A 70,448-nucleotide genomic window follows, 5' to 3' on the forward strand; every position below is an offset into this window, starting at 1 on the left:
GAATGTAAAATAATTCCCTCTAACGATTGAAATAATTCATATTGCTAATGTTCTATTTTATATGATTTCTTTTTTTTCTGATTAATTTTGATATATTTAACCTGAGTTGAGTGTTTATTGTAAACAATCACTCTATCTTCATAAGATAAAGTTATATGAAGATAGAGTTGAGGTTAATTGTAAGCTTCCGCATGACGCCCTATTCATTTTCATAACCCAACAAGTGGTATCAGAGCACATGGTCCAACGATTCCATGGTCCGATGGTCCTATGGTTCAACAAGATTGAAGAAAGGTTCGGGTGGTTTCAAATCAATTTGTAATCAATTTGATGATAATGAAGATTTTTGTCTAGCTACATGTGGAGAACAAGTTTTAAACCATATTTTCAACATTTCTGTTGCTGCAATTTTAAAAATAAAAATAAAATATTTTAAAATCATTTTTAACTCATATATTTTAAACCTTATTTTTAACCATGACAAGCAGTAGTGATGAAGATTATGTGAAGAACAAAGATTATCATGCAATTGAAGAAAAGGTGGATCAAATTTTGTCAAGAAAATCCAGCCAAGAGGGGAGATTTGTTAGGGTTTTACCCTAATTTTCTCACCTTATTTGAAGTTTATTTTTTTGTAAAAGTAAAGTCAAAGTATTACCATAAATGTTTTAACTTTTTTTGAAAGAAAAATATAATATTCTACCATATTTGAGTTATTCTTTCCTTGGAAGAAAAGTTTGGAACTTTATAAATTGAAGATCCCTCTTCTCATATCAAGAACACAATATAATCCACAATGTAGTCATTTAAGAGTTTGTTTATAGGGAGATTTATTCTCTCAACAATTTTAATATCTTTCTTTTATATCAGTTTTCATATAATAATATTATGTTTTTAGTATAAGTTTTTGTCATATGAGTTATCAACCATATGATATGCAATTGTAAGCTTCCGCATGAGCTTGTTGGGTTATGAAAGGTATTAGGGTGTCATGCGGAAGCTTACAATTGCATATCATATGGTTGATAAATCAGATAACAAAAACTTATACTAAAAATCAAAATATTTATTTTATGATTTGGCCAATTGGCCTACATATGAAAAACTAATAAAAAGAAAATATTAAAACTATTGAGGAAAAATCTCCCCATAAACAAAACTCTTTATTGACTACATTTTGATGTTATTGTGTTATGCTATGAGAATAAAGATCTTCAATTTATAGATCTCCAAACATTTCCTCTAAGGAAAGAATAAACCAATTATGAAAGAAAATTATGTTTTCCTTTCAGAAAAAGTTCAAGCATTTATGGTAATACTTTGACTTTTCTTTAAGGAAAAAAATAAACTTCAAATAAGGAAAGAAAATCAGGACAAAAACCTAACAAAAATTGCATATACACCATTTTCGTTAAGTCCGACTTGTGAAATTACATAGCTATGCTATTATTATTGTTGTTTTACATTTATCAAATTACTACAAACACTATCTCTAAATAAAAAAAACGTATTCATATTTATTATCACTGATGTTCTTTTCTTGTGTCAAAAATATTTTTTTTATTTTTTTTCCTTTTGGTGAAGGAATATATTTGTTGCGTTTAATAAATAGAAAGTATTGAGTCTTAACTTATGAAGGTTAAAAAAATATAATCAATTCTAGTAATTTGTGTGAATGTAACCCTCAAAATTGAGATACAATACAAATAATATTCGATTAGAAACATAAAAAAAAGTTATAAAATTGTGGTTTTTTTGGTTTATGATTATATTATAGTTAATTATAAAATAGCAGTACAAATTTAACATAATACATGTAATTAAGTTAGGAAATGATTATAATTTATGATAAATATAAATGTTTACAAGTAAAAAACTCAAAAGTAAGAATTTAAATTAATTGAAAAAGTTTAATGTGTCTAGTCAAATACAACAAAAAATAAATTTAATGAGTTTCCAGATCTCTGCAATAAAAAAACAAAAAATAATATAATGTAATCAAAGAGAAAATATTTTTTTTTAAAAATTAAAAAGGTATTTTAGAATACCTATTTAACCATTTTTTCTCGGGGTTACCTGCCTCGAACCGTCGATCCAGTGGTCAGGAGAAACTCCTCAACCAGTCAACCACTGTGTCAAAGAAGGCCAGTGTTAATTTAACAACAAATAAATCATTTATATTTAATTAACACATAAAATGGGTCAAACCAACAATATTTAATTACTTAAAAATAAGTCCAAAATATCTTAATGGCCCAAGTAAATAGGCCTGCAAATATTTTGATATTCATATTTTAACAAAATTTCAATGCTTCGATTAATTTCATCAAAGGATAAGAAAGAAAATAGAAAAGAGTTACAATTTTCATTAGTTGAAATGACAAAAAGAAAAAAATGTATCTTTCTAATCAAGTTTTAGTTTATCTTGGTATTATACAAAGTAAGTGCTTAAATCTAATTAATTCATACGGTAGAGACACGTGTATATTTGAGTGAGGTGTTGATAAAATCTAATTAGTACTTTTCAATATGTTGTATCATTTGTTGACAGTCGTTTATTGTGTTTCAGTTATCATACTATTTTGCTAGTATTACTCTTCCTTTTCTAAATGCTATATAGTACACATTTTCCTTATTAGTTATTAATATTTTCTTTATCGTATTTTTTTTCATAACTATTTCGATTTGTTGTATTTAAATTACGCAAAAAAAATTCAGAAATAAACTCTCTATATTTACTAAATAGGAATAAGGTTTGCATGCATTTTTCACTCTCTAAACTACCGTTGTTGTTTAATTGTACTTGTGAATTCACGTGGGAAACACTTTTAAGCATGGTAGCCAATAATGTAATTGCTTTTGAGTACTCCTCGTACAGGTTGATTTCGACCAAAAAGGGAAAAGAAGATTAAAATCTATTAGTTTTATCCTTAATAAAAAGATTTATTAATTGCTGCTTACTCATTTAATTAAGATCTATAAGTTTTTGTGGCGTGTCCACTGAGAATGAAAAATCAAGGATTACAATCACATTTTTATATTAATTTCACCTTTTCATACTCGATTAAATACGTGATTTATTTGTTAATCAAGATTAGTTTATCCCATATAGCTTTAATCTTATTTATGAACGAAATGTAAATGTATATTTTCCTATTGATCGCCCAAAGCAATATGAATTAATTTTTTTTAAAAAAATATTTTTATATTTATGTGTCAGAAATCATAGATAGTAAAATAATCGGCCCCTTTAACGATTGAAATCGATTGCGGTTAGTCTCGCTACCTCTTTAGTTGCCACTCCCTAATTGCTCATTCGCAATTACTACCACAAGAAAGTCGCACTCCACGACTTTCTTATGTTATGGGGTCTCGAAGACTGAATTTAGGTGCCAACCCTAGTCAACGAGCTTAAAAACTCTCCTTTCTCCCATGCTTTCGAATCACCCTGAATGAAGAGTAGGCAAACAAAATGCAAAATATATCATAAATATAAAGTTTTATTTAATTATGAAGGTTTTAAAAAAAATATTTTTGGAGATTTTTGTGAGTGTCACCCTAAAAAAGGATTGCTTTTATAGGTAAAGACTTATTTTTTTGGTTTTCCACCTGGTGTCCGGAGTCCACATTGGAGCCCCGTCTAAATTCAAATCGCGCTCTACAGAGCCCATTCGGGGGTGGCGCTCCCAACAGGATTTTCTCCATACCCAGGGCTCGAACCCGAGACCTCTGGTTAAAGGTGAAGCACTCCCACCAGTGCACCACAAACCATGTTGGTGGTAAAGACTTATTAATAATTGATACTTCATTGATTGAGATATAAAACAAATAATTTTTGATTAGAAACAAAACAAAAAGTTACAAAATGCGATTTTTGGTCAATTTATGTATGAAGTTATACTTTAACAAGTTTTATGATTACGTTACCGTTGATTATAAAATAGCAATACAAATTTAACATAAATTATGTAATTAATTTATGGAACAATATATTGTCGCAAAGAGAACATGTACGGAAATGGAGAAATAGTTCAAGTTTTAGTGGTGTACGATACAGAATCGACTAACCTGAGTGTTGTGGAGACTTTTAGGCAGGGGCGAATTTAAGTTTAAAAAATGGGTCACCGGAACCCGTGGTCATCCGGCAAAATTCGATATATCTACTTGTATAATTCATAAAATATAACAAATTGTAACTGAAGGAACCCATGGTCACAAATGGCTAGATGGCTCACTGGTTTGGGTGGTTGTTTTCCACTGGGAGGGTGATGAATCGATTCTCCATTGCAACATTTATTTTTAAAAAAATTTAAAAGCACTGCAGTCGGCCTTTTTTTTAAAAAAAAATGCAGCATGGCTTTTTACTTCTTATTTTTACAAAAAAATAATCTAAAAGTAGGTTCCATTGCAAGCATTTTATTTCACAAAAAAATACGAACTTTCCAGCTGAAAAACCTATTTTTTTCCTTCTTTCAATTGAAATCATCATTCTTAGTAAGCAAACTAGCAAAATCAATTATAATACTTTAGATCTTATCTTACGTGCAATGATTAGTGGCGGCCCAAACACACAAGTGGTCTGAGAAAAAAATCAAACTGAGGCCTTAAACTTTTTGAGAAAAATTAATATTCTTTTTATAAAGTCTACTTTTTAAATTTCTTGAGATGCAAAATTGTATATTTTTTAATAATCAGATTATTTTAATAATTATTTTTCAATCAATAATTCATATAACCAATGCATTTAATCTTTCTTGCGACATAGTACTCTAGGTATATCAAATTTCTCCTAATAACTTTTTCTCTTAATATAATTTTTTTTTTACATATCCTATTTAATATTTTTCTGATGAAAAAGCTATATTTGTTATTGCTAAAATAATTGAGGTCCTTCAAATTTGGAAGCCTAAAGTAGTTGCACCCGTCTTCTTGAAATCTTAGATTCGCTTCTGCTTTTAGGAGCACAAGTGTTCTGAATCTGAGAGCTGCAATCACCGACATGAGTATGCCTGGCTCAAGAGATCTTCATGGAAGCATATTTGACATCAACAAATACAAATGCAAAAGGGGCGTAACAATGGAGAGAAGGTTAATTGATGCTTACCTCACCTGCAAACTCAGTAGAGATGAACATGGAGGCACCAATCAGAGGCTGCTGAGACAAAGAAGAAGATGGTTTCCTAAAAACCTTCAAACTGTAGTTCTAGGACCGACAGAGTAATAGGGAAGGTCTCTTTTTGTTTATTATTTGTTTTTGTACTTGGGGTTATGAATAAATAAAGGGAAAAAGGACAAATTTACCCCCGAACTTTGATAAATGGTACGTCTATGCCATCCGTTATACTTTGCGTACACATAAGCCCCTGCCGTCTAATTTTCGGTACACACATGCCCCTCTCACTAACGGACCCCTCGTTTTGTACACGTGTTTTAATCCTAGCCAACTACCCGTTTGACCATTCTTTTAACCCATAAACCCACAACCCGCCCCATAAACCCAATAACCCACCTCTTCTTTCTATTAAACTATCGAATGCACCACCACCGGAGGCAAATCTCCGTCCACCTTCCTCTTCCTTCTTTTTGGTCCACCGATCCGAATCGGAATCACTACCGTTTGACTCAAAACTCCCTCTCCTATCAAATCTTCGACCAGAAAAGGTTACAAAAGCTTTATTCGCTGCCCAATTATCAGATTCATCAACTTTAGACTGGGAATCGGAGAAAAAACCTCCCCTTTCACCTCTCCCCCCCTTCTTTCAAAACCATTACCAGCCGATGTTTTCTTAGCTGCACCCCAATCATCAGTCTCGTCGGCACGAGAGGGAGCAATTTCCTTATCGGTATCCCTTCGGAACCCTCTCTGCCTATGAGAATCATCCGACGAACCCCTCCCCCTTTACCTGTCGTAACCGTACAATCTGAATCCACCTCCGAGTCGAGACTGGCCAAGTTCCTCCGCAGTGCGCTCGCGAGGACTGGTAGGGAGCATCAAAACTTTATCCGGTGTCAAGCCTTTGGTTGCCACAGTGGCGGCAGTTTGAGATTACTTAGCAGCGCTATAAGTGTTGAACTCCTGAAGGGATAGGGTTTGTGGCTTCTTCTTCTTCGTTTTGGTGGTGGCAGCAGCGGCCAAAGATGGAAAATCGGCAAGGCCACCGGCACCGCCGCCATTGGAGTGATTTTCAACCTTCACTGACCTTTCACTGACTCTTCATTTGGAATGTTTAATTAACTTAGATATTTTAGAGGGAATCGGGTGGGTTATTGGGTTTATGGGGCGGGTTGTGGGTTTATGGGTTAAAAGAATGGTCAAACGGGTAGTTGATTAGGATTAAAACACGTGTACAAAACGAGGGGTCCGTTAGTGAGAGGGGCATGTGTGTACCGAAAATTGGACGACAGGGGCTTATGTGGACGCAAAGTATAACGGAGGGCATAGACGTACCATTTATCAAAGTTCGGGGGTAAATTCGTCCTTTTTCCCATAAATAAAAGGTCCACTGGACCAAAAATTCATTAAAAATAAGATTAAAAATTTTTTATGGAACAATAAAAATGTGTACAAGCAAAACATTTAAAAGTATGTATTTAAATTAATTAAAAGTTAAATATGTCTAGTCAAATACAACAAAAACTAAATTTATTGAGTTTCCAAATTTCTACAATAAAACACTAGATGTAATCAAAGAGAGGTTTTTTTTCTAAAAAATAAAATTTAAAAGGTATTTTAAAATACCTACATAGTTGATTTTCAAGAGTGTACCAGCCTCGAATCCTTGACCTAGTGATCAAGAGAGAACTCTTCAACAATGAACCACTGTGTCAAGAAGGCTGGTATTAATTTATCAACAAATAAAATTATTTATATTTACTAAAAACATAAAATGGGTCACACCAATAATATTTTATTATTTAAAGTACAGTTAAAAATATTTTAACAACCTATGATTATATTACAGTTAATTATAAAATAACAGTATAAATTTAGCATAACACATAGGAGTGTGCAAAAATCGAACGATCGATAAATCGAATAAAAAAAAGTGTTATTGATTTATTGCTATTGGATAATTGGGGTAAACAATTTTTAATAGTTTTATTTAAAAAAATTATCGAGTTATCAGTTCGATATTAATTTTTAATATTGAGTTATTGGGTAAATCGATAACCCATTAAAACTGTAGTAATTTACTACTTTTACCTATACATAAATATTAAATAGTAATCTCAATACCTCACGAGTTATTTTCTTTGACCTTTAGCCTTCAATTCACACTTCACAATATCTTTGAGTTCACAACTTCACATTATACAAAACGTCAAAACCTAAAGTAAGAATCTTATTCCTCTTAATTTATGTTTTTGTTATACTTGTATAGTTCTTTTCATGTTAGTTATTGTTGTTTCTATTTTATGAGCTTTTGTATAGTTACGTTATTGTCTTGTTGCGTCAAATATGTTAGAGAAGTCATATATTTTGTTTTATAAGCATTTTCGTATTTGCTTAAACCAAAAACAGAACCATTAAGGACCAAAATCGATAAACAAAAATTCGATAAGAAATATCTTATTGATTTGGTTATTGTTTAAGCATATTTAAAAATAATAGAAAACTGATAAATCGAACCTGATAATCCAATAAATCGGACCGAACCGACTGATGCACACCCTTTAACACATGAAACAATTGAAATTTATGATGAATATAAATGCTTACAAGCAAAAAATTCAAAAGTATGAATTTAAATTAATTGAAAATTATTTATGCTTAGTCAAATACAACAAAAACTAAATTAATGAGTTTTCAATTTGTACAACAAAAAACTAAGAGAAAATGTTTTTTAGAAAAATTAAAAAAAGGTATTATAGAATTTCTACCTTGTTGATGTTTGAGAGATATCAATCTTGAATCCTTGATCTAGTGATTACGAGAAAACTCCTCAACTAGTAAGCCACTATAACCAAGAAGCCAACAAGTAAATTTTTTTAATATTTACTAAAAACATTAAGTAGGTCAGACTAACAATATTTTATTACTTAAAGAGATCTCTTACTTAAATTAATGTCCAAAATATTTTAATGGCCCACTTAAATAGGCTTACAAATATTTTGATCTTCATATTTCAATGCTTCACCTAATTTCGTCAAAAGTTTAGAAAGTAGATTAAAAGGAGTTACCGTCCTCATTATTTGACATAATGAAAAGAGTAAATGTTTCTTTTCTAATTTATTTTTTGTTTTTCTTGCTATTATACAATGGAGATTCTTAGGTCTAATTCTTATGGCAGAGACACTAGGTTTGAGTGAGCTATTGATAAAACCTAATTGTAATTTTAATGTGTTATCATTTATGGTATATGTGTTCCAGTTATCTCTAAATGTTCTGTATTACTTTTCTTATTAGCTGCCATTATTTCTCTCTATCATTTTCTTTTTTCGTAACTATTTAGATTTGCTATAGTTGAGTTATGCGAGAATCCTTTGAAAACAAATTTTCTATCTTCGTGAAATTGTCTACCATCATAGACTGTTGTTGTTTAATTGATTTTTTGACTCCACATGAGAAACTCTTTATTGTAGCCAAGTTTTTTTTTTGTTTTATAATATTATTATATTCTCTATATCTGTTAATAGTTTGATATCAATCAAAAAAGGAACAGAAGATAAAGAAAAAGACAATTGATGATATGGTAGTTGATAGTTCCAATTGTGAGACGATTAAGGTTTTAATTAATTTCATCAAAGAAAGCAAATTTGTTTGATTTGGTCACGTGTGGTCTAATTGTATACTATATTTAGACTTATTAATTGCTGCTTACTCATTTCATAATTGCTTTTTTTTAATGTTTAATTAAGGTCTATTACTCTTTGTGGCGTGTCCACTGATAATGATAACAAAGTGTTATTCACATTTTTGTATTTTTTGCCTTTTCGTAGTCAGTTAAAGACGTGATTTATTTGCTAATTAAGCTTAGTTTACCCCAAAATCATGCAGGGTTAAATAAGCCCTTGTAAACGTTGAAATAAATCAAATGGATTTAAGAAAATACACAATTCTCTTAAAATCAAGTGGCATAATAATAGCGTATCTACTTCCATTTCAAAATATTTTTCGTGTTTTCTATTTATTATAAAGAAAACATTTTTAATTAGGAAGGTACCTTTATGTACGTCTTAAGATATAATTTCTCTTTATTAAATATTTACTTTATTTATATATCATAATTCAAAAATCAATAAGGGAAAAATAATTGAAAAGCTAGTTTTACTTCAAACTTATAAATTATTAATAAAATATATCCACGTGGCAGAGTGTTTTAAAAAAATTAATATCCACGTGGTAGAGTGTGTTAGTTTTTATTTAATTTAATTTGGAGTGAGTCAATTTTGGCACACGAAAAGAAGTTCAAATGAAAAGAAGTGAGTCAACAGTCTTTATCTTTAAAATCTAAATGCAGGAACCTTGCTACCTTAGTAAACAAAAAAAAAATAGCAAAATTAAATTGGGAGGTGACCTAATTACTTATATACGATTTGTTCTCCAATAATTTGGCCAGCTACCACTTTGCTTATTAGTGCCCTTATTATTCCACTGATGTTTTGACCATAATTTTAATGTCTATCCTTCATTTCATCAAATGTTTAGCGACGGATAAAATTTATAACTAGATAATAAAATTTGCTGTTATTTCTTTTAGCGATGATTAACTTTGAATTATCGTCAAGCAATACAATTTTATTTTGGTTGTAGAAATAGTAATGGGAAGAGAAAAACGAGGAACAAAAAGTTTTACAAGTATAAAATAATGAGGAAGAGTCAAATTTGACTAGACCTATGCGAATGGATCGAATACGTCCAAAAAATAAGGGCAAATTTATTTATTCTCACTTAGTTTAGAGGCAAATATGACCTTAACTAATAATAACGAGTGTATATTTGACCCCACCCTAATTATTAATGAAAGACAAATTTGTTCCGTTTCATATAAGTTTAGAGATAGATTTGATCCTTTTCTCTTTTCAACATGTTCAACAATTTAGCTTATGTTTTAAAGTTTTCTTTTCTGTATTCAGTTATAAATATTGTCATATAAACAAAACGAAAAAGCTAGCTCTACTTAAGGGGAAGTGCAACGTGTGTCACCATATATAATATATGTATCGTGTGGAGTAAAACAAGAGGTAGATATTGCTTCAAGTGCTCCATCATTTTGTTTAAAAATATTTACTGATGTCTTGTCCAAATTGCCTAAGAGAATAAAAGCATCGAACAATTTGGTTAATCTTAATTCTCAACATTATGTGGCTCATATTTCACAACCTGGATCATTTGAATGCTTGCACAATCAGCCACTTGTCAAATACCACTAATGTCTTTTTGGGGTTTTATTCCATTTGTAGATAAGGAACAAACTTGAGAACCAAAACTTGGAAAACATCAAATCTAAAACTAGAATGTTAGTTAATACTTTGCTCATGCCAATATAAAAGTGCTATGATATTAGTTAATTAACCAATCATATGTCGAAACATCTTGTTGCCCATGTAATAAAGGGAGTGAGTCATGCCACTTGAGAGTCAATTAACTGAATTTTAGTAGCTCATCATCTGATTCGCTATTTAAATTTTTATTTTATTAATGAGAATTTTTTACTTCAGTAATTAATACAACCAAACAACCTCTAGTTAATACTTTTACTAAAGTTTATTCAGATTTTTAGCTTCTCTTATTTTATTTTTGATAAATAGATAAGCACAAAACTAAAGATATATTAATTGGGGGTGACAAACCATTACCAATTACCCATAACATCAAGTGGAACATTATTTCGGCAAGCATAACCATTAATTCCCGTTTCCCACCTAAGATTTTCTTTGTTGAAAAGATAATCGTAGTCCTTACTATTTAGATGTACATATTATAAATTTTGCTTGTGAGTAGCATGTAAACTATATTAAAGAGGTAAATCATATTAGAAAAATATCGTGAGATAAATTTAATCAAAAGGATATGCAAAAGATTTTGAAGATGTTAATTATTGAGAGATCATATGCTCAATCAACTCGATCACTTGTGTACCATGGAAAGAGTAATTAAGAAAGAGATTTATGGTGGGACCAAACTACTTTGGAACCCCAAATTACAAGTTGCGATGTTGATTAAGAAATACTCATTTAGAAGACTTCATTTATTATTCATTAGTAACTCATTTTGGAGTTGACTCAACTAACACCAAAACTTGCCTTTTATTCAACGTCTTTTGAGCCTCCTTGAATATATATCCACATTTCACACACATTACAAATTACTCATTTGGCCAAAATATACACGTTTCGTTTTTTCTAAATTTTAATAATTCAAAACTATATAAAAAAAATAGTATAAATAGAAGTTTTTTTCCATATAAGTATGATAAATATATATAATTAATATTAATCAAAATTTATACAAATTGACCCTTAAGAAACAAAACAGGAAAAGTGTTTTTTTGGGACAAGAGGAGAACAAAAAAATAAAAAAGAGAAGTGGTCCTATGGATAATCACTACTAAAATTATATTTATTGATAAGTACTCTCCAGAAATAATTAATAGTACCAAGTAGTTCTTTAATTATAAAGTAATAGAAGTTTTATTTATTAGCTAGCTTTAATTTCCTCCAATGAGTTAATTCACAAGACGTATTTCTTCCAAATTTTAAGTAATTAATATTTCGAGTTGAATATTAAACTTAAATGTAAAGCATAATTTTAATTACAAGATCAAAGAGAGATTATAAGATTTGTTTGGTGAAGATGCATCACCCAAATAAACACGCACTACACATGTATATAATAACCATTAAGCAATAATTGATGGATTCTTATTATTCTTTTAATTTAATTCCTATTTAGAATTTTTATTTTTATTTTAAAAAGGGCATTGACTTCAAAACTAAATAGGATAAATTTCATAACGATTCACTTACCTTAATAAGATAACTAGTTGAAAAAGAAATACTGGAAACAAACTTTTTTGGTTAGAAAATCTATCTGATCAGGGGTGTGTTTGGTACAAAAGGAAAATGTTTTCCATGAAATATTTTTTAAAATTTGCAATATTTTTCACAAATATTTTTTAAAGAATTTTTTTTTCAGACAGGGTGTAGGAGTGAGGGGTGGCATAAAAAATGATTATTTTTAAAATTTAAAATATTTTTAATAAATTTTTTTTATTAAAAAAATTGACTTGGGTGGGGAGGCGGTCAAGGTATAGGGTGGGGTAAAAATGAAATTTTAAAAATTTGAAATATTTTTTCAAAACAACCTTTTTTTTTTTTTTTGGAGGGGGGAGGGGTAGAGATGGCAGAGGTTGGAGGTAAAAAAAAACTTAAACTTTTAAATATTTTTCAACTTTTATTTTTATTTTTCAATTTTTTTTGTTTGGGGCGGGGAGCTTGTTTGGGGGTTGGATGCTTAGTTTGAAGGTAGGAGTAAAAAATATTTGAAAAAAAATAATAAGAAATTTTTTAAAAAATAAAAATTATTTTGGATGGGGAGGGTCGGGTATGGGGTAGGGTGAGAAAAAAAATATTGAAGGATGAAGTAGAGTTTCGAAAAATGAGTTGATTTGAAAAACATTTAAATCAAACATCAGAAAATTGAAATTTCCGTTATAAAATATTTTCTTTCGTACGAAACACACCTCAAGTCATTGCATTTTTCTTAATGTTTTAAAGAGGAAATATACTAATATCTAAATCATCTGGTTAAATTAGTGTCCTTAACAAGCTTATAATCAAATTTAATACTCCCTCCGTCCAAATTTACAAATATCTTAATTTGACTGACGCACATTTTAAAAAGCATTACTCATAAATAGGAAAATCAATAAATAACCTTCCTAAATGCTAAACTAAAGTCTTCTATTTTAATTGTTTTTATTAGAATACTAATTATTTATCTCCTCAATAATTATGATAGCGCCAAATTTAAATTATGAGAGAAAAAAATTAAAAATATTTCATATAAATTACTCCATCTACGACTTTTATATTCAAAGGAAACCCACTTGTGCACACAATTAAGAAATTCCCAAAAATAAATTAAAATCAAAATCAATCATAATCCCAAAGTCAAATTTCTTATTACCGGCTATTTTCGGTTACCCACCTTTCCTCTCCCTTTGTTATAAATACCCCACACATTCATTTCTACCTCTTTCACCAGTGCTCCAAAACCAAAAAATAACAGAGAAAAAAGAAAACAAAATGGTTCTCCTAACACCACCACGAACTCCGGCCCGAGCTGCAACGGCGATAGCCGGCTCATCGAAGCGGCTTATGGTGAATTTCATCGGTTCGATGTCTTTGTTAGCTTTGTGGTTGAAGAAAGCAAGCCGAGGAATTAAAACTCAAAAACTCGGGAGCGATTCCCCCAAATCGCCGCTAGCGAGGCCGAAGAAGTTCCTCGCGACGATTAGCAACAAAGCGATTAATCTGAGGCACAAGAAGAAGGCGGAAGGAGAGCTTGTTGATGAGGATTTCGGCGATGGAGGGCTTTGGCAGAGGGGGATTTTGATGGGAGATAAATGTCAGCCGTTGGATTTCTCCGGCGTGATTTATTACGATAGCGAAGGGAATCGATTGCAGGAGGTTCCGATGAGATCGCCGAGGGCGAGTCCGATGCCGAGTTATCTTAATTACGCTTCACCCAAAGTGAAGTAGAGAGAGAAAGTATCAGTTAGTTGATGCTCTGTTTTTAGGCATGTAGTTTTTGTTGGTCAGTTTTCTCTCTGTTAACAGCTTATACTTTTTTTAATTGTGGTTATTATGTTTGTTTGGTTTGGGTTAATTACAAAAGAGATGGCGGATATGTGAATTAGCTGTTCTAATTTTCTATTAATCTGGTGAAAATACTGTATAAAAAGGTTTTGAATTTGGTGGAATAAACTGAATTTGGGCTATTATATGCTTCAGTGAGATGTTAATCCAATTTATTAAGTTGTTATCAATTTGCAAATTCTTGTTCATCCCGGGTTTAACCCCCACTGTGTAAGCGCACCGGATAAACCTCTACCCTGTAACAACCTGCAAACCACGTCGCGGGTAAACCATACAACGGATGTAAATCACACTAGGCAAGTTCTATGCGATAAACTCAACTCAGAAGACATTGAGGGGGAATCGATCCCGGGTTACGATAATATAAGCTAAAATTATATATACCACTCAAGTGTTTTTGGCCAAAAATATCCGTTAACTATACCTAAAATTTAATGTACATCCTTCAACTAATTTTTTGAACAAAAAAAATCATCCTTAATGTATTCAAAACTTAGTAAGTTTCATCCTTTGTGAAACTTCTGTTAAAAAGGTTAACATACCTACGTGCAAGTCACATGACTCTTTAACACCCCAAATATCAAGTTCCTCAAACCAGCCACAATTCAATTTCTTTGTTCTGCTAAAAAAAATTAAAGTTATTCCAAGTTAGCTTTTGTATGTGTCAATTTTGCTGAGTCTATATGAACAATAAAAGAAAGGAAAAAAACAACAAAGCTAGGACGAGTCTTCTTCTGTGTAATGGTTGGATTCTGATTATATTTGATTTGGATATTGATTTTGGGAAGGAAGAAAGGCTTGAAACTAATTTAAAATAGGGCGCAATGAAATTTGTTGATGTTCTGGTAATAAAAATCTTTAACAACAATTTAAGAAAAAATTATTGGGTCTTGTGAAAATGGAGATAGAGAACAATAAGAGCATATTCATGTCGAAGAAAATACTTTAAAAAATAAAAAAATGCAAGCACAACAAATAAATGAAAGGTCTTAGAATTACATCCGTAAGAAAGTTACCACAAATAATTATGGAAAATAAATCATGATAGCAACAAAAGAATAGCCAATATTGAGCTTCATTGTACAAATCAACTTATATTACGATTTTTATTAAGCTGGAGAATTCTAAATTCATTCCTGGCAAACTTTGTCGGTAAAAAATTAACTCATAAAAGCTTCAGCTTTGAGAAGAAGAACATTATACAACTACTGGACTCATTTTAGGATGCTTATAGTCATGTGACTTGCACATGAAATTGAGTCTGCTAATGCTCTTTAACAGAAGTTTCAGGGAAGGATGAAACTTGCTAAGTTTTGAATACCTTAAGGATGATTTTTGTTCAATATGACTACACAAGATGAACCTTGGTTTGGTGAAATTGAAGGATGTACATTAAGTTTTGGGTATAGATAAAGGATGTTTTTGGCCAACAAAGAGACTCACCACTCAACATATTCCTTTTTTCCAACTATTTAATGATTTCAATACCTAAAAGAAATATAGAAAAAGATATAGCTTTGTTTATCAACGAACACGAATACTATTTTATTCTCAGCGGAAATCAAATAAGCTATAGTTTTCAATAGTAGAACTTGTTCCAGATCAAAAGGCCATAATATCATGCCTCCAAAATTTTATATTAATACTAATATTATATTAAAGTTAAAGGCTTTAAACGTCGATACTTGGTGATTAAATCGTTGAAAATATTTCAGGGCAGATACGAACATCATCAAAGGTTTTGATTCCCTTTCAAAACCCACCTATACATTATCAATTGCAATAATTAATATAAATTAACTATATAAAAATCAAAGAGATATGTCAAAAGATTTAATTTCTCTTGATTAAGATGTTTTCACAGAATTAAAGCTTTTTTTAAAGCAATCAGCCGCAATAGTAGTACGCGGGCATGAACTCAGTCATCTCCTAATTCTTTTGTTTAACGAATAATTGTGATTAAGTTAGTGACCTGGTCAACTTAATTAACTTCTTGTATTGTATAATAGAAATGGGCTAGTATGAAATAAAATAATAAGAAAGTGACACTTTCTCATGCCAATTTCAGTGTATGATTAAATTGTAGTTGGAATTGAAGAATTCAACTTTTGTTTTAAATTCTTTTTTTTTTTAATTCCTAGTTGGACAAAGCTTTGCATCATAATTATGGTCTACGGGGAACACTAGTCTCACATACAATTTGAACCACTCAATATCCAATTTCATTTCACCGTGAAATGATAAATATTTTTTCATTCTTAATTGAAGATATCGATTTGTCACTTGAGCTCCAAAATAAATATCAGACAAGATTTTTTTATTTTTTTAAAATGACATGAGATCAATCTCTCTAGTCAGGCTTACACAAAGTACCAATAGACTAGGTATGAGTCATATGACTTGGTCCAATTGCATTTTTTTTCATCTTCCTTGTTTTTTTTTCCTAAAAGAAGAAAAATGGAAGATCAAAGTCAATTAATGTCTCGTAAATTATTTTGTCTTCCAAGTCCTAATCAGTATTAGGTACTTACTATTAAGCTATATTGATAATTTCTACATATTCCAAAGAATGAGATCTTTTTTTGCCCAAACATTTTAGTAATTGGTCTGTCATTTCGTATCCATAGCTCAAACGTGAAAAAAGACACTTGAATTAGGTGGAAATTATTGCCAGTCCTCTTATCTCATATAGTATCATAAATTTTGTATCCGCCACGCGTCACTATCTCCTTCATCTATATATTATATATGCAAATTTGTGGCAAGAAAAAGGACTTGTGTATACGTGTTATATATGAAAATTGTGACATTGTTGATGAGCTTGAAGCACATTATTGAGTGCAACAAATAATTGAGCAAAAAAAAAAACATGATGGTGCCCTTTTGGCCCGGTTACAACATTATCATCATTTCTATCCACTTGTTATGCCTATTGAGGGCCCAATTAAATTCCATATAAAAGAAATTAAAATCCTCAAATAAACATCACTACATTCTATGTAAATCAGAACACTACAACAGTCCGATTTTATATTTATATAATTAAAAAAAAATAAAAAATAAACTCAAGAGAAAATTAACCCGGTTCAAACAAAACTTATAGAAACGGCTCGATTGAGCTCAAGCACCAGGAGCTGCATCCTTCACTTTATTATGAAGGTAGCCGCCGTATTCCCTAGCGTAATCCTTCACATGGCTAGCCGTATCAGCAATTCGGCTTCTGGCGTAATCAACCCGGTCCGAACCGGGTGGGTGTAATCCCCTAATGTATCTATATAACCAAGAGAGAAACGCCAGCGTGGCAACCCCAAATCCACAAACAGATAAAAATCCGGCAATGGCAATAAACAGAACAGTACCCACAGGGACCCAAATTGGGCTCGAGATTAGAACCAAAGGGGTGAAGAAGATTAAACCTAAAATAATTGCGGTAAGTGTGAGTCCGGTGAGAAGGAGTAAGATTCCGCCGGAGATAATTAGGGTTAGAAATCCGACGAGTTGGGTGGAATTAGGGACGTGTTCTTGCAATTTGCGGAGGAATGAAGGGGTAGTCATGTTGCTGTTGAAGCCGGAGGAACGAGTTGGTGGCCTTTGTTGACGGCCGTAGTTGGGTTGTTGATCGGCCATTTTTGTTGCAGAGAAAGAAAAGAGTGTATGAATGTTGGGGAAGAGAGAGTGAGAGTGAAATAGAGGAGAGCAAAGGGAGAAAAGGATGGGGTGATGTGACACGTGTGAGGAGGTGGAGTGCATGCAAGAGAAACACGTGGGAGTTATGCTCCTAGATGTGCTTTGGCAGAATTGGACCTTTTCTCACTTGGCTGATTTACATTTGGAATATTTAATGGTTCATATTTTACTAACCTTTTACCAAATGGTTGATTCTACAATAATAATATGTTTAAAAAATTTGGTCGATTCCTTGTAGAGTTTACGACCCTGAGTAAAAAAGAAAAGGTAGGATGGATCCAAAAATCAAACTATATCATACTATAAATTAAATCGGGGAATATCATATATAGAATCCTTTTGAGTGGTCCAGTGATTTAAGCTTGAGACTTTCATATGAAAGGACGAAAAGAAAAAGGGAGTATCATATATAGTTTCTCAGCACCTCTGTTTCAGTAACGTTTTCACTCCTTGTCCTTTTTGGCATTCTAGAACAATAGGATTATAACAAGCAAGGTTTTTATGCATACCAATTAGTATAATTTATTTATTTTTTTGATGATCACGATCCTGTTACCGGGACTTAAAGAAGAAAAAAAAGCCTCGTTAAGACACAAGCTCTATATTTCCTAAGAAAATAAATTCATTGTCTACTTTTCTCTATCAAAACCTGTACACTAAGCAGTAAGCATATGATGCATCTACATAAATATAATACATACAACAAAACATGGACCTTCAGTTTCATCAATAAAAATTCTATCATGATTTTTGTTTCTTGTCGGAACCTGCCATTGAACTTTCAGCTGCTAGTTCCATTAACCTCTCATAATCAATTTCAGTTGATTTATACTTCAACTTAAATCCACTTTGCATCCATGACTTTACACAATGCAAAGCTTGAGTGCTCTCATAGGGCGTTAAGAACCTTTGCTTATCTATCTCATCACCTTTGCTGCAGAAAAGGTCTTCAGGCGCCAAAGCAGTTGGTTGTGCAGCCAAAAAGTCTCGAGCCATGGATGATAACCGTGGGTAACGTGCATTGGTTACCTTCCACCATTCCAAGACATCTGTTTGTATAGGAGCAGGAGGTTCTGATAAATATTGGGTGAGCTCATCTGTGGCGGAGGACATGCTTGCCTTGCGTTTCTTACGAGCAATTTCCTCTGCAAAAGAAACACTTCCTCCATCTTCGAGCTCATGTGCAGCATAAGACCCAGAGATAGAAGGAAAATGACTGGTGGAATAGTTTCTTATAAAATGGCTTCTGGCTTCCTCCAAGTGATTCTCGGAATTGAGACTTTCAGGAATGAGCTCGACTTTTATTCTTGGATCAAGAATAGCAGTCATATATGTGAAGGAGTTGCACATCTGGTCATTGTAGCTTCGAGCTTTCGTAGCCATTTCATCAGCAGCACTTTTCAGCCAGTCAGGGCTGTGTCGAGAGTCTCTACAGGCTGCAATTGTTTCAGAAATATGATCCATGAAAAAAAGAACCAAACCAATTGTTAATACTTTGTTTGTACATATGTCATTGATGGTTTTATAGAAAGGTTCTAAAAATGCATGCATGATATTCACAGCATTCTTCTCCACGTTGTTGAGGAGCACCCTACTGCCTAGTAGTTCATCATACTTCCGGACGATAGTTTCCAATGATTTACCTGCCTAAATTAAAAAAAAATATATAATTAAATTCATCACTCATTTGTAGATTAAATGTAAAGCAAAACCATTTTTTGAAAATCCATTCTTGTGTTTCCTCCTTATGATGTTGTCCACTTCCATCTATAAGTAGCAAGAAGCAACAACTCATAACTCAATAATGTTGGCGTATCTATGTTTCCTTTGTCCAATCTAGTAGAGTCTAAGCATTTTGAGTGCAAATATTTTGAACTTTTTACTTCGATAATTATCAAAGATTCTCTTTTTTAATATGGTAAACCTTGTTCCCCAATTCCGCTATTCAGAAGCTCAACAGTGGCTGAAAGTGGAGGGTCATTGACACTAATCAAAGTTTTATCTCTAAAAAGACATACTTATCAACTTCCCATTTCAAGCTGAACATGTATAAACCAACTGTTGCTAAGCATAGATTAGAGATTGTTAATCAAGTATAGTCATGAGATCAGAGAAGAGTATAAAATTTATTATCATAATACATTCAACACAATCAAAGGCAAACTAATTATACACGTATTATAAAGATTGAAGAACTTCACTATAAAAATATGACAGTTTAAGACAATCAGAGTAAGCTTTGAACTGTACTGATCCAACATCACAGCAAACTTATACAAGTCAGTATGTGTGTATGCCTTGTTCTTAAATATGTTTATGAGAAGCTAGCAGCGTGATATTTATAAACATATCGGGAAAGAAAGATACCTTTCGTGCAATGTCAAGCATCTGGTAATTGCCACTCCAACGAGGTGAGGCATCAAGAGGGAATTTCCAAGTTCCTTCTTGATAAGCATTGCAGCATTGGAGAAAATCCTGAGAGATCTCAAAGGATGTGTTCATCTTTAGAACAAATTCTCTTATTTTAGAAATTATCGACTTTGTTGAACTCAGTCCATCATTTATGACTGAATTCAAAGTATGAGCAGCACATGGGAGATAGTAGAAAGGACTCATTTTCTGGCTATCCATATCTTCTTTGAGAGTATGGCACGCGTGCAGTGCAATCGGAGTATTATCATGTGTGCAACAGAGGACTCTATTCTCAATATTATAAATCTTAAGAACCTTCAACAAAGCATGAGAAACTTCAGCAGCCCCACAAGGAGAGGATATGTGACAAATATCAAGGAGCAACTTTTGGAAGGACCAATTTTCATCAATCCACTGGCATGTCACACTCATATAAAGAAGTTGCTCGTAAGACGTCCAGAAATCAAGAGTTATAGAGACTTTGGAAGAAATTTGGTCTACTAGCACCCTTACATCTTCTTGCATACTTCTAAAAACTTCGCAAAGCACTGATTGGAACTTGTCTTCAGGCCAAAGTTTTACTGTTGGATTAAGAAATTTAAATGAATTCAAAAGCCAATGCTCATCCAAAGTCGAAGGAGGAAGAGACGCGAGAATAAGCCACTTGACAAGCAACCAGTTCAAATGATCAAGCTCCAACTGAGGACCTTTGACATGAGGTTTAGGTTGAAGCTTCTTGACAACAGTAACAGATTGTGGCGCGGGACTTGCAACATTTACTGTTATATCATATCCTGGATGACGATTGCTAAGATGTTTTCCCAAATTGCCTAGTAAAACGAAGGAACAACATCAAGGTCTATAGATACAGCATAATATCCATTAATTTAAGCACTTGATTATCAATTCATTAATGTATGACCTATTTCACATGAAAATTGAGCATTTGTCTTGATTAATTGGGGAAAAAAGGTTTAAACGTACCGGTGGCTGTTGCAATTGAATAACTCTGTCCACAAAATTTACATTTTCTAGTTTTTCCATCCGGTGCTGTTTCAAAATGCTTGAGATAAACTGATGTGAGTGCCTTTTTCCTTAGTTTTGTTGTAGGATCTTTCTCTGAAGATCCCGGCCCGATATCTATAGGTTCTACATTAAGGATTGTACTTGGAGCTTCCACAACAGCAAGGGATTTGGATTCCATTTCTGTTACAGAAAAAAGAAAATCAAAGAAGATGAATGCAATGAATTAAGTAGAGTGAAAAAAAGTACCTTTTAAGGTCTTATAACCAGTGTTGACATTCCAATCCATCGCGAACAAAATCAATAGCAAAACATACAAAATTAGTGTTGAAAATTTGAAATTCCAGTTGTTATCAGTGTTGAATACTGTTTCAGAAGATATATTTTAGTGAGAGAAACAGAAAGAGATAGAAAAAATGGGAAAGAGGAGTTGCAGAGGAAGAAATGGAGGGAAAGGAATTGAGTTTGAAGTGGAGAAGGAGAAAGGGAAGCTGAGAGCCAGATAGATTAGTGATGGAAGCCGATCTCAGATCCGACTGATACAGAACTTATGTGGAGACGAAGCTTCAGCCTTTAGTTTTGGTAGAGCCGTCACGCCAAACCCTTCTACCTTTTTTTTCTTTTTTTCTTTTTCTACTTTCCATAAATTATTACTACCCCTTTCTATTTTGTTTCTACTACAATTTAGTCCTAATTAATTTAATTCAGAAAATGAGATCTTGTTTGTCCTATCATACAATTTATGGTAATGAGAAATTATTACTTCACTTTTAGTTTAGAATCAAACATATAAATAACTTTTATTTCTAATTTATATAAATCATTATTAATAAATAATGTTATTTTAACTTCTCAAAAACTATTATTATGATGTGAGTCTTTTTTTTTTTTGAGAGAATTATTGAAAATGTTCCTATATTTGGCACGAATTATTAGTTTCATCCTCAAATTATTGACAAGCTTAAAAACACTCATTTGCTTGATTGACTGAACTTAAATACACTCGCAATCTTGTAACCTGAGTGAAATACACCATAAATTCTCGTCAAGTTTAAAGGTGTTTTCAACACTTTTTTATTAAGAGTCACATGCTTCTATAAGAGTTTTAAATCACTTGTTATAACGTCATGTGGCACATCGGGGTGTATCGTTGGTGTATCTAAGTTTAGTAAGTCAAGTAGATGAGTATTTTCAAGGTTGTCAATAATTTGGGAACAAAACTAATATTTTGCGCCAAGTTTAAGAGTATTTTCAATAGTTCTCTCTTTTATTCAAAATAAATTTTATTAACCTTAATTTTATTTATAATAAAATAATGTTCGAGCTAGTTTGAAGTATAAAATAACTTTCTCCATTAAAATTTAAATATATCAAGAAATTGTCTAATGGTGCGCTATACAGCTGATTTGTGTAAACTTTTTTAACCATTTTTAAAAGTAGAGAAAAAATAAAAAATAATGTGTGAAGTGGCAGCTCAAGCTGTGGAGACTTTCACTGAGTTGGATGCATCAACTCGGGACTCAGTTCTCTAGCCGCCATTTTTCATTTATTTTAGTTCTCATTTTTTTTTATTTAATTTGTTTCTCCAAACTCTATTTTAATTATTATTATTATAAAAAAGAATTAGTTAAAAAAAATTATTATTAAACTAGCAAAGTAATTATGAATTATAGAATGTTTTAGAGTGTGAAAATTAAAAAACCATTTCTCAATTTTGTCTTCTTTATCAAATTTATCTTTAACTAGTAATAATATTATTTGTTTAATCCTTTCTTTCTGAGTTTAACTTTTGAAATTATATTAAGTGCAAATAAAATATTTTACGTTGTTAAACTAAAAAATTGTTAAAAAATGGTGTTTATTTTTAATTATCAACTACTATGGGAAAGAATTCTCCGATATCATTAAATTATAAGGTATAGTAAACAATCGTGTTTTCGATTGCTTTGTTTTATTTTTCCCAGCTCACTGATGCCATTTGTTTTGGTGGATTTAGAAATAAGGATATTTAAAGTATATCAAATTTAAACGAATAAAATAGCACAATAATTTATCAAAAAATAGAGAAGATTAAGTTCTGAAAAAACTGACATTTGTAGTACTCATTGGCATGTCAATCATGGTCTCGTGGGCCTTTTGGGCTCTAAACATTTTCGATACACAAATTTTGTCGCTACGATAACATTTGTCTTGTTCACAAGTTATGACAGACGGGGCATACCAATAGTACAAATTACCATACAGATTAATGAAAATTACAGCTATATTTGTTTTCGTCATAATGAATCACATAATTATGAATATTCATTAGCCAAATTACCAACCAACTTGTAAATTTTGTGAATCTTTTTTTTTTTCTGTCTTTGTTCTATGCCCTGTTGAGTCAAACTAACAAATTCAAAAACCACTTTTGTCATCAAATAATTAATAACAGCAGATATACATAATTTGTTGATTTTTAATCTCTTCTTGTCCATCTTCTGGATCTCCCCTTTCTCCAAATAATAGCACTCGGGTCTGGACAAATTTGATATGGAATTTTTGGTGGATTAATTTCCGGGACACTGCACACATTACATTATTAAATCAAATCATCAATAATTTTTTATTTTTTTTATGATTTATACACAAATAAACTACCAAATATTACTAAAATCGTACATGATCACAATTTAAGACTTGCAAGAAAAATAGTAATTCCAATTTTTTAAAAGGATATGTACAAAACATTCTTTATATTATTAGTGGTAAGGTTGGTTCAAAATTTGTTTTAAATTATCAGAAGTACAAATTTCATGTGTGACAAGTTTATATTTGTTCTGATACCCTTTATAAGAATTTCTATTAATGTCTCTGTCAACAAATATATACTATCATCCAAGATGTGATGTTAAGTTTTTTTTGGGGAAAATAAGCAAATACCCCATAAAAACAAAATAATTACAAACATATACCCCTTTACATTCATACCCCATTAAATAATTACAATATATACCTCCTTTACTAATTTCGCTTAACTAATACTAAATTATTATCATATATATTGTATTGGTATCATTAACTACTAAAACGGTATCATATACTGTATTGGTATCATTAAGGTTGATAATTTCGCTTAACTGATACTAAATGAGTGTATATATATATATATATATATTGTATTGGTATCATTAAGATTTGTTGTTAGGAAATTACTCATTAGTCAATGATACTATAAGAGTATACATATATACTTTTATAGTATCATTGACAAATGCGTAATTTTTGAACAAGAAACCTTAATGATGCCATAAAATATATATATATATATTTACTCTTATAGTATCATTGACTAACAAGTAATTTCTGAACAAAAAACCTTAATGATACCACAACAATAGACATATATACTATTATAGTATCATTGACTAATAAGTAATTTCTGAACAGGAAACCTTAAGGATACCAATACAATATATATATATATATATATATACACTCATTTAGTATCAGTTAAGCGAAATTATCAACCTTAATGATACCAATACAGTATATGATACCGTTTTAGTATCACTTAAGCGAAATTTATCACCCTTAATGAAAGGGGGTATAGACTGTAATTATTTATGAGAGAATGTGTATTTCAGGAATTACTTTGGATTTGGGTATAAACTTGTAATTATTTTGGATTTTATGGCTCATTTATGTAGTTTTTCCCTTTTTTTCTTTCCAATTCGGTGTCCGATACTCACTTCCAACTAAATTTGGATTCGCGTTGGAAAGTCCTACATTGGGTTAAAGAGCTTCTTGACAAAGGCGACTCCGTATTCAGGGAAACTCAATCCGATACCTCTGATTAAGGATGAAGAAGTACTTACCACTGCACCACAACCCTCGTTGGTGTGATGTCAAGTTGACAAGCAGACAAACTCATTTATTTCTTGTACCTCTTTGTTTGTAATGAAGACCCTATCCTTAAATTCTATTGTTTACAGCTATACCATATTGCCTTATTTGTTCCTCATCACATCGCAACACAACTATTAATGTAGTGTCTTTCATTTAATAAAATATCCAATTCATTTGATCACTTTAAGCTAATTGTTAATGTAAGAAAGGTTCAATATTTTATATCATTCGAATACTCGTTTTAGGGCTCAACTAATTTGAATTTGTGTCAGAAAGTTTTACTTTGAGGGTAATGCGCTTCTAACCAAAGACAATTATATTTTCAGGACTCGAACTCAGAATCTCAAGGGGTGGTGATAAGGGAGGTTCAATATTGATTTATTCTTGAAGAACCCTTCTAGAGTCAGGACCACAGAATATATTATATGGAGCAGGTAATAACAGACTTGGATCCAAATGCATGAAATTAGGCATAAATATTCTTACCTCAGTGCTGCTATTTCAATCTGTGACAAGTCCATGTTGGTTGAACTGTTAGGTAAAGAAATAGTCCTTTTCCTTGTTGTGGTGGTGGTCAAAGGTGTTGGTTGCTTGATAGCCACTACTTTGCAATTCAAATTGCTAGCTATACTGTTATGGGCCATGGCCATCCTAGTAAGAAATCAATTATAAATATTACAACTAGTTTAGTTCCACTATGCTAAAACATATTCAAGAAAATTTAAATCTATAGATGAGATGGTCATATCTTTTAACATGTAACAGATACATATTTGGCTAATCGAAAGTGACAGATAGCATATTGAAACATGATATGCGCTCTCCAATAATTTAAATATTTGAATGAGATGATCACACACACGACGATTGTGATGTCAAAACAATTCTTGAGGATATGATATTTTGAGGATCATCTGATTGGCATGAATAAAAAATTTAGCAGTTACAAATAATGAGGACACACAATTGCATGAAACCGGCCGGCCAATGGGCAGTGACTGAAACGTGGCAGAGAAGAAAAGATTGGCCAGTCTAGCACAAAAACAAATTTAGGAGTTCCAACAAACTCAATTAATAATTCACAAATCCTTATCCTACTCTAAATATTTTAAATCAAATAAGAACTAACTTAAACTATTAAAGTACTCCCTAATATTAAATCTAGTTTAAGAGATAAATTGAATCATCGTCTATTTATCCTTAATCAGAGATTTCAAGCATAAAAAGATTTCGGATAAAATGTGGTTTCACCATTAATACTAAAAGTGGCTGTACAGAGGAGAGTTGACCAACCATGGCTGTAGGCCTTTAATGGCTTTATTGCTAGCAACTTCCTATCCATTTCCTATCTACAATGGAATAAATCAATTCACTTATCATTTAATCAATTTGTCCCTAAAGACTAAACTCCATAGTATTAAACGATTTTTCTTATTAAAGAGATGTACTACTCATAATCAAAGATTCTCACACATCTTCGAGTGATCAATTAATCATCGAAAGTAAAGATATTAGGTGATTTCTTCACATTTATCCAAGTTTTGATAATACTCGATACTTGTACTAGTAGGAAGTAACAGATATCAACTTACTTGTAGATAAAGCTATGATCATGAAGTCCAACAACAAGAGTTGAAGCTCCAATTTGTCTAACCATTTCAGCAATTTTGCCACCATCTTGATCTTCTTCAGTGACCACAATCTCTGTCTTGGTCTGTAACAGATCAACCACCTATCTCTGTTAACATATATGTATCAGTAACATTACAATTTTTTTTTAAAAAAACCAGAACATCATGGTAAAAAGAAAAAAAAACAGAGTAACCTACGTTGGGAAAATTGTTGCAAAGATCTTGAAAAGAGAGAGCTAATTGAAAACCTTTAAGGCGAAGAAGCCTAAGTTTGTTGCTGGTTCTGGATCTCAAATTTGGGAAAACGTGAAGAAGTGTTACTAAATCTCCATAACGTAAGAGATTATGAAGAGCCCATTGTAGAGCTGTTCTTGATACTTGTACATCTTCTACTATTATCACTATTTTCCTCACATCCATATGGAAAGAAGTTAAAAAACCTTTGTTCAGAGCTCTAGTTTTTCTCTTTTTTGATGTTTAGTAACAAACAAAACATAAACATAAGACTCTGTCTGCTTATGTTTTTTTTTTTTAGTTATATGTATTGAAGTAATAATATAGTCGAATTATATAGGGTCTGGAAACTGCAGGCTGTGTTTGTACGACAAATTGGACCGCGCAAAGACTAGAAGTGGAGCATAGTCAAATCAACGAGTTGGATTGAATTTGAACTAAATACTAAATTATACGTAGTTAATAAGTTTAGTTATTTTCTTACTAATTTTTTAATACTTAATAAACCTCTTTTTCTTTTCATTCGTAGCTATATAAAATATATTAAATTAAAACAAAAATAAAATCACAATTAGCAATGAAATAGAAAATGTCCAACTCATTCATTTATTAAATCAATAGATTTTGACTCAGTACAATTTAAGTTGTGTACAATAAGTCGTTGTGATCAGACCCTTCTCGGGACCTTGTGCATAGAGGGGCGGAGACACCTTGTACTAATCCGAATCCCCTTCGGCGGAAAATTACATTAATTATTTATGGTTAAAATAATTTTTTTATGTATATATAGTAGATGTCGAATCCCTTCGGCTACTTTTGTGTCTATTTTTATAGATTTTGAACCTCCTTATTAAAAATTCTGGCTCCACTACTGTGTGCATAGCGAAAGTTTTAATGTATTGAGTTGTCCCTTTAATTTAAGACATCTAAAAATTGGACTAATATGTAAAACATTAACGCATAAAGTATTTTTATGGTACACTGAAATTTCAAAGGCTTTGATTTAGTCATATTTGTGTACCAAAAAACTCTATTTTGTACCCAAATTTATGTTTATATGTGTGTGATTATGAGAGATTTAATTTGTTAGAGTGGGATACAACATAGGATTTAATGTGAACAAAAAACATTTACTCATGTAGATTTCATGAGTAAATGACTTTTAAGATGCTCAACCATTCAACCGTGTTCAACATCATTTGTTTCCATTTCACAATAATACCAGTATTTTAGATTTTGCACGCTTCTTTTAAAATAAAATTTTAAACAATAATTGTTTTTCTTAATATATTAAACAATACTTATATTATATTACTATTTTTTTTTATAAAAAAAAAAAACAAGTGAAGTGAGGAGAAACATCCTCAGAAAATTGTGGTTATCTGTTTTTGGTTCTTACTCCTTTGTCCTCTTTTCATCATCTTTGTCTTCCTAAGTTTGTTCTAGGTTCAACATTATTTTAAAATAAGAAAACTTATTTCTATGTTAATTAGATTACAAATTCTAATAAGACATGAATTAAATCAATTAAAGAAACTAAATATCAAATCCTAAACAATTTAATTTTCTACTAAAACGTTGAATCATTCTAACATACAAAAGGCATACAACCGTAGTTAATAACAATATTATACTTGATGTAAATTTATATGTAAGGGAGTAAAATATAAGCAAACCTGACTAATATCTCATAGAAAGTAGTAATTTTTTTTTTTAAATATGAAGCCTCAATTCAAATAAAATAGTTCAAATCAGTATAAAAGACAAAAATATTGGAAGGTGATATATTATTCAATAATGTGAACACTCACTCTGAGGAGGAAGTGACTGGTGAAAGCGATATGAGTCAAAAAAGGGTCTTTTGTAACTGATCTTAGATTATACCTTTTAAATTAAGAGCAGTAAAACATCCTCTCTCCACTTTTACTTCTCCACATTTTAAAGTAATTTTTTTATTTTTAATATTATATCAAATTTAATTACTTTTTTCTCAAATTGTATGTCTAAAAACCTAAGATAGTAAAACCATATACATTAATTAATATGGTAATATGATAAAATATTCATATTAATTGTTATTTTTTTTAAAAGATGTATCAAATTTAAAATGAATGAATAAAAGTGAAGTGAGACAGTACTATCTTTACAAATGATTCTCAATGGCATTTGAAACTTTTTTTTTTTCTTTCACTTTTTGGAAAAGTTTATTGAATTTTTTTCTGAGGAAAAACAGCCTCGAGATCCTAAAGTACAAAGGCATGCAACAAGAAGCGGTTTGTTAGTAAATGTTGTTTGTTTTAATAATTAACTTATTCAGACAACACTTTATTAATCAAACGTTATGTACGTTCTTCTATATATTTTTTATTATTAGTATAATTCATTAATTTTTTGTATATATGCTAGCTAGAGAAAAAAAAGAGTGATATTTGTGTAAAGTTACATCTATATTCTTTATCCACCAGGAAGATAACAAAAAGAACAAGGATTTTATTAATTAATTAATTAAATAAAGTTATAAACTTCTTTTTGTAGTCTTAATGGAAGTTAGGCCAATTCCCTGCTATCAGGCTCTAAGTTGCCAAGTTGGAGAACATGTGAAAGAGAGATCTAAACACTCTCTAAAAGTTTGTCTGCATGAAATATATTATATGTAAAAACTATAATATACTATTAGTTTTACCGGGCTGGTGTACGTAAACTTACCGTAGAATATAAAGAGTAATATTAGTACTGAATTTAACAAGTAACGGTATGCAGTAAATGCAAGCTTGGATTTAAACCTTGCAACAACACTTGCAAATTACCATTATAATTGAGCTCAAATATAAGCATTTAATTTACGTTTCAAACCTGTAGCATGAAATCGCGGAACTTTACTGCTTGTTGAACCTAGCTCATAATCCATTAACAAAAACATCCATCCAACAATGTCAAGAAAGTGATGGTATCAGGTGATCATTTACCACTAATTACATTCTTCTATAATTACCAAGCCTTAAAGCTTTGAATAGTTTTCGACCATAAGATTAAATTGAACATGAATTTTCATTTTGAGACACGCCTCCACACCTGTTTTACAGGACCACGCACATTGCCACCAAGTGAGGTCGAGGTCGAGGCTTGAGATGTCCTAGACGAGTGTGGTCCATTCTCATGATCCAGATGGACTATTGGGATCTCTACTCCAAAGGTCTGGCAACACATGAACAAGTCTCTTAATAGAATGAAAAAAATGATAAAGAGTGTTTATAATGACAATATAGGACAACATTACCTCGTTGTCTATTCTCATTTGTTCAGAGGGCATCACTATGGATTCATGCTCTGGTAGACCATAAGAAAGACAGTCAAAGAACTCATCCTTATGGTAAACAGGCTGCAGAACAGACAGAAGTCAATAAATAACCAGCCAGAATTAGAAACGCCACATGCACAGAGCATCGCAAACCTTATAAATGAAACTTGTGCAAATTTCCACCACCTTGCTTACCTTCCTATGGTGTACGTCTCTGGCATCACCGTTGCTGAAGATGTCCCAAACTTCTTTCTTGTTGAACTTTTTGTTCATTCTCTCGAAATCAAAGTCCACTTCAAATCTTCTTATGACACCGGGATTCTGAACATGGAAACAAAAGTTATTTTCACGAAAGATGTGAGACTACTGTTAACAAACCAACAAGGAAAAAATTAAAAAATAATTAAGAGAGCAAAACTAATCGCGCTTACATTTCCCTATGTGCAAAAGATTTGAAAGGAAAACGGGATCTCCACTAGGGGGATAGGAATGAGATCAAATTTGTAGTTGTTAATTAGAGGAAAACAAGATATATATGTATCCAAACATTGTCAATTTGGATCCAAATTTAGTCGGGGATCCAATGCAGGTTCTGGACACCGGGTGGGAAGCCCAAAAAAAAACCCATGGTAAATAGCGAGTGTACATGTGAGACGTAAATGAAATTTTGGACTAAGAGATGTGGATAAAACCGGAGGCAGGTACAGAAAATACTTGAACTTTATTTTTGGCTTGGCACCAAGGAAAGTGAAACAAGAGATGGAGTTTGGTACTAGTACTACCCACAGGTTGGCAATATCTCTATACAAGAAACAGGCCAAAATACCAGTTTAAACTAGCAATTCAAAGAAGTCAAACAAGTGTGTTGAGTTACCACATTTGGCCGCCTAGTGAACGGCCTTTGTGCGAATGAGGGACATGAATGCATAATAAATAAACATCCCCTAAGACTCATATCAATACCTATGTAGGCTTAAATGAAAATGCAAACAGAAGAGATAATTACCTGATCTCTTCCCCGAGCAGACTGATTTTTATCACGAGGAGATGATGTAGATCCCTGCAAGTAGAAGAAGAACGGAAAAAAAGAAAGGGTGTTGTTGAGCACATGAGAAACAAGTAGAAGAGTATTGACTAGTGTTGTTTTGGGACAATGTGATCCAAGAAATTAGAAGGAAGCACAAACACATAACAGAACCTCCAAAGAAGGAGGAGTCAGCTTATGGCTTACCATGTACATTAACCTAATGGTCTAGCTTTTGTGAAGTGTTAAAGCATGACGGAAGCCAGGGTGGAAGATGCTTACATCTTAAGTTTCATGGGGTTGAGAGCAATTTTGGTTAGTATTTGCTGCTTTCATTTTTTAAAATCTTTAATGTAGTTTACAAGTAACTTCATGCAGGAAGAATAGACTTGATTGTTTGCTAATCAACATTCAGCAATATTTATGGTTTAACTGATCAATGACAAGGACCAAATTAGGTTTACCCACGAAACATAATTTTAAAAAAGGGTGACATCAGCCTAACTGTTTACTATAAATGGCCAAATCATATCATGAGGAAGAACAAACTAGTAGATGAGGGACAAAGAGTGGACATACAATTTCAGTTGTGGGTTTCATCAGTGACTCCGGGGTTTCTTCACTGCTATTTGATGGAAGAGGCTCCATTACCGGTGCTATAGCAGTCTTTTCTTCTATGTTTGCGGTCTGCAGTGACTGAGATGGAGAGGACTGCCTCGCTCCTGACAGTTCTACTTCTGGCAAAGAAAATGTCACTTGTCGGCCAGATAGCAAGGAAGGAAGCATAGTTGGGGAACCAGTACTATGACCCAGCAACAAGGGATGATGGTGTTCATAATAACGGGATCCACCAACTACAGAGGTATTGACATTCTGGTGTTGCGCTTGCTGTTGAACTGGGGCCTGTGATGCCACCAAACTCGGTGGAGGAGGAGGAAATTGGTGTTGAAAATAAGAAACTCCTCCTGAGGACCCAACTAATCCTGGCCAATAACTAGGCACAGCAAGCCTACTGATATTTGCAGGTGGAGGAGGAAGAAATGATCCCCCGAAGCTTGAACTTGATGCTGATAGGTCACGGGGACGGGGCTGATTCAACTGGAATGATGTAACAGGGAGGATGGGCTGTGCACTGGTACTAACATTTGCTGCTTGTGCAGCACCATGAGATGTTAAGGCCATAGTTGTAGGAGTGGGGAGACCAAAACGAGGCTGCAAAAGATTTTCATGCAGAAGGTTAGACAAGTATCCAGGGTGTAATCAGAAAAACTAATCCGTATAAGAAAAATATACCCGTATTATCGCAGGATCATCAGGTACAGCAGATGTAGTTGAAGGTGAAGGAGAAGATATAACCTGCAGATCCTGAGGAAACTCAAGGCAAAGGAAAAGAGAAATCCAGTACGAGATCATGTTTTCGGAAGAAAGAAAGAATATTTTATAATGTCTATAAATGGATCTACTGTTTATTCAGTTGATGTTTCAACATTAAGAAAACCTTCCAGCTCTGGTAGAGAATGCAAGGATTTCTTCCTCATCAAAAAAACCTCCATCTTTTTCTCCTCATTCCAAGGCATTAATTTCACATAAATATTACAAGGATACCTTTTCTATAATGTCTTCTTTTTAAGAAACAAAACTGTATGCAGATTAAACAAAATGATATATGCAGGATGTTCACCATCCAATGTCACTCACAGGCTGCCACAAACTTCCAATACCGCAACGCAGTTCTGCTTCAGAATTATGGGATATTCTCCACTTTCAACATCTATCCAAAGGACTTGTACTGAACTCTTTTGGCCGTGTAACTAACACCATATTGATGTACAACAACAACTAGCCTCCATCCCAAGAAAGTTGGGGTCGGGATCATAGATTACCAAATTTGTTTTAGGGAATACAACAGAATTTTCAAGGAAGGAACAAACTAACAAATTTTATCTGAATGTTCAAATGACTGATGAAGACTGAAAAACTCACCTTTATGTTGCTTCCGCGTAAGTATATATAATCGTAGATTCGGTCCCGTCCAGGAATCTGAGGGCTATATTTCAAGCGTCCTTCCGACCCAAAGAATTTCACTGCAGCCAGATATAGATTATATAATTATGCATCAAAAGGGTACATGATATGAAGACAATTCAACATGAGAAGAGTGTTCTACGCCTCCAATACTTACTAATACATAAATCTGGACAAACAACTGAATTACTGTCAGTAGCAGCTACACTAGATATATTTAAAATTATTAATAGATGAACAAAAAACAAAATCCAGGAACTAGAAATCATCTTATTACTTAACTAAATGGAGACAAGTACATAAAAGATTCACTTTCTTTATTTGGTTGCTTGCAGCAAAATATTTGTTAACTTCTTTCCAGAAAAAAGTGTTTTATTTCCAATTAGTAATTGGAGAAGTTATTATACATTTGTAACCATATTCTACTTCAATATTGACGATAAGCTTCAAAACAACTGAAAGCTTCAGAAACTTAATCTAAAATTATGCACTTACAGAAAGATGAGCTTATTTAGGAATAGAATTCTAGTAGGGAAAATATTCATATTAAATAAATATGAAAAATGTTATTCCCTCCATTCTATAATGAATGCTGTGATCCAAAGTATGAGGAACTATTACGAAATACAAGTAAATTTCAAACATTGATCCATTCGTTATTTGAGAATGGAAGTTTGGGTATAGAGCTAAATAAAGGGTAGAGTGTACGCAGACCATACTCCTACCTCGAAAAGAAACAAAAAAAATACTAAAAAACATTTTTTAAATAATTGAAAATATCCCTACTAAGGTTTTTGCTTCCTAATTTGGTGAACTCCCAAGGTGACATTGAATTTGTAAAGATTCTTAATTAATTGAACTGGCTTCTCTAGCAAGTTGTTTGGTGTTGTTAGGGTTTATGCTTTCCCTAACAAAGTAGTGTGAAGCTTCTTTTTTTTCTTTCTTTTGTGAAGCTTCTTACAATTATCCTATATTTTCCTTGTCTACACTTTCTTTGCCATTTTTATTTCCTAGAGGAGATACATCGCCCATCTTGTAAACCAAGTGATTGATTTTTTTTCTTTTTTGTCAAAACCAACTGGTCTTTAATTCTTCCTTCTAGGATAAATTGCATCTTTTTGCCTTTTTTGTCTATGCTCCCAATAGAACTTCAATAATAGCACCAACAAATACGATTAACTGATGATATTTGCAATGGTAGCTGTCACTAGATGATCCAATTTGTCAGTGTTGATCACCGGAAACTCTTACAACACACACACATACATACCAAAATCACTACAGAATTCCAAAAATCACCCAATGGCCATATTAACTGGAAAAAAACAACAACAAGAGAAGTACTATTTCTGTGTGACTTTTGTACAAAACAACTCACAATGAGTTTATAGTACCACGAAACCACTAAGAATCCATACAGATAACTGATGAAGAGTTATCAAAACACACAGATTCAAAACAAAAAAGGAACAAAAATTAGTATCAAAGTGAGGAAAGGATTATTTTTCTGTGGTTTTGAATAAAAAGAATTGAAAATCGACCCCAAAGAACCACAAAATCACTAAGAATCAGTACAGATAATGAATGAAGAGTTATCAAAACATACTGATCCAACAAAACAAAAGGAACAAAAGTAGTATCAGAGTGAGAGTATGACTATTTCTGTGTGGTTTTGTACAAAAACAACTCAAAATCGATGTTATAGAACCACAAAACCGTGAAATCACTTAGAATCAGTCCAGATAACCAATGAAGAGTTGTCAAAACATACTGATCCAACAAAAAGAAGAACAAAAAGTAGTATCAGAGTGAGGAAAGGACTATTTTTGTGTGGTTTAATACAAAAACAACTCAAAATCGATGCTATAGAACCACAAAACCATGAAGTCACTAAGAATCAGTCCAGAAAACCAATGAAGAGTTATCAAAACATACAGATACAACAAATAAAGAACAAAAAGTAGTATCAAAATGAGGAAAGGGGTTTTGAACAAAAAAAAAACTCAAAATTGATGCTTCAAAACCATGAAATCACTAAGAATCAGTCCAGAGATAACCAATTAAGAGTTATCAAAACATACAAATACCACAAAAAAAGAACAAAAAGTAGTATCAAAATGAGGAAATGACTATTTTTGTGTGGTTTTGTACAAAAACAACTCAAATTGATGCTTCAAAACCACAAAAATCCTTACATATAACCAATGAAGAGCTATCAAAACATCCCGATCCAACCGAAAAAAAGAGAGTAAATCAGATACTCAGTGAGCGAAGGAGCATTTCTCAGTAGTTTTATACAAATTAAAAACAACTCAAAATCAACCCGATCAAACCACAAAATAAACTACTAAGAATAACCAATGCAACGTTATAAAAACATAGCAAAGAGTGAGAAAAATGTATACCATATTGAAGACCAAGGCTATGAGGGTTAATTTCATCTAAAAATCCTTCATAGCGCATATCAGATATCGAAGTGACAGAAATAAGAGCTCCGATCCTTAATTCGGCCGTCCTTGCCGGAGCTGCTCTCTGATGAATGCCGGTTGTTGCTGCTGCTGCCATGAGAGAAGTGAAAACCTAATAAATCGGTACCGATCAATTTATAGAAAAGAGATTACAACAATCCGAACGAAGAAGAAGAAGAAAAAACCATTTCACGTTTTATTTGAGCACTTGTCAAATGCGAGGGAAGCACTGTTTTAGCCTCTTTTCCTATTTTGTATATTTGTATTTATGTAATGACCTGTTTTTCCCTCCTCATCTAATTTTCCTCTTTTGTTTATTGTGTGCTTTCCCACGTGAGATTTTGGTTTTTTCTTTACCTTCTTTTGTTTTTTTCATAAAACTAGGGATTGGATTCAAACTGCTATTAAACTTTCAAAACATTTTATTTAGATAGAATAAAGTATTTGAATTAGATATTTTTAGTTTATATTTTGAAAAAAATGTATTTTCATTCGTGTATAAGGTGGTTAAGTTAATTATATAAAATGTGTTATTTCCTTTAATTAATCGTATCAACTACAAGTATAAAATGTGTGGGATTTTACGACTTATTGAGACTAGTGAGTGTAATTAAAAGAGATGAAATGTTTTATTTGTTCAATTTTACTACCTAATAAACGGATGAACATAAAAAAAACTAGATCGAAAATTAAATATATTATACATCTATATCTATTTTATTTTACGAGTGGCTATAATTTAAGTTAATTCTCCTTAAAAAAAAAATTGTTCTAAGTTGGATGATGATCAAAGTGAAAGATTGTACATCTCTAACGTGTTTTTGTGGTTCATTTATTTTTTATGTCCAGAAAATTTGATATAAACATCTTTGGATAAGAACATGTATTTAGAGCTGTTTGATTTGTGTGTAATTTGTTTGTTTTACATATTTAGTGGCATAAAATTATGATGACCAACTAAAACTATTGAAAAAAAAGTTCATAGTCTCTTCATTTTTTACTTTTTTTTTAATAAATATATTGTTGAACTCTGTAATTATTTGTAGACAATCATAGGATGTAATGAGGACTATATAGTATATACAATAATTTTAATAAGCTATAATTATGAGAGATGAACAAGTAATTGTTTTCACTTTAGTTTGTTTTTTCCAAATGTATGATCAATACACTCATTAAAAAAATTGTGAACATGTGAAAATTCAATCATTTAATGATTATTTAGATAATTGGAAAATTTGAGATGTATAGAGCCATCACTGTCTTCGATGTTTATTCACTCAACTTCTAAGGTCACAAATAATATTAATGTCGATATATATTTCTTGATGTTTTTTACTTTATAAATTAAATCTCTTTCCAGCAAAATCATGTGGAAAAGAATAAAAGGAAAAGATCTTAATATTGAAGTTATGATAAATACTATACTTTTAAAGGTTAATCTTTCCAAAACAGAATTTCTTTTAGGTATATTGCAACATTAGGTTTTATTAACATTCTTCAAAATAAAAAGCTCCATTTAAAAGGAAAGAAATTTATATAAACTACGTATTTATTCTTTAGCTAATATGATCACGACAAGTTTTTTTCTTTTTATTTACTTAATTTGTCATATTTATACAATCACGTGATGCGTAGACATGTTCACTAATAATATATATATAACTAACATTTTATGCGAAGAGCAGACTTGTTCACTAGTAAGGTATGTAACTATCATTTAATGCAAAGAGCAGACATGTTCACTAGTAAGGTATGTTGTAACTAACATTTTGACCTGAGTATTGATAGATGTTTATGACTTTTTCTAGTTTATACCAATTAGAGGTGACAAAATTAGCTCATGAAATTATATCCCACAGATTACTTAGGTGTATTTTTTATCATTTGTTTTTTTTGGGCGGCTATTTAAATAATAGTTGTTTTTGGTTTTCCACCCAGTGTCTTGAGTCCCGACGAAATTCAGATCGCATACCACAAGGCTCATTCGGGAGTGGCGCTCCCAACAAAATTTTTCTCATACCCATGGCTCGAACTCGAAACCTCTGATTAAAGGTGGAGCAATCCTACCACTATACCACATGTTAATTCCCTAAAAAATAGTTATTCTAAGTTGAATGATGCTCAAATGAGCCAAGTGAAAAGGGATGGCCCAGTCAAGTCTTTATAAACCAGTAGCATGATAGTATTAGAAATTAGGGGATTGGCTTCTGCTGTTTCTATCCACAGAATCAAACTTTAGAAAAACAGACTTCTTCCACCTATTTGAAATGTTGAGAAACAATTAGAGAGGCAGAAAGGGACTAAAATCAGTAAATTATGCAGTCTTCAGCTCAATTTCTTCAGCCTCCATCAACCCCTCTTCCTCCTAAACAACTTCAAGCCACAACTATTAGCAAATGTATCAAATTTTCGCGTAGAGAACTTGCCATCAGTACTAGTTCATCCTTGCTTTTACTATTAGGATCCCAAGCTATTGAGCCATTGAATCTATCAAGGGCAAGAGCAGATGAACTTCCTCCCGATAAAACAGAACCAGAGCAAGAACCTTCAAGAAAAATTGAATATTGTTCAAATCAGAATGTAACAAAGAGAGCATTTCTTGAAGTATCAGTTGATGGGGAACCTATAGGAAGGATTGTTATCGGGTTATATGGTGATAGTGCCCCATTTGGCTCATCAAGGTTCAGTAATCTTGTTAGTGGAGCAGCAGGAGTTAGTTATAGAAGAAAAGATTTTGTGAGGATAATGCCAAATTATGTACAACATGGTGGATTGAGATCATATGGAGTGGATGCTGAACTTGCCAAGAATACTGGAAGAACAATGGCAATCGACAACCTCGTAGATGAATGGGAGAAACAGAGTGAAATGTGCCAGGGCACCAAGAACGTAGCAACAAGTGTTAGCCTTATTGTAAGAGACCCTTCAAAACCACCTCCAAAGATGAAGCTGGTTGCTCGAGGAGGGAAGCTCGAAATCGATCAAGAAGAAGTGGGAAAAGATGTGAATGGAACAGAGTTTACTATTGCCCTCAAAGACTCACCTGAGTTAGATGCATCTGCTTTAGTTATTGGGAGTGTCTTGGAGGGGATGGATGTTGTTGAGAAACTTGGCCAAGTCAAAACTGTGAAAGAGAATACAAGTTCTCCTTATTTCAGGTACTGGCAATTTCCCAATCACTTAGTTCAGGTGGCTACTAATGATATTCCACTAAACAAGAACATATAAAATAGACTAACCAATTAAGAAAATCATAGTATATCCAAGACATAACCAACCAATTTTCCGGTTTTATCGACAGGGCGGCCAAGTTGATAGGAGATAAAAGAGCTGTAGTTGCAGAGAGAGGCTTCAACAGACCTTACTCAAAGGTGAAAATAACAAATTGCGGCATGATGGAATGATCAAAGATGCCGTTGAGAGATTTTTGTCCTTCCATTTCTGTTAAGAGGAAGAACTGCTCAAATAAAAGTGTACAAAATAAATTCCTCCTGAAATTTTTACCTCTCTTCAGAAAGCTTACAACAATGGTAATAATGGTGTCTTCCCCTTGTTTACTTTCTCTGTCTAAAAAAAGCAGATTACAATCCTCTTCCAAATAACTAGTCAATAATACAAGAAGTCTCTCTGGCTCACGTCGGAAAAATCCTATGAAACAATGTCTTGCTAATTAGCCATTACAACAAGCCTAGAACAGAGGTGCATCATCTAGAGTATTCTTCAAAGCACATGGTTTTAACATCCACGTAAAATATAGGCAATAAGATGCAGAAATTGTCTCCACCGGGAAGGTGATCTTATCACCCAGTCTTAACGGTGAAATTTTTTTTCCTCGTGAACCATGGGGTGTACTCCATCACATGGATAACTTTGTTGAATTAACTTGGACGAACAAGCTTCCTTCGTTTAGCCTGTGGAGATGTAAAAAGCTTTTGCACTGAAGCAAGAGGATCATCCACCTGCATACGACCAAAACAAGATAAGTCAGTTGCTTTCCGGCGATAGAATTTTTCCATTCATTGCATTACTCGGACCATCTGGTATCAACAGATCAAAAGGAAGCTTATCCTTGCACTGTCTCAAACACCACAGACAAACCACTACCAATGGGTTTTAAGGGCCAACTCACCAGATAGAATTCCTCCAACACCACTATAAACTAAAACATTAAATTCAAATAAACAGCTGCGCCCAAGCAAAGTTTTGACAAATTAAATGAGCTATAAAATCAGCTGATAAATCGTTTTCAATTATCAGCAAACAAAAAGACAACACTGACAACTTCAATTCTCTGAATTATGCTTGGTCTAAGCATGGATTCAATTCTCTGAAGTACATATGCAGTATTCAAATGCTTCTTTTTTTTTGGAATTAGTAACATCACTAGTTTAATGTAAATGATCTTGCCTCAAGTTCTCAAGTTATGTATCCAAGAACCTCAAATTGTAGTTATCCAAGTCAAGGGCATGATGAAACTGATTTTTTTGTAAAGGAATAGAAGGAGCAGCATTCATCAATAGATCTGCCAGAAACCAACCTAAATGTGACCAATAAGGTTTGCTTTAATTAGCTACAGATTGTTATCTGCTTCATATTTTGCTAGCCCAATTACTACTATAATTAACTAACAACATGTCTTTATCCTTACTGACATGCTTACTTTATCTATTAGTACTAGTTTACTACTTCCTTACCTTAATCAAGGAAGATGGAGCATGATTGGACAAAGGAGAAGAAGATTCATCATGACGTTCTAAAGCAGATAATGTTTGTTCCCATCCTGGTGGAGAGCCACCATTAGATGCTATCCAGGGGCAAAAATATCTGTGTAGCTTGAATGGATCAAACTCCAAAGTTTTATCTAAGGATAGAATTGGCAACTCCTTCCCTGAAAAGATAACATAGTCTGTCAGTTACACTTATACGCTCAACATAAAAAAAATACACCTCCTTTTTCTTTTCTATTGCTAACAATATTAACACCCCCACCCCGGACGCCAAACAGAAAAGCATTAGGATACTGCATTTGCAGCATGCAGGGAGATGTACCTCCTTAAACACTTAAAATTGAAGTATACATACTAAGAGTGCTGAGTGCTGTTCATCAGAAGAATTTCTGCATGAAAAAGTGATACTTCTGTGAAATTGTATATTGGTTGAAAAATCTCTTTCCCAAGCATATAAGTCTGATATATCGGCAAAGCAGATAAAATACTGAAAGAGGCAACATGATGCAACTCAAAATGAGATCACGGAATAAGGAAGGGGCCTGCCTAGACTTGAAGCTAGAGAAGACTGAAAAACTTGGGCATCAATGAGGTGTGGTCTTTGGATAGACAGAAGAATGTAGATAGGTGTTGTACTACTGATTCATGGACATAAAAGAGAATACCAAAATGAAGATGAAGCCTAGCACTTCATATGGTCCTTTTGAAAGATGTTCAAAATAAGAAGAGACTGAACAGTCCTTGGACAGCAATGCAGGTCCGATCTGCATTTCAACGCAAGCATACCAAACTTGGACCATTTCATGAAACTGGAACTATATTAAAAAATGCTGAAAAACTAGGTTAAACTTGGACATTTCTGGAAACTGGATCTGTATTGCTAAAGTGCTAACAAACTTGGTTCACCCTCCAATTGCCACTTTAAATCCACTTCATGGAACAAATTGCAACAGTGCCAATGCTAATGGGCAAGCATAATCATAGAACACTACACAAATTGCAACAGTGCCAATGATCGGCAAGCATGATCATAGAACACTACACAAATTGCAACAGTGCCAATGCTAATCGGCATTCAGGATCATAGAATACTATACAATTTACAATAAACTGAATTACCTCGACTAGATGATCCAAAATCATTTCCAACCTTGTCCTTACAATGATCCGTGACTGCTGGATCAACCTTGTTCATACTTTCTGCATTATCAGCCATTTCAGTGGTGTTACCAGAAACTTGTGCTGCAGCCTGGTTGTTTTCGGGTTGAGCTTCTGTAATCACTTCCGAAGTAGACAGTGAAGTTCCTTCCTCAGTATTTTCTCCTGCAAGAAACTCTGGATTTTTGCATACACCAGATGAGCTCTTGGTTACTAAATCATCCTTGAGCTCAGATTCAGCAATAAACCATGCTCTCAAATTCCGTCCAACGATTGGCAGAGATATTTTTGCCCTATAATTATGTGTTACTGGAGGAGGACCACCGGCAATCGTCAAGTTGAAATTTGGTGGTCTTCTATCTAACATAGTGTTAGCAGAAGTTGCAACTTGTCCTATGCATTCTCTACTCTCATCACGATCACTGTTGCCTGAGAGAAGATTTTTATCACTGTCGGTGTGATTGATATGGTCATTGTTGACCTGTGTGTATCCACTTACTCGTAGAAATTCCAAAGGCCGAGAAACCATGGAAAAATCCCATAGACCAATACAAGCCCCACAAAATTTGCAGTCGAGAACAACAGAATTTGGATTGATTACTGCTTCTTCAGAAGCTTGATTGTCATCATCTCGCTTGCTCTCAGAAGTCTTATCAGTACATGAACTGTAGAAAGTAATAGTCTGACTTTTTCTGCTCAAAATAGACATATCTGAGAGATTGGCATCCTTACTAGATTGATTCAGTTGATCCTTGGGGTCAACCAAATATGGCAGTCTGCGGAGTTCCCACCCACACAAGCTAATGAGCTTTTGTGCCTAAACATGATTCAATATATCACAATATCAAAAACCACAAATTGTGACTCAATATATCACATATCAAAAACCACAAATTGACAAACATAACTACTTCATCTAACAAAAGCAATTAATTTTAAAAAAAATTAGCTCATACAATATTTTAGATAAGTCTAAGCCAAGAAATTAGATTTATAGTTTGATAGGATATAGACCCTGCTCACCTCCCCCACCTGCGCTCCCCAAAGAAGAAGAAGAACAATAAAGTCTCGTGATAATTCTAAGATTTCTCAACCCCCACCCCTTCCCCTCAAAAAGAAAAGAACCTAGGGATATAGGGTTGGCAATCAACTGGAAAATGGATAAGACAAATTTTGATAGCAAGATATACACTTGGGCACTAACTCTTGCCATCATACTTATTAAATCAGAGAGATCAAGTCCAGTAAGGGTTAGCAGCACTTTTGTACTTGTCACCATTCACCAGCAACGAAAAACTACATGCTCACATTTCCTTTAATACCTGATAATATGTGAGAGAAGAAACTGAAGTGGGTTCATTTCTGGTTTCTTCTTGGGGAGTTTGCATGGATTCATCACGTTCCACAGGTAAAGATTCTCGTAGAAATTGTTTTAGCTGAGGGTTTCTCAAGAAATCAATGGCCTTAGGTGAAATCACAGGAAGAGCAGCAAGCTGTGATAGAACAGAATGCCGAATTTTATACTGATCAACAAGCACAACAGTAGCCATAGGTGGAAACTCTGCTAGTTTTTCATCGCAGACATTGTCAATCCAAGGGCAAAGTAGCTTGTGTCCACTATCTAGCTTCAAGCTGAACACCAAGGCCGCTTTGTCAACTGATGCCCAAGAATGGGAGAACCATGAAATGAGAAGCACAAATTAGTTACAAAAGGAGAATGAGGTAACAATGACCAAGTGCTTCTGTTTTAAGAAACATAGTGAGATATCAAATGCCACAAACATAGTTAAGATGTATAGCTTACCTTGTTGTTGTGCCCAAGAAGGCGGAGTAGTGAAGAGCATTCGTGATCCACATGCTTCACAGGCAATGGTATCCATATCCACATTGATCCAACCCCTTCTAGCACAGTTAACAGCACTGATTGCCTGCCAAGGAACAAAAGCATTGTGGTATAAGATTTACAACATGGCAGAGTGGAGACAGTTTTCTGTACAAATAGATTAGCAGAAGGAAAATCATACAAGGAAAGATGCTTTTTTTTCAAAGGAAAGATGTAAACCTAATCTTTACAAGAACATAAAGAAGAAATAAGTGGATAATAGGAATGTAAAAGAGATGATACGTTCTAAAGGAAGAAGAAACACACACTAAAAAATCTATGACGAATAATCTCCTAGGATAAGGATCAAAGCCTGTATAAGCTCAAGCAGTCAACTACAACAATTAGCTTTGGAGTTGTCCTAAATGATTATACTTCTTGATTACAAGAACAACTGAGAAAAATCTTATCATTCAGAGGTACAGAAAGAAAGTTTGTTATCTGTTCCCTTGACGCATTACATGTTAAATAATTATGCTTCTCTATTACAAGAACAACTGAGTAAAAGAATATGGTGAAGAAGCATAAAAGAAAGTTTATTTTCTGTTCCCTTGAGGCATTACATGTTTGTTACTTAGGTTTGGCAATGGGGTGCGGGAAGGCCACCATTCTGTCCCCCAACCACAAGATTTTAACTTAATGGATTCTGGATTTTTAGAACGATGATTATAAGTGCTAATAACTGGGTTCTAGATTTTCAGAACAACTCAACACAAATACACTATTTGAACAAAAGTTACTCAGTCGGTTGGGGTTCTACCTCCTCCACTTGCCCCGTTTATACCCCATCCACCTTACCTGCTCAAGCTGAACTGCCCTTTCCAGGTGAAACTCTAAAAAAAGTCTTAGTCTGTATATCTCAGGGATGTAGTAGTATTTAATTTAGTAAGTATTATGTATGCAAGTATTACAACAACAACATGCGGTAAATAGAGAGACTATTCCGGATAGACCATCGGCTCAAAAAAGATTATATATGTAAAGTAAATCTCAACATTTAAATTAAGAAGTTCATATCATAATCGGCATTAAAATATGGAACCTGTGGTTTAGCAAACCAAGTCATAGACTTAAAAGTTGATATCCTTGTAAACAAATCATCCCGGTCCCATGGTCTACACGGCGGAGCTTCCCCTGAACCATTGGTAGCTAATAAGTTGTACTTGTTAACTGTTTTGCCAATTGATGACATATCCGGACGCTTCTTGCCTCTTGACAATTGAACTCCAGATGCACTACACCAACCAAATTAATCACCGACCCGTAGCTCAAAGTTGAAAGTAACAACAATCATGAAATCTACAAACAAAAAAATAAAATTGTAAAGAGAAGGAAAAGGGAACCTGGAATTGAGTTTGGATTTAGGAGGAGTTCGAAAGATCTTATCCATGGCGTCCTGAAATCGCTTCTCTGATTCTTCAGCCATTTTTTCAGTGTCTTAATTTGTTCATGGAGGATTAATCCGAGAAGTGCCCAAATTAATTTTTGAAAGGGCAAAAATAATACAGATTTAACTTTCGAGAATAAAAGATAACTTTACCCTTCATTTGTAGATGATTCTAAATAAACCCGTTATTATTAAATAGATAATGGGTCCTTTGGTTTTAAGTTTTAACATTAGTTATTTTAACATTATTTTTCTATTGGTTATTTTGGTAAATATTATTTCATAATGTGATTGAGATAATTTATTTCGGTGCTAACTACTAATATTAAAATAAATTATTTAAATGTTAGTATTTTCTCCATCTCAATTTATGTGATGTAGTTTGATTCGGTACGAAATATAAAAAAAAAAGTTTTAAAAAATTGAAATTTATGATGTAAAATAAGTCATAAATATTTGTAAATTGATATTTAATATAAAAATGTGTCATTCATTTTGAGATTGAGTAAAAAGAAAAATGAGTTTTATAAATTGGTACAGATAACTAATTAAAGAAAAAATAATGCAAATGACCCTTAAAGTAACACACTTCCATGGTGTTTTTAAAGGCATTATATATAAATATGTCTTTTAATTTGATTTGAGTTAACATGATACAAGTAAATACTTAAATTTTATAAAATTAAATAAGTACATACATTCTAAAATACGGAGAAATATATACATTATCATCGATCGAAAAATTGTACTTTCATTATCTTCCTCACTTCTTTGACTTAAACATTTTCTTTGATAATCTTAATATTCGGGTCAGATTGTGCATTTTCCAATTAATGTCATAGACTCATAGGGTATTTTTCACCTCACTAATACATGTAATCATTCTCCATAAAAAATTGACTATAAGATAAAACGAAATTACAATATTCGTTTGAACATAATACCTCCGAATTTTCTTTGACTTAACCATTACAGTAAAAACACACATACCATTAGAAAATTAAACATAAATATGTTTAGGGTAGTTGTATGCTAAATAAATATGAGTGTATACGTCAAACTTTTTTATGTTATAGGCTAATAGCGATTGACTAATAAATAATTCTACTCTTTGTCTCTTACGATAAAATATTTTCCCCTTTTTAGAAGAAAGAAGAACCATATTTTATACTTTATTCGGGATGTTTGATTTATGAGATAAGGTGAGATATTTTAGAATTAAATATATATATATTGATAATCATGATATTCGAATCAGCTTTCGCACACCTCAACTAATTTCACAAGATACTTGTCACTTCACATCAACATCAAGTACCAGATAACTATACATGTCCACCAAAGTTAAGAGTCTCGCTGGAATTGATAGAAAATATAACTAATCTAAATATAAGTTCATATCACAAACTTAAAATTGTTTTATCTCACCTAGAAGGCGAGATAAATTAGTCTCAAGATTATAACAGAGAAGCTCATAAAGTTATAAATGCATGATCATAAAATTAAAATGTATACTAAGACTAATTGGAAATAAAACACCAAATTACTATAAAATAAAATAAAAAGGTAAGAAAAGAAATACTCTCCCTATTCTTAGATGAACTAACTAAAAAATTACTACCAAGTAAATATAAAAAGGAACTTGAGGATGTCATAATCTTTAGTAATTTGCTCATTAACCTCAAAATCTTTAAGAAAATGACGCCAACACTTGTTCCTATTTGCTGAGCAACAATTGCCTTCTCTTCTTCTTTCAAATTCTTTGCAGACTCCCTATGCAAATCATAAGTAAGACGAATTAATATTAATTTAAAATAGTAAATATAAAACGAAAAATAAATATATGTGTTTTAGAGAACATTACATGTGCGAATGTAGGAAAATAAGACGATATTGATAGAGTCAATGTCTTTGGATGAGACATGTTAAGTAAGCTATCAATTACAAATCTCATAAAAAATTCATGTCGAATTAATTTGAGCTTTGTCATGTCTAGCTCTAAGTGTTCAATATGATGTAGCAATTGTGTTGGAATCCACCATTGTAGTCCACGTTTGTCCATTTCAGAAAACTTTGTGATCTATATCATTCGAAGAAAAAAAAAGTGAATAATTCTCATAGACGAATAGCTAGGTATTCATTAAAATTAAAATATGTACGTACCTCATCCCAAATGCACAAGGACAATACCATATTGTTGCTGAAATTGTTAAGGTGAATTATCAATTTCTTGAACCAAACATTATTGATCGTAGGTGCTTTAATAAGTAGTTCAATCCTGGTCTCTACGAGCTTTGAAGAATCACTTGGTGCTAAACAAGGTATATATTGTGTACCTATGTATTTGAAAGAAGATAAATTGGGAGTAGAAATTTCAAGTCGTTTGGTAAAAGATAAGGTCAAAGTTCTAAGTGATTGGCTTGAAATTTTGGTATATTTTCGTGTCTGACAACCAAAATACAAAGTTTCAAGATGAGGAAAATCTGAACATAAGTCTTCATTGAGACCGACTGGAAATCTCCCACAATCCAAGTGAAATTCTTGTAACATTGTACAAGCACGAATATCCATGTAAACTGCATTGTTGTTGCAATCACTAGGGTAAACAAAGTGAAATACTTTTAAATTTGGAGCAATAACTTGTATACTTTTCATATAATCATAGTGCTTCACATAAAGCTTCTCCAAATTGTCTAAATTAGACAACACTATAAACATTTCTGGCTTATTATAGCTCCTCCATTGTCTCTCACAATTCACCAATCTCAATTCTCTAATACAAGGGTACTTACTAATAAACCTTGACAAAGATTCTCCATAAAACCTAACACCATCCAATTTCAACTCTTGTAAAGAAGAAAATTTAGCTTCACCATTGAGCACATATTCACCAAGTGTGCAACAACTTAAATGAAGAACACTAAGACATGTGGACTGAAAAGTATAAGGCAAATAGTAAAAAGAATTCTTTAACTTCAAATACACCTCATGGAAATCGTTTTCGTCCATCAATCTCATAAGATTTTTAACATTATGATCATCATGAGAAGAAATAAATCGAAGGCTTAATATCCGTTTCTCAGCCTTAATTAACATACTTTTCGATGTCTCAAGAGAGTCAAGGATCCAATCCGAGAATTTCATGTTACGTTTATTTTCTAATAAGAAAATAGACTCATCCAAAGACAAGAGAAATGGGGTGTTTCGATACCAATGTTTGGTAACAAGACGGACATTAACTATGTCGTGAGAACTTAGGTAGGAAAATATCGAATGTAAAATATGATCCGGCAATCCTAACGTTGGATCGACCGAATTAGTACGAAAATCAACTGTTTGAGACATAGCCATGGTGGGGAATTGAAAAAACACAAATCATATAAACCCTAACTTTAGCCCAATTTATTAATATTTTCTCAACAACTATATACAAGTACAATATAAGTAACTTTTTTTTTTTAACTAAAAGTTATTTTGACAAGCAATCGAAAATTGGGGCCCAAGTTTTCTCTCCATTTGTTTTGGAATAAAGTTGTGTAGATACAATATTAATTGTCTGTTAATTAAAAAGGCAATTTGGTGCAGAGTATTTTCCAATTGATTTATGTTCTTTTTCACATAGGAATTATTAAGGAAAAACTGGAGAAAAAATCCAGCTGGAAACAATTACTTGGACTAGGACTTTAGGAGTAAATCCTTGTGGAAGATTTGTTAATATATAGTCCTATTCGGGTCTCAATTTACTTGACATAGTTAATTTTAAAAGTCAAATAAGAAAATCTTTTATTGTGATTTATGTGCTCTATTTTAAGTTGTTAATTTTTGTGATTTATGACCCATTTGGACATGCGATATGAAATCATTATTTAAAATTAGATTGATTTGCTATTGAAATTTTGTTTAGACAAGCAAATTAGATTTTCTTAAAGTTATACTATTTTTTTCTCATAAATATGAAAACCCACAAGTTGTGAAGACTAAAAAAAATAAATCAATTCTTTTACAATCTTTTTGATACCATTGGAACTTACATCTTCAAGGTCAGACTGAATATCGGAAATAGCACGCCTCACTTCGGAGCGAACAGTCTCATATATTCCGCTAGTAGCAGTATCAGCACCCCACTGGTCACTTTGAACTGACTGAAATATAATAAAGATACAAAACCATGTTACATAGAGTTTCTACAGAAATGAGGAAATCAAGCTTTTTGTTCCTTAACTATTCAGTCTTTGACAAGATTATACCCTGGTTTCTGAAGTTCCCATCCTTGTCCCCCAATTATATCACATTAAAAGTTTGTTTCCACCTAAGTCAAACGTCAATACATTTTAGTAGAGAATGATTTTTACTTTTCATTTGGTAGATATATATATATATATATATAGTTCATAAACAAGATATTGAAATATCTTAAGACGTCACATTGATAAATCACATATCTCGATGTTTCTTTTATAAATAAATGTGTGACTAAAAACTTTTAAATACACATAATTTTATAAAGATTTACTAATCAACAATAGTTATTTGTAAATTGATGTCCAAATGCACAATCAAAATAGAGAAGGCTGACTTTTGAAATCTTAACTACGTCATATAACTAATTGACCAAACTAATGAAATTGATGCCATGTAAATTTGAAAACAAACTCCACCTCGTCCTTTACACTAATTATGTTTTCTACACAACAAACTTGTAAATCTTTTAGAAAATGGCTCCAACACTTGTCCATAGTTTCACAGCTACAATTTCCTTCTTGTATGCTTTTCAATTCCTCGATGAAATCCTGTACAAAATTAGCAAAAATGTTGAGATTAAGATAGTAAATATTATAGAATCATAAATTGAAAAAATCAAGATTTAGAACATTACATTTGCCATTGGTTGTAATCGAGACGGTACCAATAGAATCAATGTGTCTGGATGGGACATCCAAAATAATTCATTCATAATATATTTCATCAAATATTCATATCGAACTTTGATCTTGCTCATATCTAGTAATACATGTTTGATATGATATAGTGGAGGTGTTTGTGCTCGTTCAATTACTTTGCTCTGTAAAGTTTCACCTTCACCTTGGCATAACAAGTTCTGAAGAGGATAAAATGTACGTGTTATACATAACAGAATATAATAGAAAAAGCATAATATAGCATTTATGTGATGAAAGTAAAGACAAACAAATTAAGCTATGAATTAAAATATTTAGAGGGTGTTTGTTCATGTACCTCGTCGTTATCATCATCATCACGAATGCACAAAGAAAGTCCAATATTATTGCTAAAATCTTTAAGACGATCTCTCAAATTGATGAACGTCAAAGGTTTATGGATCTTCTTCACATGATATGCTAGTCCAATCTTGGTCTCTAAAAGATTTGGTGCATCACTTGGATTTAAGAATGGTTTAAATGTTGTACCTACACATTCATAGGTAGATAAATTGGGAGCAAAAACTACACGAGTTCTCGAATCCTCATGCATCCGTGTGAAGAACAAGAACAACGTTCTGAGGGATGAACTCGAAATTTTAACAGTCTTCTTTGCTTCACAAGGACCCATTAACAAAGTTTCAAGACGAGGAAAATCTGAGCAGAAATTTTCATGATCTAGCCCATTAGGAAATTTCATACAATCCAAGTGAAATTCACACAACATTCTACAAGCACGAATATCCATATTGACTACATCTTCTCTTTGACCACGATAAACAAAATGGAATACTTGTAAATTTGGTGCAATAACTTGTACGTTGATAATATAGGAAAAAGGACTCATAAATTGCACGTAAAACTTGTTCAAACGGTCTAATTTAGGTAACACTATTGACTTTAGACTAAAGCAACTCACCAAACTCAATTCTCTAATATTAGGGCACTTACTAATAAACATAGATAGAGTATTTTTCCTTACCTTAACACAATCCAATTTCAACTCTTGTAAAGAATATAATTTTCCTTCCCCTTGGAAAAGTACATGTGGATGATCTAAGGTGCAACGACTTAGATGAAGAACAGTAAGGCATGTTGATTGAAACATATACGGCAAGTGGTACCTACAATCTTCGAATTTTAAATATATCTCATGGAAATTATTCTCGTCCATCAATTTCAGTATTTCATATGCATTCTCTTGATCATTAAATTGAACGTGCAATATACGATTTTCAGCGTTGCGTAAGTGAGTTTTACTAGTGTCAAGAGAAGAATGGATGCATTCCATGTAGTTGTTACGCATTTGTTGTAAGATGTCAATTGAGAATCCTTTACTAAAGAAAAGGGATTGGTTAAAGTTGAAAACAAAGTATAAGGGTGAGTTTTTGTGCCATGTCTTGGAAACAAGACGGACATTAATTAGATGTTGAGATGTTAGGTAAGAAAATATGGAATGGAGAATATGATCAGGCAATTGTAACGTTGGATCAAGTGAATTAGTATGAATTTTTTTTGGTTTTTTGATGATTTGTTCATCAATTGTTTGACACATGGGGAAGGGGGAGAAGTATTCAGACATTATGTGGGAAGTGAAACCCTAATCAATATGATGGTAAGTACTAGAACAAGAACTCATTATTTATTTGAAGGAAAAATAACCTTTTAAAACTTTGGGCAAAAAAATAGAAAACGTTTCCGATTTGTTTTGAGTAACCTAAACAAGACAACGTAATTAAATTAAACTCTAGTACTTATTTATTTAGAAAAGAGCTGCCGAATATTAATTCATATCCGGAAGAAATTGCACGGTTTGCTCTTACCTTAAAAGTTATTTATTTTTGCACTTAAAAGTGGGTACGGTCCAACCCAACCCTTGAATTAAGTGGGGTTGAACTTAATTTGTTTAACCCATTTAGGAACAAGACTTCTTAGCCCATGCCTCATTTGGCCAGTTAGCCTAGTAGGCCCAACCCGCAAACTTCAGAGGTCAGGGCTGTAAATTTTAAAAATATTTATTATATATATTTTAAGTAGTATTTTATTTGTTAAGATTTTGTCAATAAATATTTTTAAAATATCAATATAAAATCAAGTTAACTATTTTTTATTTCTTTTACATTTTAGGGTCATTAGCCCACTAATTTTTTTTATTAGCCTAAGTCCATTACTCCATTATAACTATGAATCTCTGACCTCTTCTACTTTTTGTTTTTACACCTAATTTTCCACTTCTCCTTTATTGTCTTGTTTATGAAAATAGTGATCACGTAATGTTTTTTGCTCGGATGAATCTTATGAATGTTGTATCTTGGATATTATATTTTTGTTTTGTAAGTATTCACTGAAGTATGTGTAATTCATGAATGAATTTTTGTATGAATTGATGTCATATTCATCAGACATCAACATTCGATACTCTTTCTAAGAGGTCAATGTTGTCCATTTTTTGATTGAAGGGTCAATCCGTCCCAACCTACAGCCCGCTTAGGGTTGGGTTGGGCTGCTATTTTATAGACTCTTTAATTAAAAGGGCCAGCTCGTTCTAACCCGTTTAATTCTCTAACCCATTAAGGTTGGGCCAACCCATTTTGACAACTCTATTAATGACCAACACAAAAATAGCGCACAAATGACCTTAAGGATAAAAAAAATTAGTCCATAAAAATATGATCCGCTCAATTCCTTCATTTGGTTAGCTTATTGATCCATTTATATTAGCTCTACCCTATTTTGAACGGCCCATCCAAAAATTGGTTGATATGTCGCCCAAATTGATTCATGAAATTTTTTGTTAAATTTGTTTCAAGAAGACTTTTTTTTTAAAATTTGATTATTTATATATAGTCATAATAAAGGCAAAAATTAATTTTATTAGGTACTAAATATTATAAAAGACAAACAAAGTAATTAAAACTTAGTAAAAATCAATCGGGTGGGTTATGACCCCTTTTCAAATCCATTTCAGCTCAAGTATTTATTGGGCGGGTCAATAACATACTCATTTATTAACTTAATTTATTTTTTTGTTTTATCCAAACCCACTCATTTATTAACTTAACACATTTTAACCCGTCCAAATTAGGTGCAACCGACCCTTTTAATATCCCTGATCACATGTCTCATATGACCACCAACATGAATTGTGGTGCAGTGATGAGATTGCTTCACTCTCAACCAGATGTCTCGGGTTAATTCCTAGGTATGAAGAAAAAAAATTTGAGAGCGCCATGTCCAAATGGGCGCCGCAGCGGGATAAAAAAATCATAATTTTAGTATAAATTTATCCTGATTTTAGCTAATACCCACAAATTTACAAACAAACATATAAGAAGTTTAATTCCAAATTTTATGATAACATAATCTCTAGTAATCCTCTAACCAAACGGTCACTTAATAGTCCTTCAAATTTAAACTGCTTCCAGTTATTTCGTGGTTTCCGAAATGACGATGCATATTAATACTTGTTGGAGTAATATAGTTATCATTTTCTACTAACAAAATAAATTAAATTAAAAAGGGACCCATGTAAACAGAAGATGTTTAAAAAAAACGAAAAAAAGGAAGATAAAGAAAAAAATGTTGTTAATATTTTCTCTTAAAAGTGTAAACAGAACATCACTTCTCACCGTAGAAAAATGAACAACTAAGTTTTCTAGCAACCTATTTTTTATTTTATGAATAATCAGTGTGCGCGAAGTTAGTAGTTTGCATACGGGTTTTTCAAGTTTAGTAAATTATGTTTAAATAATATAGTTGTATTAATAAATTCATCAAAAATATCCAAAAATTAAATTTAGAACCAAATTATCATTATAACCTATAAAGTTGAAATTATATCTTTGCGAATAACCTAGCTAGATAGATAATGATCAGGTTAAATTAATTTTAATTTTCAGCAATTACTTGGAAAAAAAAATGACGTTTGAAAAACAGTAATACCGAGTCAAATGAAGAACTTCCCCTTAAACGTTTTTTTAATTATTATTTTGCTAACTTCCTTCCCCCATTAACTAATTCCACAAGGCATGCACCCCAAAATTCTCCCCCAATAACTCAAAAAACATAACTACTTCTCCTTTTTAAACAATCAAATGAGCCATAATTCACATCTCAAACTCACAATTCACAACTAAACCATATACTTTCTACTCCAAAAAAACAAAAAAAAACTTAAATCTTCCATCATGACTTCCTCCAAAGCATTTCTATACTTGGTCTTTTTCTCTTCTTTTCATTTCTTCACTGTTTTTTCCACTCAATTTACTGTTGGTGGTGACAAAGGATGGATCATACCTAAAGATGATCAACTATACAATGAATGGGCTGCCAAAAATAGGTTCAAGGTTAACGACACTTTAAGTAAGTAGTCGTACTCATCTCTTTGTTGTAAAATTATATTATATTAATACTGTCAGTGTATATAAATTAACTCGATCATGTTTATGTAGCATTTGAGTACAAAAAGGACTCGGTGTTGGCTGTGACACAAGAAGAGTACGAGAAGTGCAAATCGGTGCACCCGATTTATTTTTCGAACAATGGGAAATCCGAATTCAAATTGGATCGACCCGGCCTGTTTTATTTCATTAGTGGAGTATCGGGCCATTGTGAAAGGGGCCTAAAAATGATTGTTAAAGTATTGGAACCAGCAGGCCCACCTAATCAAGCTGCAGATCATACTACTGGGCCTTCTACTAGTGGTGCAGCCCAATTGGCTAATGTGGTTGGGGTGTTGGTGGTTTCATTATTTGGAGCTATTTTTATTTAGTTTATAAATTCTAAAAAAAAAAAAATTGTTTTGGTATTTAGGTTTTTGTTTAGGTAGTGTGATGCTAGGTTGGGGGAGGTGGGTGGGGTAGCTAGGTTTTTAGAACTTATTATCATTAATTAATTGCTTGGATCTTACTTGTTATTTTGGCTTTTGAAATAATTCGTTTTTTTTTAACGTTACCTTAATCTTTCTCTAGTTTTATGTGTGAGAGTTGTGTGCAATTAAAAGAATATCAATATGATTATGTTTGATTGCAATGTTTTAAAAGGGGGAGGCGTGAGACAGTGCGTTTTATTTAGTATAAGCGAGGCATAAGCCCTATGAATACTAAGCAAGGCGCAAGCCTTATGAATTTGTAAATTTTTAATTTACAATATAGTATAATAATATAATAATACAAAATAATAAAAATATATCAATAGTACTATTGCAGGTTCGAGTTGAGCGTCCAGATGAGTCTTGGAGCATTTTGCTAGAGCCTCGAGGCGAGTCCCACCATTCTTCTTACGTTATCAATTAAAGTCTGGTGCAATAAATTATTATACCATTCACATTACTTATAAGATAATTGCTATTTCTATTTAATGTCATGTTTTTTTGGACAATTTAATAGCATTGATTGATAAATCTTTAATAAATGATAAGTGACTTGTTATAAGTTATAACATATTAAACGGACATTGGATGTTTAAATTTTTCATTACACTATCTATGATCATCATTAACGTTGATTTATGCAAATATCTTCTTTTTTTGAAGTTACTAAGAAAATTGATTTCCATGAGGTATATTTGAAATTTGGGTATCCTAAGTTTTAACTCAAAATGTCTTTAAAGTTCTTCTTCACCTAGCTAGCTATCTGGATGTCAAATCTATAAACATTTGTTCAGTGGTGAAGAAGTTGAATTGAATAGAGTTAATCTGTCAAAGTTTATTAGTAAGTGCCCTAATATTACAGAATTGAGATTGGTGAATTGCAATCAGCTAAGGTGTGTAGTGTTGTTACCTTAACAGTGGCGGATGTAGAGTGTGTCCAGGGGGGTCATCCGACCCCCTCGGAAAAAAATTTACACTATATATATAAGATCAATTTTTTTTGTGTACGTGTATATATTTAAAATTGAACCATATGTCAAAGGAGTAGCTCAATGGTTTATGGGGTTCAGGATTTCGCCAATGTGAGCTTTGGGTCACAGGTTCTATTCCAGGCAACAACATTTATTTTATTTGAACCCCCTTGATAGAATTTCTGCCTGGTTACCTTAGGTAGATCGTTTGAAGAAGCTTTATGTGCAAATGGCGGATTCTTATCCTTGTATTACGGATGTAAAATTTATTTCCCCGATCGAGTTTACAAGTGTTCACTAAGATACCAGTAACGTTGTTGTTAATATGGATATTCGTGCTTGTAGAATGTAACATATTTCCTGTGGGTCTTGATCATGAAAACTTCATTTCATTCAGATTTTCCTCATCCTTGGCCCTTGTGAGACATCCAACCGTGTCAAAATTTCAAGTTTATCACTTAGAAAACTAACCTTAAAGTTCACACAACTGTATAATTATAATTATTCAAGGAAAAGTGTTGTTTCAGCTCCCAATTTATGTTATGTCATGCATTTAAATCATCTTTAGCTCCAAGTGAAACTCATCAGCATTTCTTTGGTTCCCCTAATTGAGAAGATCTATCAATAGAGCTTGAGAAGTCACCTTACAAAAATTAATTGTTGGCCTTAATCATTCATGATCTGGTACATGCATGAACATCCTTTCGATCTTTTAATATATATCACAGTTATTTCTGCATGAATGATGAAGACATTTTTTTCTGAATTGAGCATACTAATTGGACGAATGCAAGTGAACACTTAATGCTAGACATAAGGCTCCAACTTTCAATCGCTCTTATAAACTCACTCAACTTAGAGTAGTTTACTTGAAAAGTCACCCAACCTTGTTTTATAACTCAAAAGTCACTTAATTATAAGTATTTCATCAAGAAAGTCACTCAACTATTGATATTTTACGTACAAAGTCACTCAACTAATTTAAATGTTTTTAAATTAAATTTTGTTAAAATACAATTTTTGTTTTAAACTTATTTTTAAAAATTAATAAGATGCTCATTTTAATTATTTTATTAAATTTTTTAAAATATATTTTTTGTTTTGAACTATTTTTTTAAAAAAATAATAAGATTGCTACAGTTTTTTTTATTTATTTGGATTACTTCTTAACTTCTTGATTCCAACATTTTAAAAAAAAATATCATTTTTCTGCATTAGTTCCAGTTAGACAATTGCTGGAATAGAAAAGAGAATTTATTTTTTTTTGTCAATCGCTACGGTACGTTTTTCAGAAGAAAAATATAATTAAATAATTAGAGTGGGTCGATAAAACATTTAAGTTGATTGAGTGACTATATAAATAAAATATTAATAGTTTAGTGACTTTCTAAGTGAAATATCAATAGTTGAGTTACTTTTGAGTTATAAAACAAAGTTGAGTAACTTTCTAAGTGAACAAGCCTAAATTGAGTGACTTTCTAAGTGAAGTATTAAAAGTTGAGTGACCATATGCGATATTATATTTTTCTAATGGTATAAGTCCAGAATTTGTATATGCTTACCCTAACTTGTATATAATTATTATGTTGATTAGGGGTGTACAAAATCCAACCAAAAACCGAGTCAAACCGAAAAATAAAACCCGACTAGTGGTTTGGTTTGACTTGGTTTGGTATTAGAAAAAAAAAACCCGACTATATTTCGGTTTGGTTTGGTTTCAACTAAAAAAACCAATCCGAGACCAAACCAACCCGACATTATATATATAATTTTAAAATTTTATTTTATACGTAAAAATATTTACTTTGATATAATTTTTAAATATTTCTTACTTTTTCATAATTTTTATCTTTTAATATATTATTTCATGTTTGAAAATTAGAATTCTTAATGGTTCAGTAAAGATTATAGTCCATGGATGTTGGTAATTATAATAAAGCTTAAATCAAAATCAAATTAATACTAATGCAAAAAGAAAATTAATTCAACACTAAGAATGACAATAATATTGAATATTTGTTCTTTAGTTTTACATAGGTTTAGGCAATTAAAATACATAATCTAATTTTAATTCCTTTAATATTTAGTCATGTAACTAATACTTATTAAACTTATTTTAGCATGATTTAGTACTCTTAAATTATGATCATTTTCATTATGACTTAATAATTTGCAATATTTGTTTTACGCGATTTCATTATTATTTTTTTTGTTGGATATTTTTAGTGTCATTAATCATATCATATTTTGTGTTATTTTCTTAAGAAACACCTTAGATATTTGTATTTTTGGTAGAGGACTAAAGAAATATTTGAAGTACAAGTAAATTATATGTTTGTATAAATACTTTACCGGAAAAACCCGAAAAACCGAAAAATCCGAAAAAACCTGAGTTTTATTGGTTTAATTTGGTTTATAAATTTAAAAACCCGATACAAATGGTTTGATTTGATATTTGAAAAATCCGAACCAACCGGCTATGTACCCCTAATGTTGATACATTTGATTTGTATACATTACGAAAAACTTATTGGAAAAATAACTTAAATACACAACTTTAAGTTTCTTATTGTCTATTTTTCCCTACCTTTTAAAAATATTACTTAAATCCCTTCTTTCTCTTAAATATCAAAACTTCCAGATACATAAATCACTTCTACAATCCACGTTCACCACTCCCTATTTAACTCCTTTTTTTCTCTCCCTAAATTCACTCCAAGAATTTATCAGTTACAAATCAATATCCAAAATTGATTTTCAAAAATCTTCTCTCTCTGTTCAACCAGTTTCAAACTTCTTCTTCTCCGTTCACTCCCCTTTCAAACGTTTGTCATATCAATTTTCATCTTCTTCCTTTACTTTTTTTTTTTTTTTTTTTCAGTTTTTCTTCTTGATACATATGGATCCAGATCCATATGTATTAGTGTAGTTTTATGTATCAGATTCACAAAAAAAATATTAATTATCCACATATCACAAAATTTTAGAATGTATCGGCTACATGATTGTTGCGACTAAATTATTTAATGTTTCAACAGTATTATCTAAATGTATCAACAATATTAACTTAATGTATCAACAATATTAACGACCAACACAATTAATTTAGTTTAGATTTAGGTATCAGATTAAAAAAAAATTACACGTTGCACGTAATATAATTTTTTATGTTTTAACGCATCAAAATTATAGAATGTATCTGATACATAACGGATGCTACTCAATTCTTCAGCACTTCATTCATATATCAACAAATGTATCTTCACAAATAATGTATCATTATCAATATATCAGTTATCATAATCAACAAATTAAACAAAAATCAACATCACCATCATACAAGTTCTAAAAATAATAATGTATCATACAAATAAACAAAATAAATGTATCACCATTTATAGATCTAAAAAAATCAAACACGGTTCTTCACAAAACAGATCAAATACTCCCATACTTTTGTCTATCAGATATCTTTACTTTGCAATTGAAGTTGTTCTTTATCTTATATTTCGCCATCACATCTACGAGTGTTGCTTTATCCTTATATAATTGACTTGTCTTTACCTCTATACTTTTTGAATCAATTATATAATTTGTAACTTCCAATTCTGGATTATAATACGAATCACAAATTCTTGATTCAACCACTGCAAGAGCTTCTGTATCCTGTGTTGTGCCTTTTACACACGTAATTTCTCCGCATGTTCCATCAAAGTTATGTATATCACCACCAATCTTCTCACTTGTATCAATGCATAATGGATACATTGCAAATCCTGGCTCACTCTTTTTCACTTTTAAATATAGTTTAACACCCATGTCGTTCTTAATTTTCATCGTAGACGAGTTACCTTCTACGATGTATCGAATTTCAATATTTTTCCTTGATACATTGATATCTAACTCGGTTGAAATTGCTGTTTTGAGATTCAATAATGAAATTGATTGTCCAACAACGATTCCGTCATTTTTGTAGCCTTCATAATTCACTTCGCTCACCCAAATTCCTAAATGACTCAGCAAAATAGATATATTCATCATGTATCAAGAAATTTTCCGAGTTTTATTCGAAATTCTCACTGTTTCGAAATCTTCTGGATGTTCCAAAATTGTTCTTCAATGGAGAAGATGTAATTTTGAAATTTGTAATGTCTGAGTGGATTACCTATTAGTATATGGATTGTTTAGGATCAGTTAGGCGTAAATCAAGCAAATTAAATTATCAATTAATTTTTATGTTTTTTTTTCCTTTTTTAGCGCAATAATAATTTGTTTACCTTGTATCCGATATAATCAATCAGAATGTTAGCTATGTATCTGGAGCCTACCTTTTAAAGGGATTTTTTGTAAAATGAAAATTAGTTGGGATAAGATGTAATTTAGATCTTACACTATGGGATTCCTTTAATTTTTACAAAATTATTTCATTAGTGGAGTTTCGGGCCATTGTGAGAGGGGCCTAAAAATGATTGTTAATGTATTGGAAGTTGGAACCAGCAAGCCCACCTGATCAAGTTGCAGATCATACTACTGGGCCTTCTACTAGTGGTGCAGCCCAGTTGGTTAATTTTTGTCGGAGTGTTTAAAAGCCTACTATGTTTCCTAATTCCTATGGTAGCTATTTATGAAATTTTCCTTTTAAGTTATAAAACATTAAAAAACTAGTAATGTAGAAAAAGACTACATAAAATATAGGAAAAATTGTATATAATAGCAAACTATTAATCCAAATTAAATGCTATAAATATACTTTAATTTAATTGTACCCTATAGCAAACTATTGCTATTTTCGCCACTCTCCCTGGTGGAATCTCGCTCGCCACTCTCGTTTTGGTGGCAGTCTCGCTCGCCTCTCTCGCTTTTATACAAACACAAATGTATAAAATGTGTTTGTGTTTGTATAAAGCGAGAGAAAAATTGTATATATACATATATTTCCGTTCCCCTCTCCCAGATCTCGCTCGCCATTCTCCCAAATCTTGCTCGCCACCCTTGCCTCTCTCGCTTATACAAACAGAAACGAAATGTATAAATTGCGCTTCTGTTTGTATAAAGCCAGAGAAAATTGTATATACACATGCAAATACATATATCTTTGTCCTATATACTTATAATTATATAATACAAATATTTTCCGGCCCAATTTTCTTTTACCTTTCTCTCTTTCTCATTTTATACATACACAAATTATAGAATTGATCTTTTGTATACAACTGCTTTCTTTTGTATATGTATATCAAATTATACAACTGTCTTCTTTGTATATGTATAGCGAATCAACTTTTTTTTTTTGTATATGTGTAGCGAATTATACATATATATATTTGCTATGGAGCGCAATTATGCAAATTTTGCTATAACATACAAATATAAATTTTGTGTTTATTATATGTGAAAGTTGCTCTAAAATATAACTTACTCAAAATGATATAAAAATGGACAAATGACACAGAAATTGATTGTTATGTTTTACGGGCCCAATAATCACACTTTTAAACAGTTTAAGGATAGTAAAATAAAATATATCTCTAAAAATTCAATCATAATTCAGGAATACTCATGTCTTAGTTTAATTTCTCAATAAATAACTAGAGTATAAGTATGTTTGGCAAAATCAAGATAAAAACATAATGAAAAGGAAATTCTATCCATAAAAAGAAGTAAATCGATTTATTTATTTATTTTAGATGCGATTAAAGGGTGACAAATAAATTAACATGACACGCATGCAAAATAGTTTCTGCTAAAAAACTAATCCTAGTTATGGTTACGAATAAAACTGCTCCACTTTAATAACGAATAAGGACTATTAATGCTGAAATAATATGTACTTTTTTGTCCCAATTTACAAGTCATGATATGAATCTCAAGAGTTAATTAAATTTTTATTTGGTTAAACTTTTCTTATAAATAAATTGTTAATTATTATAATTTATATTATTTTATATAATTTTTAAATAGATAATTTTATTTAAAATTTTTTATATCGGAATCACAATTGAAATTCAAAAGTTTGAATACCGGTATTCAATTGTTTCATAAATTAAAACGGCAGGATTATTATTTCCGAGTCTAAGGAATGATTTGGGTTTTTTTATTTGTCATCTAGATTCTCTGAATCTTAGTTGGGGCAGGGTTAGGGTTATAAATTAAGATTTTCATTCTTTGTTTTCTCAGGCGACGGCCATGGCTGAACTCTGCCCCAATTCTCAAACAGATGAACAAATTGTTAAAAAACGAAGAATTTCTGATACAAATTCGGACGATCCAACATCCCGATTCCCCGATCATGTTCTCCATTTGATTTTTTCCTATCTTAAATCTCAAGACCTCTTTACTGTCCGCCTTGTTTCCAAGAATTGGCATCGCAACACACCTTCATACTTTCCTCTCGAATTTGAGGAATCAAACACTCCAAATACACCCTCTAACGTGATACAGGAATCACATAACAAGTTCTTAGAATGGATCCGTTCTTCTCTCGAAACTTGTCAATCTGAGTTAAAAAAGGCGGAGAAAAGGATAATTCGGGTTCAATTTGAGCGTCATGAGAATATCAACGATTTGTTGGAATTGATCAACGAAATTGATTTTCATGAGGTATATTTGAGATTTGGGTGTTTTAATTACTGGATTCCGTTTATTTTTCAGTCGAAATGTCTTAGAGTTGTTCATCTAACTAGAGGTGGAATTGATAAGCATTTGTTTAGTGATGAAACGAATTTTGTTTGTTTGGAAGAAGTAGAATTAGATAGCGTCAATTTAAGTGGAGAAACTCTGTCAAAGTTTATTAGTAAGTGCCCTAATATTAGAGAATTGAAATTGGTGAATTGCATGGTGTTAAGGTCTGTTGTGTTACCTAAAGTAGATCGTTTGAAGAAGCTTTATGTGCAGTTGGTAGGTTCTTATCCTTCTATTACCGACGTACAAGTTATTGCCCCGAGTTTACAAGTGTTCCATTTTGTTCAATTTAATAGATGCAATGTTGCAGTTAATATGGATATTCGTGCTTGTAGAATGTTGCGGGAATTTCACTTGGAATGTCCCACATTTCCGGTTGGTTTTGATCATGAACACTTCATTTCAGATTTTCCTCATCTTGAAAATCTGATCCTTGGTCCTTGTGAGACGTCTAAGCGTGTCAAAATTTCGAGTCCATCACTTAGGAAATTAACCTTAATGTTCACACAACTGTATAATTATAATTATTCAAGGAAAAGTGTTGTTTCAGTTCCAAATTTATGTTCTTTCCAATACGTCGGTAGAACATTTAAATCATCTTTAGCTCCGAGTGAAACTCGAAAGTTGTTGAAGACCATCGGCATTTCTTTGGTTCCTCATGTTGAGAAGATCAATAGAGCTTGGTTCCTCCAATTGAGAAGTCATCTTACAAAACTCAACAACCGTATTGGATTGGCCTTAACCATTCGTGATCAGGTACATGAACATACTTTAGATCTTTTAACATATCACTGTTATTTCCATCGTACTGACTAGACGTCTGTCTTCTTACAATGCATGAATGATGAAGACAAGTTTTTCTGCACTGGGTAAACGAGGGCATAAATTGTGGAGCATATCAATTGGACGAATTCCAACACAAGTGGTACCTCATATCGGACACTTAAAGCTAGACATAAGGTTCAAAGTTCCAGAGGAATCCCATGGGTGCTTGCTGAAATATATAATTGATAACTTACTTTGGATGTCTCATCCAAATGTATTGACTCTATCAATGCCAACTAGTTTTGCTGCATTTGCACTTGTAATGTTCTCAAACATATATTTATATTCATTTTCCATTTTCTCTTCAAGGATTTAAATATAATTTTCTCGTATCATTTGCAGGGAATCTGCAACGAGTTTCTCATAAGCAGAAGGGAAGACAACTGCTGTGCAGATACCCAGAACAAGTGCTGGCGCCATTTCCTAAAGGATTTCAAGGTTAGGGAGCTAGTTACCAATGAAAAGGAAGAGACAAAGAAGTTCAATTTCATATTTACTTGGCAATTATGAAGTTAAGTCACTCTCTTTTCTGTTGGCCAAATTGAGATACTTTGTAGTAAGACATATGTGTTTTGAGTAAATGCAAATTATACCATATATTTTGCCTTAAGACATACGTGTTTCGAGTAAATGCAAATTATACCATATATTTTACCTTATCTAACTTCATGCTTTGCGTGAATAAAAAATCTTTGTTCGAAGGTATTGTCTATCTGAAAAATGAGAAGGATAGACACAACAAGAAGCTCTTTTTGTGCTTGAGATTAAGAAAAATATACTTGTATGTAACGTTCATAAAATATGTACTTCATTATTTAGGCATAGAATAGTTTGTGAACCTTTTAAGTTCAACAGTGGTACTATTGAATTTCTAGGAAAGAGATTAGTTTGAGCCTTTGAGGGTAAGATATATTTCTAGTCCAATTCTGAGACAAAGTAATGTGATTATTTTTCTGTTTCTCCAATTTGCTCTCCCTGTGAAATCTTCTGGTGTACTTGTCGTCTCGTCATGATAGACACACATTCGCCATGATCAACTTTCTTAAGTTCCAGTTATGCTAGGATATATTAATGTACCCTAGTGAATGCACTTCTTCTTTTTTATGACAAGGAAAACCCGCAGCTGCTACCCTTTGGGTGCGCACAAGGTAAACCCCCCACTCCTAGTGAATGCACTTCTTGAAGTAAATCAGCAACTCCCTTAGCAGATGGTAAACATCATTTTGGTTTACTTATAGTAGTGTTGATCTTTTTTAATGGGAAAAGGGTTAAAAATGCCCTTAACGTATCTCAAATGGTTCAAAAATGCCCTCCTTCCATCTTTTGGTTTAAAAATGCCCTCAACGTTTTCTTAAGGTTTAAAATTGCCCTTTATTAACAGCCCACTAACATAATAAATGATGACTCATTTAATTAGCCAAGTGACTTTATCTTATTGGTCCACCTAATTTTTAAAATCCAGCCCAACGACCCGACCCATCTGTGCTACAAAAACTTAAACCCACCCAAAAACCCATTTTCATATTAACCTATCTTATCTTTGAGCTCCATTTTAGGACGACTCTCAACCTCTTTTGTAGCATCCGACGATGGCGATTGAGGGTTGCAAATCACAACACCTCTAGTTATGTTCTTCAGATAATACTTTTTTGTTTCTTCAATTTTTTACGCAGTTGATTCCATTACTCTGCAACTTAGGTAATGTTTTGCTTTTTTAGGAGTTTGATTAGGAGTTTGTAAAGGTGGGTTTACAGCAGAATCTTGATATTGATCAGTTTCAGCTTTATGTTGGAATTATGAGATGTTTTTGCTTGAGAATTGTTGAAATTCAGGTCAATTATTGACTTTTGATGAGCTTTTCTGCTCTGGGTCGATTTGCTCCTAAGCTTTCAAGGCATTTTTTGAAGATATGTAGGGGGATTCTATTAAAGATGTCTGTAAATTGCAAATTGTTGGGCACGAATTAGAGCTTCTCTTCAAGTTTTAGGCTGAAGAAGGCCAGAGAGTCTTTGCTAGGACCAAATTGTGGGTGGAGATGGCAAATGAAGCTTTTGTTTTTATGGCTCATTTTCTTGGGAATTGGATTTTTTGGTTGGTCATTAGCTTGAATGGTGGTGTTTATAGTTGGAAGCAGGAGGCTTCAGAACCAAAGGAAGATAAATCTTATTTTCTTCTTGAAAGTTTCAATGTCAGCAAGTAACAAATTCAAGATTTAGCTAACCTTATTCTTTGTAGTTCTTCCTTCCTTTTCTTCTTGAAATTAACTGAGAAATGGAAAAAGAAGACGAACTGAAGGAGGTAGGAAGAAAGAAGAGAGTTAGAACAAACGGGAACAAAAGATCCAAAATTAATTGGTCATATCGGGTCAAATTTGAAATGGATTTCTAGACTAAGTGGGTCATATATTTTGAAATAGATAAAGAAAATCCATGTCACAATTGCCATGTCATTGTGCTGTTAATAAAGGGCAATTTTAAACCTTAAAAAACGTTGAGGGCATTTTTAAACCAAAAGGTGGAAGGAGGGCATTTTTGAACCATTTGAGATACGTTAAGGGCATTTTTAACCCTTTTCCCCTTTTTTAATAGTTGTGAGGAAGCAGAAGAGGATTATGTTTCTATTGAAAATAATTCAACAAGGAAGCCTCTGAATAAAGCTTAGTGAGATTAGGGTAAGGTTCGTTTCTGAAATCTAACTTGTGAGATTGCACGGTATATTGTTGGCTTGTTTTATTTTTCCTAAAGGCCAAATAACTTGCCCACACCTATCCCAAGTTTCTTTCTCTGCATGAATCAAGTTCTTGAATATGACCATTCCAACTGAGGGCTAATCATAGATCTACTATGATTTTTTTTAATATCTTTTATTTTATTTTTGGTTCAGTTTTTGGGAGCTTTATGTTGAGTCACTCCAAGAATAGAATCAGCAGCTCATCTCATGTTTTAGGAACCAAATGAGGAATCACAAGTCGATGGACTTGAGCATTCTTTCTCATTTTGACACTCTATCTGAGTCTGTTTCATTAACCCTTCAACTCTATTTTTATGTATCATTTAAACACAAAATACTAATTTTATGATTTCTTTATTTTTATTTATGTTTTTATACTGCATTTCGCATTTTAAAAATCAATGTCTGTCCATTAGTTTTGTTTTTTTTTTAAAAATAATTAACAAATGAACATTGATTTTTTTTTTAAAATAATATATTTTCATGAAAGTTTTTTTTTGTATTTTTGCGTGAAAAATAAATCGATGCATTTGTTTTTCTTTCTTAAAAAAAATCATTGACAACTCGATGAAATATGTCGAGTCCCTAAAAAAAGAAGAAGAAATATGTCGAGTTTTAGCATATTTTAGTAGTATTATTAGCAATGAATACGAGTTTTTTTTTACTCATACTGAATATGAGTTTTTTTCGTATCGAGATAAATTAAAATTGAAAAAACAAGTATTTGCTTTAAGTTTGTCAGGTACTTTTGATGCAAAAATATTGAGTAAATCTCAATTTTATTTTATTTTTCTAAAAGAAAAAATGATGTTCGCTAAATCTCAATACAGAGTATATCTCGTATTTTTAAGTTTTGTTACTAAATTAACGGACATACGAATTTTAAAATATAAAGCGCAATTGAAGAACATAAATAATTAAAAAAACACAAAAATTAATATATTGTGTTTATGTAACGCAATGTGAATTTTGAGAGTTAGAATCAATTTATTTTATTTTAAAATATTTTAAGTGTCTAAATTATATTATCATTTTATATTAATATTTCTTTTACAGAGTTTTTGGCTAAAAACATCCTAAACTATACCCAACTTAAACTACATCCTTAAAATATCATTCTTAACAAAAAAACATCCCCAAGTATTTAAAACTTAAGAACTTTCATCCCTCTATTAAAATTTGTCAAAAAATTAGCAAATTCCGCACAAAAAATAAAAAATTTGAGACTCATGTTTGATGTTAAAAAAACAATGTTAGGACGGTGTGTCTACGAGGAGACATGATTTGCTCTTCTCCTTTACCAACTGAATGAAGTTGAAGCTTAATTTCACACAATCTTCACCTTACAAAGTCAAAATGTCATTAGATCAATAATTTTTTTAGGCAAATTGATAATTGAGTTAATCAAGATTCAACTCATTTTGATCTCTAGTGTTCAAGTTTTGTTTTCCATTATTAGAAGTAAAAGTCTCTGATCGACACCGCTTTTTGTAGATAAAATGAAAAAAAAAACATTTCCATTGATAATTCTTTAATATCAAATCAAATGAAAAGTAAATAAAAACAAAATTGCTATTAAAAGGAAGACAATGCAAAACGTTATTGCTACAAAAATAATAATATTATTTTAGATGTATGTAAAATGAACAAAATTGGTTTATTGGGGTGATTTAGGGAGTTTTGTTGAGAGTAGTGTGAATTGTATATGTTTTTGTGAAGAATTTGTTAATATTTTTGATAAATTTTAACAAAATAATGAAAGTTGTCAAATTTTAAATAATTGAGGGACGTTTTCTGTTAGAAAAATAATTTTGATGTAATTTAAGTTGAGGGTATAATTTAAGAATGTTTTTAGCCAAAAACTATCTATTACATAATTAATAAATACATAAATTTAATTTCAAAATATTTAAAACTATCATTTACGGTAGTCAAATTTTAATTATGTCGTATAAATAGAGAGTGTGAGTACTTTATTTTGAGTGTAAAATCAAAGGTGATGTATGATTTGGGGGTTTTTCTGTCATCTGATTTCAGTTTCCCAGGCCACGCCATGGCTGAGCTCTGCCCCATTTCTGAAAACGTTGAAGAAATTGCTAAAAGACCAAGAATTTGTGATAGTGATTCCGGCGATCCAACATCCCGATTGCCCGATCATGTTCTCCATTCGATCTTATCCTACCTTAAATCTGAACAACTCTTTCATGCCCGCCTTGTTTCCAAGAATTGGCATCGCAACATACCTTCATACTTCCCTCTCGAATTTGACGAATCCAGTTTCTTTGAAAAAAACCCAACTACACCCGCTGCTGTTATACAAGAATCACATAACAAGTTCTTGGAATGGATCCGTTCTTCTCTCGAAACCTCTCAATCTCAGTTAATCAAGGCAGAGAAAAGGGTAATTCGTGTTCAATTTAAGCATCATGAGAATATCAACGATCTAATGAAATTGATCAACGGAATTGATTTCCATGAGGTATATCTGAGATTTGGGTGTATTAATTACTCGATTCCCTTTATTTTTCAGTCGAAATGTCTTACAGTTGTTCATCTAACTAGATGTGGAATTCATAAACTATTGTTCAGTGATGAAGTGAATTTTGCTAATTTGGAAGAAGTAGAATTAGATAACGTCCATTTAACTGGAGAAACCCTGTCAATGTTTATTAGCAAGTGCCCTAATATTAGAGAATTGAAATTGGTGAATTGCAAGGCGTTAAGGTCTGTTCTGTTACCCAAAGTAGATCGTTTGAAGAAGCTTTGTGTGCAGTTGGTAGGTTCTTATCCTTCTATTACTGACGTACATGTTATTGCCCCGAGTTTACAAGTGTTACATTTTGTTCACTATAATAGCAGCAACCTTGCAGTTAATATGGATATTCGTGCTTGTAAAATGTTGCGGGAATTTCACTTGGAATGTCCCACATTTCCGGTTGGTTTTGATCATGAACACTTCATTTCAGATTTTCCTCATCTTGAGAATCTGATCCTTGGTCCTTGTGAGACATCTAAGCGTGTCAAAATTTCAAGTCCATCACTTAGGAAATTAACCTTAATGTTTACACAACTGTATAATTATAATTATTCAAGGAAAAGTGTTGTTTCAGTTCCAAATTTATGTTCTTTCCAATATGTCGGTAGAACATTTAAATCATCTTTAGCTCCGAGTGGAACTCCAAAGTTTCTGAAGACCACAGGCATTTCTTTGGTTCCTTATGTTGAGAAGATCAATAGAGCTTGGTTCCTCCAATTGAGAAGTCATCTTACAAAACTTAGCAACCGTATTGGATTGGCCTTAATAATTCGTGCTCAGGTACATGAACATCCTTTAGATCTTTCAATATATCACTGTTATTTCCATCATACTGACTAGACATCTTCTTACAATGCATGAATGATTAAGACAAGCTTTTCTGATCTGGGCAAACAAGGACATAAATTGTGGAGCATACCAATTGGACGAATTCCAACACAAGTGATACCTCATATTGAACTCTTAAAGCTAGATATAAGGCTCAATGTTCCACAGGAATCTCATGGATGCTTGCTGAAATATATAATTGACAACTTACTTTGGATGTCTCATCCAAACGCTTTGACTCTATCAATGCCAACTAGTTTTGCTGCATTTGCACTTGTAATGTTCTCAAACATAGATTTATATTAGTTTTCCATTTTCTCTTTATGGTTTTAAATGTAAATTCCTCTTATCATTTGCTTATTTGCGCAGGGAATCTGCAACGAGTTTCTCATAAGCAGAAGGGAAGGCAATTGCTGTGCAGATACCCAGAACAAGTGCTGGCGCCATTTCCTGAAGGATTTCATGGTTAGGGAGGCAGTTACCAATGAAAAAGAAGAGCTAAAGAAGTTCAGTTTCGTATTTACTTGGCAATTATGAAGTTAGGTCACTCTCTTTTCTGTTCCCCAAATTGAGATACTTTGCAGTAAGACATGTGTGTTTTGAGTAAAAGCAAATTATACTATATATTTTGCATTATCTAAGTTCATGCTTTGCGTGAATAAAAGATCTCTGTGCGAAGGTATTGTCTATCTGAAAAATGAGAAGGATAGACACAGCAAGAAGCTCTTTTTGTGCTGTGATTAAGAAAAATGTACTTGCATGTAACCTCCATAAAATATATACTTCATGATTTAGGCGTAGAATAGTTTGTGAACCTTTTAAGTTCAACAGAGGTACTATTGATGATTTAGGCGCAGAATGGTTTGTGAACTTTTTAAGTTCTACTGTGGTACTATTGATGATTTAGGTGTAGAATAGTTTGTAAACCTTTTAAGTTCAACAGTGGTACTATTGAATTTCAAGGACAGAGATTAGCTTGAGCCTTTGAGGGTAAGATATATTTCTAGTCCAATTCTGAGACAAAGTAATGTCATTATTTTTCTGTTTCTCCAATTTGCTCTCCTTGTGAAAATCTTTTGGTGTGCTTGTCCTCTCGCCATGACAGACAAACACATTTGCCTACGGTGAGCATTGATTTTTATCTGCTTTCTTAAGTTCCAGCTATGCTAAGCAGAAATACCGTCTTGTAATTCCAAATCTAGGATATGTTAATGTACCTCTTGAAGAAAATCAGCAACTCCCCTAGGAGATGATAAACATCATTTTGGTTACTTATAGTGTTGATCATTTTTGATAGTTGTTAGTTGTCAATCCGACTGTGAAGTAGTGGTGGTTAAAGGTATAGAGGAAGCGGAAGAGGATATGGTTCTACAGAAACAAAGTAATTCAACAAGGAAGC

General features: G+C 32.3%; 10 protein-coding genes across 14 annotated transcripts in view; 5 read left to right on the top strand and 5 right to left on the bottom strand.

Moving 5' to 3' along the window:
• Positions 1-13,251: 13,251 nt before the first annotated feature.
• On the top strand, positions 13,252-13,707 carry LOC107059577 (uncharacterized). Its single transcript, XM_015306262.1, has one exon. The coding sequence runs from the start codon at positions 13,252-13,254 to the stop codon at positions 13,705-13,707; it is 456 nt and encodes a 151-aa protein (XP_015161748.1).
• Positions 13,708-16,798: 3,091 nt separating this feature from the next.
• Positions 16,799-17,828, bottom strand: LOC102580137 (oleosin 1-like). Its single transcript, XM_006341589.2, has one exon. It carries the CDS (start codon positions 17,572-17,574, stop codon positions 16,945-16,947), a length of 630 nt encoding a protein of 209 aa, XP_006341651.1. The 5' UTR covers positions 17,575-17,828; the 3' UTR covers positions 16,799-16,944.
• Positions 17,829-18,115: 287 nt separating this feature from the next.
• On the bottom strand, positions 18,116-21,557 carry LOC107059564 (zinc finger BED domain-containing protein RICESLEEPER 2). The gene is made up of 4 exons (XM_015306241.1): positions 21,196-21,557; positions 20,908-21,129; positions 19,879-20,753; positions 18,116-19,158 (listed from the first exon to the last, which is right to left on the bottom strand). The coding sequence occupies exons 1-4, from the start codon at positions 21,233-21,235 to the stop codon at positions 18,253-18,255; spliced, it is 2,043 nt and encodes a 680-aa protein (XP_015161727.1). The 5' UTR covers positions 21,236-21,557; the 3' UTR covers positions 18,116-18,252.
• Positions 21,558-23,053: 1,496 nt separating this feature from the next.
• On the bottom strand, positions 23,054-26,959 carry LOC102600878 (uncharacterized). The gene is made up of 4 exons (XM_006341650.2): positions 26,664-26,959; positions 26,427-26,548; positions 25,321-25,485; positions 23,054-23,510 (listed from the first exon to the last, which is right to left on the bottom strand). The coding sequence occupies exons 1-4, from the start codon at positions 26,883-26,885 to the stop codon at positions 23,405-23,407; spliced, it is 615 nt and encodes a 204-aa protein (XP_006341712.1). The 5' UTR covers positions 26,886-26,959; the 3' UTR covers positions 23,054-23,404.
• Positions 26,960-29,588: 2,629 nt separating this feature from the next.
• Positions 29,589-35,671, bottom strand: LOC102580813 (protein decapping 5-like). The gene is made up of 8 exons (XM_006341590.2): positions 35,452-35,671; positions 33,005-33,105; positions 32,315-32,386; positions 31,601-32,233; positions 31,004-31,057; positions 30,193-30,318; positions 29,977-30,078; positions 29,589-29,894 (listed from the first exon to the last, which is right to left on the bottom strand). The coding sequence occupies exons 1-8, from the start codon at positions 35,609-35,611 to the stop codon at positions 29,748-29,750; spliced, it is 1,395 nt and encodes a 464-aa protein (XP_006341652.1). The 5' UTR covers positions 35,612-35,671; the 3' UTR covers positions 29,589-29,747.
• Positions 35,672-37,717: 2,046 nt separating this feature from the next.
• LOC102581487 (peptidyl-prolyl cis-trans isomerase CYP26-2, chloroplastic) lies at positions 37,718-39,074 on the top strand. The gene is made up of 2 exons (XM_006341592.2): positions 37,718-38,675; positions 38,819-39,074. Exons 1-2 carry the CDS (start codon positions 37,834-37,836, stop codon positions 38,919-38,921), a joined length of 945 nt encoding a protein of 314 aa, XP_006341654.1. The 5' UTR covers positions 37,718-37,833; the 3' UTR covers positions 38,922-39,074.
• On the bottom strand, positions 38,890-44,845 carry LOC102581153 (uncharacterized). 2 transcript variants are annotated; one of them, XR_001472758.1, is made up of 8 exons: positions 44,628-44,845; positions 44,327-44,519; positions 43,207-43,330; positions 42,725-43,059; positions 41,364-42,219; positions 40,212-40,405; positions 39,022-39,476; positions 38,890-38,958 (listed from the first exon to the last, which is right to left on the bottom strand). XR_001472758.1 is itself a non-coding variant. In XM_006341591.2 (7 exons), exons 1-7 carry the CDS (start codon positions 44,708-44,710, stop codon positions 39,396-39,398), a joined length of 1,866 nt encoding a protein of 621 aa, XP_006341653.1. In that variant the 5' UTR covers positions 44,711-44,845; the 3' UTR covers positions 39,003-39,395. The 2 variants fall into 2 exon arrangements, 1 of the variants encoding a protein (XP_006341653.1); XM_006341591.2 differs by lacking the exon at positions 38,890-38,958 and having other exon boundaries at positions 39,003-39,476.
• Positions 44,846-53,757: 8,912 nt separating this feature from the next.
• LOC102601217 (mavicyanin) lies at positions 53,758-54,432 on the top strand. Its single transcript, XM_006341651.2, has 2 exons — positions 53,758-53,970; positions 54,060-54,432. Exons 1-2 carry the CDS (start codon positions 53,796-53,798, stop codon positions 54,377-54,379), a joined length of 495 nt encoding a protein of 164 aa, XP_006341713.1. The 5' UTR covers positions 53,758-53,795; the 3' UTR covers positions 54,380-54,432.
• A 7,063-nt stretch (positions 54,433-61,495) lies between these two features.
• LOC102581818 (uncharacterized) lies at positions 61,496-63,614 on the top strand. Of its 4 annotated transcripts, none has more exons than XM_015306242.1 (4): positions 61,496-62,049; positions 62,427-62,886; positions 62,981-63,214; positions 63,298-63,614. In XM_015306242.1, the coding sequence occupies exons 1-4, from the start codon at positions 62,045-62,047 to the stop codon at positions 63,463-63,465; spliced, it is 867 nt and encodes a 288-aa protein (XP_015161728.1). In that variant the 5' UTR covers positions 61,496-62,044; the 3' UTR covers positions 63,466-63,614. The 4 variants fall into 4 exon arrangements, with proteins under 4 accessions (XP_015161728.1, XP_006341655.1, XP_006341657.1 ...); XM_006341595.2 differs by having other exon boundaries at positions 61,497-62,049; positions 62,466-62,886; XM_006341594.2 differs by having other exon boundaries at positions 61,498-62,049; positions 62,800-62,886.
• Positions 63,615-67,659: 4,045 nt separating this feature from the next.
• LOC102582585 (uncharacterized) overlaps positions 67,660-70,448 on the top strand; it is a 3,051-nt gene continuing 262 nt past the window's right edge. Inside the window, exons 1-3 of the mRNA XM_006341596.2 lie at positions 67,660-69,001; positions 69,092-69,325; positions 69,419-70,448. The exon at positions 69,419-70,448 is cut by the window's right edge and continues 262 nt beyond it. Coding sequence (XP_006341658.1) covers positions 67,685-69,001; positions 69,092-69,325; positions 69,419-69,586 — 1,719 coding nt within the window. The 5' untranslated portion in view covers positions 67,660-67,684 and the 3' untranslated portion in view covers positions 69,587-70,448. The remainder of the gene's footprint in view (positions 69,002-69,091; positions 69,326-69,418) is intronic.

Source organism: Solanum tuberosum, unplaced genomic scaffold (assembly GCF_000226075.1).
Source record: "Solanum tuberosum cultivar DM 1-3 516 R44 unplaced genomic scaffold, SolTub_3.0 scf00026, whole genome shotgun sequence".
Lineage (NCBI taxonomy): Eukaryota > Viridiplantae > Streptophyta > Magnoliopsida > Solanales > Solanaceae > Solanum > Solanum tuberosum.

Bases quoted from the DNA above. Each gene is read 5' to 3' on its own strand.
- LOC107059577 (XM_015306262.1), top strand. From the start codon at position 13,252: ATGGTTCTCCTAACACCACCACGAACTCCGGCCCGAGCTGCAACGGCG.
- LOC102580137 (XM_006341589.2), bottom strand. From the start codon at position 17,574: ATGCACTCCACCTCCTCACACGTGTCACATCACCCCATCCTTTTCTCC.
- LOC107059564 (XM_015306241.1), bottom strand. From the start codon at position 21,235: ATGGATTGGAATGTCAACACTGGTTATAAGACCTTAAAAG. The intron at 20,754-20,907 runs GTACGTTTAAAC...TCGTTTTACTAG, and splicing joins TTCAATTGCAACAGCCACCG to GCAATTTGGGAAAACATCTT. The intron at 19,159-19,878 runs GTATCTTTCTTT...TTTTTAATTTAG, and splicing joins TGCTTGACATTGCACGAAAG to GCAGGTAAATCATTGGAAAC.
- LOC102600878 (XM_006341650.2), bottom strand. From the start codon at position 26,885: ATGGATGTGAGGAAAATAGTGATAATAGTAGAAGATGTACAAGTATCA. The intron at 25,486-26,426 runs GTAAGTTGATAT...ATTTCTTACTAG, and splicing joins GATCATAGCTTTATCTACAA to GATGGCCATGGCCCATAACA. The intron at 23,511-25,320 runs GTAAGAATATTT...TAATGTGTGCAG, and splicing joins ATTGAAATAGCAGCACTGAG to TGTCCCGGAAATTAATCCAC.
- LOC102580813 (XM_006341590.2), bottom strand. From the start codon at position 35,611: ATGGCAGCAGCAGCAACAACCGGCATTCATCAGAGAGCAGCTCCGGCA. The intron at 33,106-35,451 runs GTATACATTTTT...ATCTGGCTGCAG, and splicing joins TAGCCTTGGTCTTCAATATG to TGAAATTCTTTGGGTCGGAA. The intron at 29,895-29,976 runs GTAATGTTGTCC...ATGTGTTGCCAG, and splicing joins AAATGAGAATAGACAACGAG to ACCTTTGGAGTAGAGATCCC.
- LOC102581487 (XM_006341592.2), top strand. From the start codon at position 37,834: ATGCAGTCTTCAGCTCAATTTCTTCAGCCTCCATCAACCCCTCTTCCT. The intron at 38,676-38,818 runs GTACTGGCAATT...TTTTATCGACAG, and splicing joins ACAAGTTCTCCTTATTTCAG to GGCGGCCAAGTTGATAGGAG.
- LOC102581153 (XM_006341591.2), bottom strand. From the start codon at position 44,710: ATGGCTGAAGAATCAGAGAAGCGATTTCAGGACGCCATGGATAAGATC. The intron at 40,406-41,363 runs GTAATTCAGTTT...TTATCTTTTCAG, and splicing joins TTTTGGATCATCTAGTCGAG to GGAAGGAGTTGCCAATTCTA. The intron at 39,477-40,211 runs GTAAGGAAGTAG...GGTCGTATGCAG, and splicing joins CTCCATCTTCCTTGATTAAG to GTGGATGATCCTCTTGCTTC.
- LOC102601217 (XM_006341651.2), top strand. From the start codon at position 53,796: ATGACTTCCTCCAAAGCATTTCTATACTTGGTCTTTTTCTCTTCTTTT. The intron at 53,971-54,059 runs GTAAGTAGTCGT...ATGTTTATGTAG, and splicing joins CAAGGTTAACGACACTTTAA to CATTTGAGTACAAAAAGGAC.
- LOC102581818 (XM_006341593.2), top strand. From the start codon at position 61,636: ATGGCTGAACTCTGCCCCAATTCTCAAACAGATGAACAAATTGTTAAA. The intron at 62,887-62,980 runs GTACATGAACAT...TGAATGATGAAG, and splicing joins CCTTAACCATTCGTGATCAG to ACAAGTTTTTCTGCACTGGG. The intron at 63,215-63,297 runs GTAATGTTCTCA...TATCATTTGCAG, and splicing joins GTTTTGCTGCATTTGCACTT to GGAATCTGCAACGAGTTTCT.